This window comes from Paralichthys olivaceus, chromosome 1 (assembly GCF_024713975.1).
Source record: "Paralichthys olivaceus isolate ysfri-2021 chromosome 1, ASM2471397v2, whole genome shotgun sequence".
Classification (NCBI taxonomy): Eukaryota; Metazoa; Chordata; class Actinopteri; order Pleuronectiformes; family Paralichthyidae; genus Paralichthys; species Paralichthys olivaceus.
In genome coordinates, this window is record NC_091093.1 from 2,202,954 (window position 1) to 2,268,441 (window position 65,488).

The 65,488-nt window shown below is 39.8% G+C and overlaps 3 protein-coding genes across 7 annotated transcripts in view; 2 read left to right on the forward strand and 1 right to left on the reverse strand.

The window, feature by feature from the left end:
* The window catches only part of bnc1 (basonuclin zinc finger protein 1), an 18,401-nt gene extending 3,580 nt beyond the window's left edge, over positions 1 to 14,821 (forward strand). For 2 of the 3 annotated variants that reach the window (XM_020080291.2, XM_069525692.1), the window contains exons 2-5: positions 5,195 to 5,297; positions 6,821 to 7,056; positions 9,949 to 12,029; positions 12,504 to 14,821. In XM_020080291.2, coding sequence (XP_019935850.2) covers positions 5,195 to 5,297; positions 6,821 to 7,056; positions 9,949 to 12,029; positions 12,504 to 13,302 — 3,219 coding nt within the window. In that variant the 3' untranslated portion in view covers positions 13,303 to 14,821. Of the gene's footprint in view, positions 1 to 3,530; positions 3,677 to 5,194; positions 5,298 to 6,820; positions 7,057 to 9,948; positions 12,030 to 12,503 lie in introns of all 3 variants that reach the window. The other variant, XM_020080292.2, reaches the window with a different exon arrangement.
* A 7,720-nt stretch (positions 14,822 to 22,541) lies between these two features.
* Positions 22,542 to 57,007, forward strand: sh3gl3a (SH3-domain GRB2-like 3a). 3 transcript variants are annotated; one of them, XM_020079691.2, is made up of 11 exons: positions 22,542 to 22,734; positions 43,398 to 43,466; positions 43,727 to 43,799; positions 43,944 to 44,087; positions 44,547 to 44,680; positions 46,461 to 46,619; positions 47,264 to 47,367; positions 50,619 to 50,743; positions 50,860 to 50,892; positions 51,902 to 51,967; positions 52,487 to 57,007. In XM_020079691.2, the coding sequence occupies exons 1-11, from the start codon at positions 22,687 to 22,689 to the stop codon at positions 52,687 to 52,689; spliced, it is 1,158 nt and encodes a 385-aa protein (XP_019935250.1). In that variant the 5' UTR covers positions 22,542 to 22,686; the 3' UTR covers positions 52,690 to 57,007. The 3 variants fall into 3 exon arrangements, with proteins under 3 accessions (XP_019935250.1, XP_019935252.1, XP_069381863.1); XM_020079693.2 differs by lacking the exon at positions 51,902 to 51,967; XM_069525762.1 differs by lacking the exons at positions 50,860 to 50,892; positions 51,902 to 51,967.
* A 1,299-nt stretch (positions 57,008 to 58,306) lies between these two features.
* gjd6 (gap junction protein delta 6) lies at positions 58,307 to 60,185 on the reverse strand. The gene has a single exon (XM_069530800.1). The coding sequence runs from the start codon at positions 59,879 to 59,881 to the stop codon at positions 58,676 to 58,678; it is 1,206 nt and encodes a 401-aa protein (XP_069386901.1). The 5' UTR covers positions 59,882 to 60,185; the 3' UTR covers positions 58,307 to 58,675.
* Between the last annotated feature and the right edge of the window lie 5,303 nt (positions 60,186 to 65,488).

The window sequence follows — 65,488 nt, forward strand, 5'->3', positions numbered from 1 at the left end:
GAGTGACATTGAATCATAAGCTGAGGCAGGACCACGTTGCCTGCTGAGCAGCTCATGTTTTGTAACCTCACTTTAACTAACACTTGTCATCAATTAACATTTTACTACCTCGCTGTCACATAAACAACTTGGTCCGAGGCGTGATTTATTCATGAGACTGTTCTGTGCTTGTACCATGCACACACAGACACGATGCAGACGCAGCCTGTGGTCGGCGGCGGGGCCAGGTGTAGTTTTGCTGCTGAGGTGCTTTTATTGGTGGAAGTCTTCATTATTAGTAGGATATCTGAGTGGTACCAGGAGAACTGTCCTCCCACTAAATTCCTCAGTGTTTCTGTGTGTTCTGGCTGAGATCAAATATTTATTTCGTCTGTGTGTGTGTGAATGTGTGTCAGAGTGAAAATGTTTCTTGATTGCTGTGCTGCTGTTTTTGTTTTTGTTGAATTCAGCCTTTTAAATTTGTTTCCCTTTAATTTTGAATATGAAGCTGTATTCAACAAACACTAAGGCACTTGTTCAAAACAGCTGTTATATGTAAAAAAAAAAACATTTTCAAGTGAATTGATTGAAAACTGTTGCATTTTATAGAATTATTATCTTCACAGTTATTCTGTTGATTGTTTTACAGTAACAATTCATTATTTGAAGAGAGAAACCATTTGTCAATTACAGGTTCCCACAATCCAAGGTTACTTTAAAAAAATGTTTTTAAAGACGTGAATATCAAAATTATATTGAGCAAAAAAATAAAATAATTTGAATCATTAAAACTTTACACATTTGAGAACCGGGAACCCGTATCTTTTTTAAATTTCATTCATTCATTTATTTTTAATTAACTACTGCAATGATTCACTGTTTCTTTGTGTCTTAAAAATAAAAATAACCAGTTATAAAATGTAACAATTGGCTTTATTCTTGGCTACTAAATAATTTATGAGAAAGATGATAAAGATAGCTTGATCAATCAGTCTGATCAATCAGTCTGGCTGTTAGGAGAATCAACATGAACCAACTTTGAAAATATTTTTTCTCATTAATAGCTCATAACTAATGCACAAAACATTGGCAAATTATTTATTAATCATTAATTAATACATTAGTTGCATCTAATTAACCCCCCATAAAAGGTGCCTTCATAGAAAATGGTATCAACAAAATGTATGAATGTGTAAAAAAAAAGACATTTGGTTATTTACAAATGCTTAGTATTTCCAACTTTGACCAGGGACAATAATGGTTTGACAGAATCTTAAAAATATAAAATAATAATAACCTAGATAAGGTTCGCACCCCTTGGGTGCTTTTAGGAAATTCCGCTGTTTTCAACTAAATATTTTTCAAGTTTTAAATCTTACAAAAATGTAAATGGTAATAATGTGTGTGATGCAGTTCAGTGATCTATATTTCCCTGACAGGAAAACTCTCACTTTATTTCCCCTGTGCCATAATTGTCTTGTTAACTGATTAATGGCTGCTAGTAAAATCTGATCCACCCTCACTTGGCCATTCCTCAGAGCTGCTGATAGCACTGTTGTTACTCACTCTTTGGCACCAACACTGCTTGTTTCCCCATTGAGTGTCAGTTAGTGCCGGGTTGTTGCTAATTGATTAGTTTTCCACTGCATTAGGCCAACAAGTCCCTGTCCGTCCCTGAGCTGTCACTGTCCAAGCAGCTGTTCATTTCTGCTCAGTCTCTGAAGCACTGTGACTCTTCTGGACACATGGCAAAATGTTATTTCAAGAGCCAGAAAATACTTTTTTTCTATTTCTTGTGTGTGTGTGTTTATCTTTGTCTAGAAAGGGAAAAGCTTTTTTTCTGACTTTCTTCCAGATTTTGACTCAACTGTGACTCAACTAAGAGTTTTATAAATCACCACATAAATAAAAACTTTTAAGCTTCAGTTTTTTATGATTCTCTCTAAAATAAACCTGTGGCTGAAGCCAGTTGTTATATTGTTGGTGTTTCACTCCTGTGTATCTTCTTGTGTGGATAGGTGAGCTAATTCATGCACACCAGCAGATTGGGTCGTCATGATATTGGAATGCTGCCTTCAGTTCACCTCACTTCTTTTCCTTGAGCTCACCCCCTCCCTCTAACCTGCCTTCATTCTCCTCCATTCATTCTGCAGAGCGACCTGTGAGTGCACAGTCTCAATAAAGTTGCCTCTAACAGTAACAAATAGACAGACACTGAGGAACTGAGGACTGGTGGCAGAATCAAGGCACATACAAGGAGACTGAATACATGAATTTCACAATAAAGAAAGAAAAAGTTTAAGATATGTCAAAGTAGTGCTGCCAGTGCCATGCAAATTCATACACAAAAAGAAACTATACACATAAATTGATTCAGTGAGAGACAAGGCTGCGTAGGTTCAAAATGTCAGGAGCAGACGCAGTCAGACACAAAATGTGTTTTTTATTCTGTGATATTGATGGACATCTTTTGAGCAGCATTTGATTCCTCTCTTCACTTTTCAACCTCACACATTTCCTTGTGAGTTTGCTTAGTTGTCAAGTTTTTGGTTTAGTTGTCGTCATGTGACATATTCCTACAGTAAGTGGATTAGTGTAAATCAGATTATTATTCTCGAGGTCAAGACTGTAGATGAGGGGATCTGAGTTGATGAAAGTGTTTGACGTGTTCATCTGCATGCCTTTAATTATTATGAAAATATAGTCAGGAAAAAAACTAGCAGCAAAGAGGTGGATTCTGCCCCAAGTGTTCCAATGATTTATTTGTTTGTTGCGCTGATACTGGAGAGGGACATAGTCATAAATTATATATGACTGTTATAATATATATATATATGAATTATATTGTATTAGTAATTGTATTATGTTAAATAATAACAGTTTTTGTTGAACTGTCGTTGCAAAGAAAATCACTTTTTTTTAGCTCAACAACCCTTGACTTTGTTGTCCCCCCAACCACCACCACTGCCACCACATACACCATTTCTCATTTCGTTAACATATACTACCAAAATGCTAATTAGAGGATGTGAAGAGGTCGCGGGGGATGGTGGGGATGACATGTAGCAACTATGTTATACATGAATGAAATAAAAGAAGCCACAGCGTTTTCACTTTTATTTCTACCAGTGTGTTAGTGTTAGCTTTGTCTTGAAAAACATTGACCCAGACGCATCATTTTGTGCAATTAGTCTTCTTGTCATCGATTTCACTGATGCGTGCGAACAGCCGTAGCTTTGTTGTGACAACAGTAAAAAGAGGAATGGTGGAGGGGGGGGGGTCCATTACCACGAGCCAGTGTACTGTTGGTCTGCCCTGTGCTGCTATATCTTGTCTTCCTCTTCTTCTTCTTTTATATCTGTGTGTGTGTGTGTGTGTGTGTGTGTGTGTGAGCGATCTGCCTGAGATGTACATTAAGGGTAGTAGTGTATGTACCCACTTTGGGATGGGATTAGCGTAATTGGGCCATGTTGGTTCTTGGTGCTCTATAATGATGGGATTATGTCGCTGAGAGATGAGCAAAAGTGTTTTTACACTTCACCACTGTCCAGAGCAGGCACAGCTGCCCAGTCAGAGAAAAGACCCAACAGAGAGGGGGCGATAGAGAGAAAAGCGATGCAAACGGATGTCATGGGACTGAAGGCCAGAGCTACTGCACTGTTTCAAGGCCAGGTAGCTGCCACCACCTTCATCTCAGGTCAGTTTATCCATCCTAATGATGAGAGGTTATTGTAAGGTGAAATAATGTGATGCCAGATCTCAAGGACAAGCCCAGCCTCGAGCACAGAACCAAGCGAATGACTAAATGAGGAGGAGGCCCCCTATCCACCCACACACACTCTTTCTCCTTCTCCGCCCGTGGAGAGGGAGTGAGCTCCAGCAAGGAGCTACGCATGCCGCTCATGTATACTAAAACCCCACTGATCATGCATTATAGATGTGGAGGGAGAGAGGTGCCGTAGCGCAGCCACTCCAAGGTTTTCAGCATGTAGCACTAACAACACTGGCTTTGATCATAAATCTGATGATGCTTTTCCCTCGGTTCCTGGTGTGTGAGTGATTTTTTTTTTTTTGTCCATAGGCAGAGAGAGAGGGGAAGTAGGGTCATTTTTAGTGTACTAGTGCACTGGAATCTTCACTGCACAGTCGATGCCAAGTCAGCAGCTACCCAGAAAAGTGACTTCACTGCTGTTTACTAGTCACTCCAAGTCTCCATCTGTCAGTACACACGCTATGCTTCAGTGTGCTTCTCTACATGTTTGTCTGGAAAAGAAAAAGGCCATTAGTCAATAAACAGAGTACTCTGACCTGCGTGTGTGTGCGTGCCTGCGTGCATGCGTGTGTGTGTGTGTGTGTGTGTGTGGCTAAGGCACTGATTGATTGAAATTGTTTTGCTTTTCCAGGTGTGTCTGAGACCTCTCATTCTCGCTATATTGAAACACATACACAATATCACACACACATTTGCACACACACACACACACACACACACACACACACACTCATATGCTTGAGCTACTGTCACAGGGTAAACAGGCCAATAAGTGATACACAGAGGGAAAGCAAAAACACTTCAGGCAATCACACTCTCAGTTCCATGGACAACTAGACTGATTGTCGTACATTTTTCTTATAGCTGTGTTGAATTAGCAGAACTACAACCACGCACTGAGACTGCACAGTCACAGAAGGATAAGACGGCACATTTTATATTATAGGTTCCGTGTATTTTTCCTGACGAATATGAAACATGTGGATTTATTGAAAAGATGAAATGTGGCTAATAATGTCTCTAAAGTCTCAAATGTCAGAAATGTAAAAATTTGCTCTGCCTGAATAAAACGTCAGCCTTTTATTCTTGCCAGCCCCACCAGCAGCTCAGAGTTGACTCAAAAGTTTCTGACAACAACATAGTATTCAGGCAGACACAATGTGAACATAATGATTTGAGACATCTACAATATTCCTATTTTATGAAATGGAGCATCCATACAAATACAGTGTCTTGGTTTTAAATAAATTAGTCAGTATGAGCACCAGTTGGAGCCAAGGGTTAAATCAAGAAAATACTGAATATACACTAGACATACATTTATTTGTTTTCGTCTGATAGTGGGATTTCATTTATTCAAAGAAAAAAATAGGAGGATATTTGCAGCTTTTCCAGTTGCGTGAAAATGGAATGAATTTTCTTCCTCTCTTTATTTTTTAACAGGCTATCTGCTGCACTTTGGTGAACTGTAACTGTGACAGCTTCAAACCCGGGAAGCTGAAAAGAAGGCAGTGTGAAAACTGCAAGCATGGCTGGGTAGCACACGGTGAGAGCTCACAGGAAAATTTCTACTTTCATTACCCAAGTTTTTAAGTGTCTGTTAAATGAACCGAGACTGAAAACCGCGATTCATAAATCTACTATCTCGAATTGTGCTGCAAGAGAATGGAACCACAACATCCCAACCTGCCACGACGGCTGCATGTGCAGCCTGCTGAGCTCTAATTACTACTCAAACAAAACTCATTGTACGTTTCACAATTACACACAAAATTATTATTCTAATTTAAGTTTGGTTAGGATAAATATATTTGTTACACATTTACAGTGCACCTATTTTGTGGTCTTCTGACTTCCTGTCATGTGACTATTTGGTTCCAGTCCTGATATAGTGATCACACCCCACGGTATAAGTAAGACTGGTTTAATTGACTCAAAATGGATAGTAAACCTAAGACTGCAGACTCTTAATAAACATAAGCTCATTGTGAAGTTGCAAAAAGTAATGGCATTTAAAAAACATTTGCATCAATAATAGATCTTTTCCAGATTTTTGGTTTTCAGACAGACATATTATGTTTAAAATCAAAATGTCAGGCTCCATCTTGGTGTGTTACTCTTGTAACACAGAAATGTCTAAATGTTTTGCGTGTTGCTGTTTTTTTGTCAACCACATCTGTTGCCTGCAGCTGGACCACTCTCACAAATGTAGCTGTTTTATCAGTTTGTCCAACACGTTTGGCTGCTGCTGAATTTATTTACAATCAATCCATTGTCAGGAATTGAGATTGGGCTCATCGCAGAATCTTGATAATATTTTTTTTTAATAACTGAACCAAAACTTTGTGTATTTTTGTGTTGCAACAATTAATCTTCAAATCACTTTGTGTCCTAAAGAGAGAGAGAGAGAGAGAGAGGTAGAAAGGAGGGAGACATTTTTTTAACAGTCATTTAATCTTTGAGAGACTAGAAGTAAACTGTTACTAGACTGCAAATGTTATATCTCTTTACAGTAATTTTGCTAATGACGCCAACATTTGTGTAATATTTTTCACCTTAATTTAGTTTCCAAAATGATGTACTTGAAATTATCCACTGATGTAGAATATTCCAAATATTCACATTACTGAGTACTACTGGTTTTATGAATCTATGTGGCTATTTTATGATGGGCAGCAAACATTTTTGAAAGGAATTGCTCATTTATTAGTTAGCAACTAACTCACCAGAATATTTGAGACAGATTCCATTTGGACACAGTCGGCAAATACTTTAATCAAGAGCTAACCTTGTGGCCCTCTCTCTCACTGTACTTTCTCTAATAAGCCAAAATGGATCACTTATGTCCAATAATAACTGAATTAGTGATTTCTCAATGTTTTCCGTTGGGTGATGACTCAGATAACTTGGCTATGCTTACATTTATAAACTGTATTCTTTTTTTGGAACCCCCCCACACACTTTTACACTGTGCTGTTTCTTTTTGCTGTGTACTCTATTTATGTGAGTGCAGAGATAGATATAGTTTCACGTGATCTAATCCAGTCAATTTGAATGTGTGTATTCTAGCCCTAAGCAAGCTTAAGGTCCACCACATGTACCAGAGCAGCCAAGTGGAGATTGTGCACTCCAACGTGGTGTTTGACATCTGCAGCCTGATGCTGTACGGCACCCAAGCCATCCCCATTCGCCTCAAGATCCTCCTGGACCGGCTCTTCTCTGTTCTTAAGCAGGAGGAGGTCATCCAGATCCTCAATGCCCTTGACTGGACACTGCAGGACTACATACGAGGATACGTGCTCCAGGTGAGCAGCACCTCTAAAGATATGTGCTCAAAGTACTTTTTAGGTAAACAACACCTACACAGGCCATTGCGCCTGGACAAAGCCCAACACTAAAAATCAGGCAATATGCACCATGACTAGAGATGCTTTGAAAAAGTGCTACAGTCCACAGACACTTCTGTTCATCGAGGAATATTTTTTAACACATAACAACTCAAAAAATCACAAATATTTGTCTTTGTGCTCTTTCTGTGTATATATGGGTTTCAGATACGTCATGATAAACATGCTTCACAGTTGTTGGTAGGCCCATTTTTTAAATGTTTTGCCCCCATTCTGCCAGGTTAAACGGTATGACTCCAGCTGTGCACTTCACACAAACACATAAGACAATCATATCTTCTGAATCTTGTAAGGATTACAATAATGCTGAAATATTAATTTAAATATTTAAACAATTCAATGTGTTTTACCTTTATTGATTTCATGATGGAAAATCCAACAGTCTAGAGCAGTGGTTCTCAAACTTTTTACATCATGTACCACCTCAGAAAATATTAGGCTCAACATTAAATGACCAACATTAAATTACAGTAGCGTGGGCCTAGCCTGTTCAGCTACAGACAGTTCACTCAAGAGGAAGGTTTATTCCTAGTAAGAAAATGATTTATTGTTGACTGTTGTCAGCCACAGCAATGCTGTACAAAGGTGTAGACCTAGAACTGTCAATCCCCGCTCTGGACTCACTGGCTGGTTCTCCGCAGATTAGCAGTGTGACCGCTACTGGCAGTGGAGCTGCTGATTTATCTCCTGTTTTTTCTTCAATAAAACTCGGATTGTGTACTAAACTAAATGTCAGGACTCAACAGTATGAAGACACGCATCTTCCAGTCTGTTGATAACAATCAAAACAATTCATTTGTTCTAACGGGATGTTAGATTCAGAAAATGAAACGCTTGTGACAGCAGAATAAACAGAGAAAATTATCTTTCAGATAAGTTTTTTTTCTGTTGAAGTTATGTAACAAACATAAATGGTTGCAACTCTTTCTGTATACATTTCAAAATAAAAGCACTCCAGTGTTTATGTTGACAGAATCCATTCTTTTGTTTAAAACGTTTTTTTTTATTATGAAATATTAGCAGGAGCGGAAGATGCACAGCTTCATACTGTATAGTACTGGTATTTATTTGAGTACGCAGGACTACATACACTTGTATACAAGGAAATAATGATATTTATGGCCATATTCAAGGCAAAGCCTGTGTAAAAGCAGTAGCAGCTCCTCTGCACAACACATTATTAAAACTGAAGCTAAATGTTGTGCATTGAACAGATGCTGTAAATATGAATAGATATTAATGTGAATATTGTGCATTGAACAGATAAAGTTGCACAAATAGAGCAAAGCCTGTAAGCTAGTTCAGGCATCCAACTCAAGCTGCGCTGCTCCAATCATGTGACACACATCATGTGACATACCTCATTCTCCACAATCATCTATTAGACACACCCACCTTATTAGGCAGCCTATTTAGGCAGAGAGAAATTTGCCATCAACCCCTTTGCTCGCACTGCTGCTGCAGTATTGCTACCAAGTCAGAGCCTAGACGCCAAACACAAACAATGTTCTACTGCTGCAATAAACAGTTGAACGTGAGTTGTCCGACTGAACTGCCTTCATACTATATATTTATGCTCATACATTCAGCCTTTAACAAAAATTGCAAACAAATTAAAAATACGATCCTCCTAAGTGGGTTTTAGGGAAGAAATCAGGGTGGTAGATCTCAGCTTATGTTTGGAAATAAAAAGTGATCTTGGGCTCATAAAGGTTGGTGACCACTGGTCTAGAGGTATAGGACCTGAAAAACCCATATAAGAGAGTATATCATGGAAGCAACCCAGGGACTTTCTGAGGAAGATGAGGAAGGAACAGAAGAGAGGAGTCATTAAAGCATAACTGAAAACAGGAGAAAGTAGGGATTTGATATAGCAATGTATGCCACAAACTGTATTAGTTTCTTGCTGGTGTGGCCTGTTTGTTTCTGTGGTGCCACCATCTTGAGGAGGTGTTCTGAGTAGATTTGTAAATAACATGTCTTTTGCTTCAGATTTCATCTCAAACCAGAGCCAAGCCAGCTGAGGCCTGGGCTGCAGGCACTATCAAGCTCTCACTTCGATTAGTACATCATCAAGTATTCAAGTTGGACTGCGTTTAATTCATGTTAGCTCAACTAATGGCAAACGTAGAGTCAGAATCCTCGACAGGCGCCCAATGAATGCTCTGTGATGAAATATTAATCACGGTTATGGCACTAAGCCACTCCTCACTTTCAAAGACATCTGAACTCACATGTGATTGCTGCTGGCTTAAGGGGGAGAGGACCCACTTGATCAATGTGAGGTGCCTCATGATCACCCTTCCCTTACTTGTGTGTCTTTATGTTTGTGCACATATTTATTTTTGCATGCCTTTGGGAGTGTGCATATGAGTATACAAGTCTGCTACTATGCGTGTTCTTATTGAGATGTGTGTGTGTGTGTTCTCTATGTGCTTCTGCTGATACAGAGTGGGCAAACACACATGATTTAAATGAAGAGAAATGACCTGCAAGATGAAACACTGAGCGTAATGAGGGTTCTCAGGGTTCTGCTTATATTAGCCCTCCATCTGATTCCTTTATTTAACTGCTCTGCCAGTCTGTCTTATAGTGTGTGTCATCTAACCTACTCTGTGAATATGTATGAGCAACCCAACAGACACTTAAAATAATTATGATGAAATTGCTCTCTCTTCTTTCTTCCTTTTATCACTTTCTTGCTCCTTCTTCTCCTCCTCCTTCATAACCTTGCCCTCTCCCCTTTCCTATACCCTGGTGCTGTCCCCTTTTTTTCTGCCCTGTCTGTAGGATGTCGCAGGGAAGGTACTAGACAGGTGGGCCATCATGACATTCGAGGAGGAAATCGCCACCCTACAGCAATTTCTGCGTTTTGGTGAAACGAAGTCCATAGTAGAGTTGATGGCTTTGCAGGACAAGGAAGGCCAGGCAGTGTTGGTTCCCAGCACCCGCACCAACTCAGATATCCGCACTTTCATTGAGCGCAACACCCCACGCACTGCTGCCAGCCTCTCTACATCCAAAGCCAATAAGTTAAGCAGTAACAGCATGCACCACTTTGAGAACTTTATCAATAGCATGGCCTTCATGCTGCCATTCCAGCTGTTAGGCTCTGTTCCTGCACCATTTCTAGGCTCACCAACAGGGACACTGCAGCAGCAGCAACACCAACAACACCAGCAACCATGCTGTGGGTCCTTGGAGCAGCAGAGCCAAAGACGAGATGATCTAGGGCGGGATGATCTAGGGAAGGACAACCCTCTTTCACGACCTCCAGAAAGCAGTCTGCGATGTTCCAGCTCTCTCTCATTCACAACTGATCTAGAAAGAGGTGGAGACAAAACAATAGACAACCTCTCCACCACCACAAAGATTGAAGCAGAAGACTTCTCCACTAGTGACAACTACTCCGACGGACCCTCCACGCCATGCACACCTTCCATGAGCTCTGATGTAATGCAGATGTCACCTGAGGGGAAACTGCGCTCCTTGGAAAGGAACGGGAGCAGTGGTGTGGGGGTCTCAGGTGGGTGCGTAGGCTCCCTGAAGAAGGGTCGTGTATTTTGTAATGCCTGTGAGAAGACATTTTATGACAAAGGCACACTGAAAATCCATTACAATGCAGTGCACCTAAAGATTAAGCACAAGTGTACAATCGAGGGCTGTAACATGGTGTTCAGCTCGTTGCGCAGTCGCAATCGCCATAGTGCCAACCCAAACCCACGGCTACATATGCCCATGAATCGCAACAACCGTGATAAAGACCTGCGGGGCAGCATATCACCTGATGAAAGCTCTCAAGGAGAAAAGAGGCCTGAATATGGCCCACCCATCCCTGTCTGCTCTGCAGAAAGCCATAAATCTGTGTCCAGCTACATGGTGAGCCACGTGGATGTTGGCTCTAAGCTCCACAGTAGCTCATTCTCCAGCATGGGCCAGAGTGGCATTCTCTTTCCTAATTTGAAAACAGTGCAGCCAGTCCTGCCTTTCTACCGCAGTCTAGTAACTCCAGCAGAGCTTGCCAACACCCCAGGCACATTACCCTCTCTTCCTATGTTGTCCTCCTCTGTACCTGTCAAACCCATCACAGCCCTTGAACCCTGCATGACAGACCCGATACCAAAGAAAAAGTCACGGAAGTCTAGCATGCCAATAAAGATAGAGAAGGAGGCAGTGGAAAGAGATGATCAGATAGATAAGGAGAGCAGCTCTGAGGATGACATTCCCTTACATAGCAGGGAACAGGATGAGTGTGACAGTATCCGAGCTGAAGGGCCTTTGTGTACAAGACCAGGTGGAGAGGAGAAGGAGGTGAATGGGGCTTACACTGGTGAAAAGAAGGAGAGGGACAGCGCCAAAAACCTGTTGGACCAAACCTTAGATAGAGAAATGACAGAGAGGAACAACAAAGATGATAGGCCAAGGCAAGCTGAAACAGAGGTAATCACCCGTTCATCCTCCCCCTTTGGAAACAGACTGATGGAGAACCACTGTGAAAACAATTTACTATGTCAGGAACCCGATGAAGAAAGGATAGACAGGGAACATGCTAACTCACTATATGCACCTGACCAAATTTCAGAGCTCAAGTGGGGCGAGGGTGAGCATAGGGTGAGAAATGGAGGCACTCTCCAGCTCATAGACCAAGTCAGGGAAGAGGCTGATGGCTGTGTCGATGATTATAGTGACTCAGGGTTATCTCACTACGAACCCGATGCTGACCTGCAACACCACTGTGAAATTTGCAGTAAGACCTTTAAGAACCCCTACAGCGTCAAGATGCACTACCAAAATGTCCACCTGAAGGAGATGCATATGTGCACAGTGGATGGCTGCAATGCTGCCTTCCCCTCCCGCAGGAGCCGAGACAGGTGAGAGGCAACCATTTCTTCCACTTGTTCCCGCAAAGATTTTCAGAATTACAGACTGATAGTATTCAAGTCCCATCTCAAATGCAATACTATTTAGTTTAGTCAGTTGGCAAGTTCTGTTTGGTTTCACCGAGAAGACACTGGATATCAGTCATATACCATCAGATCAGTCATAATCTTTGTTTTACTTAAACATGTGAATATGCTGACAGGAAGGAGGAACTGAAATCAATTCATCTAGTGTGGTTCAAATGTATTGACTCTGTGCAGACGTCTGCAGGCAGACAAAAAAATTTATAATAAACTACAAGTACCCAGTGTGTCTTAAAAAATGTATTTTAAGGAGGACAAGGCATGTTGAGTTTTAGCTGAGCATGATTTGAGTTGTATATGTATTTGATTTAAGTCATTCACTGTGTGGTGTGTGATACTATATATTATACATATTCAAAGCAAATATTGTTTCATTTGCAGGCACAGTGCAAATTTGAACCTGCACCACAAGCTACTGACCAAAGAATCCTTCAGCCCAGCCAGCACACTCTACTTGCCCTCATCCCACAGTAGAGACAGAGAGTCTGTTTGCCTGGATTACAGCCAGGACCGGGATAGAGACCAGGCCCATCGAGACCCAACCAGCCACACCTCTGTCATCTTCCGAGGACACAACCGCATGGGTCTGGTCTTCCCCATGAGCAAAATGTGTACTGCGCCAGACAGTGCTGAGGCATTGCCCTTAGGAGAGATGGAGGGGTTAGGAGGAGGAGGGGGCGGAAGTGGGGAGGATGGAGCTGTCCTAGACCTGAGCACCTCTTCTTCTGCCCCACCCCGTGGCAGCAGCAGTGCAAGATCTTCCTGGGACTCTGATGGAGCCGGCAGTGAGGAAAGGGAAGGGGTTGAGGAGAATGAGATTCTCCCCATGGAGGACAGCGATGAAAGCTGCGATGGGATTGGCATGGGAAGGCCTGGGGGCGAAGAGTTGGTATTCGGGGGAGAGAGGACCCTCAGCAGCATTGTGGGAGGACAAGGCGGGCTTCAGGGAGGTGGGGGTGGATCTCCAATAACCTGCCACATCTGCCAAAAGGTCTATAGCAACAAGGGCACATTCAGAGCACATTATAAGACTGTCCATCTACGACTGCTTCACAAGTGTAAAGTCCCTGGCTGTGATACTTCTTTCTCCTCTGTGAGAAGCAGAAACAGGCACAGCCAGAACCCGAACCTACACAGGAACCTCGCTGTCAGTTCAGGTGCCATAATGGACCAGGAGTAGGGTCTTAAGACTGATTTCCTTTGTCCTATTTGTCTCGTTATTGTTGTTGTTGCTGTTGCTGTTGTTGTTTTCTTTTGGGGGCACCTAAAAACGCTAACCAATTAGCACTTTTTAAGTCTGTAATATCCTGATGTCATAATTTGTAAAAACAGAGAGAAAAAAATCAGGATTTCATTTGTTGCAGCAAACACAATCTCCTTTTGGAACAATCAGCTTTGTCTGCAAAACAAATGTTGATAAAGCATTACATACATCTGTATACATATCAACATGCTATTTTAAGAACAACTGAAAGTTACAGTAAATTAATTTTCACTCTCAATATTTCATTGAAATGCAGTACTGATTTATCCCTGTTGTTTTTCCTTATAGCTCAGTTTATACATTAAAAACAAAAAATGTCTGTGTTGTCCAAATAAGAGTTAAATCATGACACTGTACAATGAGACTGTTTTTCTTCCAGTTTTTTTGTTGTCAGATGTCCACATTGTCACTGTGAAGCTGTTCATTATGCATTGATCAAACGCAGTAGTGAGGTAACGTCTCCATCTGATGTTTCATTCATGTGGACAATGGTCTTCAAAAAGAGTCTTTGTTAAAAAGCTATCATGTTGTGAACTTGACCAATAAGTTATTGTATGGTGTTGACCTAATCTGTCTTTACTGTTTTAGTTGTTCCACACTGCTAATGTTTACCAAAGATTTTTTCTCATATTGTGTGAGGTGTGTTCAGTATTAAAAGGAGCCCAGCCAGTCTTCTCTCTTCTACTTTGTGATTATCAGCAGTATTTAGACTTTGGCTATATTGTAACATACAATGAAATTCACAAAATAAACCAACAAATTAACAAAAAACCTTTGACTGATCAGGGTGAAAGAAATCTCGATTTTGCTGGTATTTCATATGAAACCTGCCCATGGGACTAGACTTGATTAAGGCCGTGCTCTTGTATTGTCTTTCTTGCAGTATCTTGACTGACTGGACAAACAGCAGGAAATTATGCTGTATTTGGAGACAACAGAAGCATATACTATGAATGAGTCAGACACTGAGAAATAACAATGGAAAAAAATAATAATAATGGCCTCACATGTGATCACACCGTAAAAGGAACTGGTGAACAAAATGTTTATTAAACTGTATATTCTGTGAATAGAGTAATTTGTTATTTGAAAGAAACCAAAAAAATATACTGTATAAAATAGGTAAAGTTTACCATTAATATTATACGTTTTGCCTTTTTTCTCTCTCAAATGAATGAACAAGAAATTGTGTTGTATATGTATGATTATTTCACCATGGTTTACCGTTCTGGTTTTGCTCTATATTCTGCAGAAAAAATGTCATTCTGTATTTAAATGCAGTGGACTCGATTTAAGATCCTGTTTGTTTGTTGTTTGGATTAGTTTAAAAAAGGAGCAAAAACCCACCCATGCTGATAGGTGTTCATGTTTCTTTTGATTTAATGTTACAATATTCATTCCAATTAAATAAAAAGCCATATGTTTGCAAGTCTCATTCCTTTCAATCTTCTATATGTTTATAATTATGAATAAAATGTAGCACACACACATACACACACACACACACACACAGTTACACATATATACATTACTATGTGTGTCCTTAATTTAAGGTGGATTATTCATGTTGTCTTGGTCATAATGGCAGCAGGACCATGTGATCCGGGGACAGGACAGCTACGCCTGCATTAACAGGATTCTCTGCAAAAGATATTCTTCTTAACAAGTTGATTACAATAGAGCTGAAGTTCTTTTTCACTAAAAATGACTTGCCACTTGCATCTAGCCATCACATTCACGTTTTAATTTTATTTATGTTATGAACAGAAGTTAATTTATGTTTCTTGTGGCATTGATAGATAACATTTAAAACAATATCTCTCCATATAGAACATCTCTGGAAAACCCAAAATACCAATGGATGAAATACTCTTTTGACAATTCAATTCAATTCAATTTTATTTGTATAGCGCCAAATAATAATATACATTATCTCAATCCACATTAATAATCATCTACTTTAGAGAGAGGCGAGAGAGACCGGGAACACTTGTGCACCATCAGGTATCAGCTCAGACAATAAGAGTGTAAAGATGTTGATTATTAATGATAGCAGCAACAATTCATATGATAATGGATTACTAATAAGTATTGTTGTTAATAATAATAATAATAGTTGTTGTCCTGCAGTTCTGGAGTCAAAGATACCTGCAATGAGAGAGAGAAATAGAGAGAGACTGTGGGAGGGAAAAGACACATAGTTAGTGACAAGTGCTGACAGGGTTAAGAGTGAATGTTGATTCTGGTGTAAATTAGCTTTTTGAAGTGAACAATCATTTTGTCATTATCTCTGTATTACGGGAGCAATCTACCTTATTTTGTCTAATTTTAAGGTAGGCCTACCGATATTTCATATATATTAATATTTCATCATATTCCACTAAAAACACAAGTTTCCAACAAGTTTTGAAAGATATTTAACCTGTTCTAACAAATGAAGAGACTAAATGAGAGACAACAAATTTCAGAGGTTATCTTGCCGTAAGTGCATTGGTGACAGGCTGAGGAGGGGAGTCGTCGACAGAATGACTGGGTCCTGGTCAACCGCAGCTTGACCCCTTTACTGATATATAGGCCCGAGTAAGCAAGCAACCAAATCAAACAGAAAGGCAGCTCAGGCAATGAAACAAATTGTGGACACACAGGTACCGTAACAGCAATGACTAAATGCACACAGAACACAGAGGAAGGTTTTGATACAGGTGAAAAACATCCACCACACAACATGTATTTTTTGCAGCTCAATGAACAGTCTTTTTAATAGTTGTTTTGATTTTATTATAATTTCGTGATTTTATTTTTATTTTAGTATGATAAAACGAAAGACACCGAGATGGTAGTCACATTCAGCAGTTATTCAAATTTGCATTGCTTCAAAATGGCATACACTACATGACCTGAAAAAAGCTCTCACGGTTACTGAAGAGGTGAATTAATCGCTGTAATGCTGCTATGCAAAGTTAAAGGGCATGGATGGAAATGGACCAGGGACAGTGGAAGTATTGCTGGGCCTACATTGAAAAAGCGAGGAGGACAAATCTGTTACGCAACATGCCAAAGTATTGCACTATTACAGAGGGCTGAAAGCCTTGCATAACTCAACAATTCAACCCACCCATCACATTTACTGTACATTAGCAAGCTTGCAGAGCTGTTCCTCATCACTTAGGAGCTGAAAAACACGGTTCTGACAAGTGGCCCCCATCCTTTCTCTGGTACGTTGCAGAAATCTAGTACCACTCACAGAGGGCACAATGGATTTTTTGAGTCCCGCCTGTGTGTTGTATGTAGGCGACAATATTCAGCAGAAAACCCGGTTGATCTGTAGAGGTGGTGCACTTGCTCAACTTCCTCCACAGTGCTGTATCTGTATCTGGAGCGATTTGAATCTTTAGGGCTATTTTTAAGGAGCATGGATCCTTCCCTGCATTACTTTGGTGAAATAAACTTGCAGTGTTCAGGACAGATTTATTTTGACCACTGACGAACAGAAATAGTGCTAAACCTCCCTTTTAAGATGATAGAATAGGAACAGTGAAGCCTGAATCTATTTATCACCAGGAACTGTCTCGTCTTTTTTGACTCTTCTTCTGCCCTTAAAGTGTATTCAGACTGGAAGCAATAAGTGATACAAAATTAGAGTCTAAATATCTAACGCTCCAATTCATGACAAAAAAACTTTTTTGAGATGATATTATTTGATCAAACAGTCAAACATGTCTATAAGAGAAAACAAAAGGGAACTATTAAATGATTACCTGATTGTTGGATGTAAATGTCCATCCTGTTTACAGACCAACTTATTACTTCAACTGCTGTACCTATAGAGCTTCTGCACACAGATCTGTTTCTTTGGTGCTAAGTTGTGTTGTAAGGAATAAATTCCATTTATTCAAAAGATTTTTATTGGGCCTGAAAAAACTTTTTTTTCTTCAAATGACCGAATATATTTGTTACTGTGATTTTTTTAACCTGTTATTAATGCAGATCCACTTGTTTCAGGTACATGTTACATTTGACATGGTAATTCTGTTGAAATTAAAATTTGTATATTAAAGAAAGAACACGTAGAACAGTGAACAAAATTACATGTTTACCTCACTGCTGATCAGAGCAGGAGCCGAAATACCTCTAACAGTTGCACACAAAAGACTAAAGCCAGATGTTAGTGGGTGTTAGTGGGGTTTTTGGTGCAGTGTGAAAGGGTTATAGTCAATTGTTTGGTGCTGGCCAGGTAGTATCCACTAAAAAAAGCTGCTATAGCTGTTATCTGTGAAACCAAAATAATTAAATGAAGGGGGCTCAAAATCGAGAGCTGTGAGCATTTAATGTCTGTCTATACTATGGCTTTGTCTTGCAGTTGTTGGTGTACATTGTTATCATAACTGACAATGTCAAAACTACAAAAAAATTCAAATAGTATGTAAAGCGTGAGCAGAAGAAAATAAAAGTGAAACAAATATCCTCGTACTTTTTGTGAGAATACGTGAGCTGATTGCTATCCTAAAAGTTAGATTTGCTCTGAGCCAGCACCTGGGAGTCAGCAGCACATTACTGTGAAAATCCCAAACAGTGAAACTGAGCCCCCTGAACAACACTGTCGCTGATCCTGCCACATGTTCCAGAGAGAGGGGTCTTTCTGGGGCACTGACACCGGATCCCACTTCGAGGTCCTGGGATGGGGATCAGGGCTAGCCAAGGGGGGCTAGCTGGGTTAAGGCAGAGGGGGGTGGTGGGGGGACAGAATAGATTGTCCACGGGTGCTTGGGAAGCTGAAGAATTTAAGGGGGTATTACCATCCAGCACAGCAGCCAGATGGACAGCAGATGACTTTTGTTCATCCAAAGGAAGAGGAGGTGGAGGTAGAGAGAAGTAAAAGCAGAGGGAAAAAGAAAGAGAGGGTCAAATACAAGTTTTCAACTTTACCAGGCAGTTTTCTCCATGACATGTTCATCAAAATCATGTGTGAAATCCCTATATACATTACAGTTATTACATCCATTGTTACTCCATCTATGAAGTTTTATATAATCAAGAACGAAAGAAAGAAACAGAAATAATATTCAAGCAAGAAATATTCAATAGGATTGTAGCATAGAATAATGTCCTCCAGCTTTAATTTATCTGTGCACACAAATTAAAATCTTATAATGCACTAAAGTCACCACAGTGGGTCCACCAGCGCAGGAATGGGAACTGCCCCCTGCCGCCGGAAGTATCTTCTCCTCTGCAGGCCTGTACTGCCATCTGATGGTGTACAAAACCATTCACAATCCTCTGACGTTTTTAACTCAACACTACACCTCAATGAATGTTCATTAGATGAAATGTTGATTCTGTTCATCAGAATTTTCCTTATGAATATGTACATTTAACAATATGTAAGAAGTATTAGTATTGCAAAAAATCATTAATAAACAAAGTAACTCAGTAATCTTTTATATGGCTTCTTGTTTGGAGGCAAAAGCAGAAATAATTACAGCATGCTGTACTGTACTGAAATACCAAAGTGTACAAGTGGTAAAGAACTTTTCTGTCATAAGATCAAGAAAGACTGATGAAAATACTCAGGATTTAGCCCTAGTGTCTCATAACCTTTAAAGATGTGGGGGAGGTTAACATCTGGCAATGCTGCCCATCCTTTTCTTTGACCCGTGCTACTGAAAGGTTGATTTGTGGATCAGGCAGGGGGCCTTCAAACACAAACTTTACAAATAATGTAAAGTCTGGTCTTTTTCTGTTGTCTTCAACAAGGCCCAGCAGTTTCTCGTTTTGCTTTGAGTGTTCATGACCTTAAAAAGTTTAGACATTTCAACAGCTTTTACCTTACTCTCACAATGACATGCTGGTGTAATATTTTCACTATTGAAGGTATGTGGTGGTAGCAGCTGTAGTTGATGATTGCTTGCTAATATCTTCAGCCATTGTTGTATTGTCAACATAAGAGATACGCCAGTAGTCCATGGTAGCCACTGTGAGCCAAAGTTGTAGCTACCAGCAATGGCATGAACAGCCGCATGTCATCCTTTCACCGCTGGCTGTAGAGGTGGTGTCCACAAAACAACATGGGCTTCGTAGACAACTGGCAAAGTTTTGGGGGGAAACCTGGTCTGATTAGGAGAGACTGCAATCATCCCACATTGGATGGAGGGGCTCTCATATCTAGAAACATCACAAAGTTGATTGGACAGTCCAGACTTTAGACCAGGAGGAGTTGCAGTCTTGCACGCTTCTCTATGCTTCTATCAGAGCAGTCAACCTTAATATCAAATAGAAACTGTGTGTTTGCCCCCCCCCCCCCCCAACCACCTTAATTCATTCAATCAAAAGTAAACAGGAGAGTAACACATTCAAACCTCACAAAATGAATACAGCTACTATATGAGAACCAGAAAATTGAATGATAAAATGTAATCTATCAAACGTTAGGTCACATCTAAATTTCTACTTGTTATACTGATAACATAACATCAATTCAATTTATTCTGTCTAACCGAAACCTCGCTGCAACAAGACAAATATGTAGGTTTAAATGAAGCGACGCCCCCCCACCCATTTTAATTCTATATATTATTCCTCGAAGCAGAGGCTGAGGTGGAGGGGTCGCAGCAATCTCTAAATCTGACTTATCAACCTTCGACCTAAAGGTGACCTCATCCTCAGCGTTGTTCATCCAGCTGGAAATCACAAGCACCAGTTAATCTAGTTGTCATATAATGTCCACCTGCCCCTTACTCGGATTATCATTATTAATATTATTAACACATCTGTAAATATGACTCATATTATTTTCTTTATAAAAAAAACAGTCTGACAGAGCTTAAATATGATGGTTACCCAACAGTTCCTGGTCTCTGCCTTCTCTCTCTCGTCCTCTCTCTGTTCTCTCTTCCACATTTCTTACCTTAGCGGTCCTCCTTTAGGGACTTTCCACCTGAAGCCCATGCAGTTAGGGCAGGATCTAAAGATTACTATTCAAAGCAACTTAGTGCCACAGAAAGAGCTACAATCTCCTGCTGCAGCATTTTTTTCAACTGCAAACATTGAAGTGACACATCCCTCAGGAGGGCCATTTCTGTGTGCACTTGCGAATCATGTCCCATGTAACACTAAAAAAGTGCAGTGTTTTGCTTCCCTCCATTTTCCTCCCTACAGAAAAGGACAGAGAGCCCGATTTCTGAACTCAAGTGGTAGAAATGGCCTCAAAACCATGAATATGAATACACTATCAGTGTGATGCACAACACTGGGTATCTATATGTTTGGGAGATTGCAGAAAAACAATAGCTCCTCATATGCAGACTCTTACAATCGCAGTATTTCACTGAGTCAGTGAAAATTCGTAAGTTCAGGTTGTTTAGTGGGTGTGTATAACTGAGAGAAATTCTGCAGATTACTTTCATTAGCCATAGAATAAGGATAGCGTTAGTTAACTTACTTTTTGTTTGATAAGAATCCTTCAGTATTCAGAAGTACTGGGATGTTACCATTATGTATCTGAATGGACACCTTACTATTGTACTTTTCACGTCTTATTGCACACAAACACATATTTACAGCACTACTCTCATATTATATCACACATATACACTATTTCCACAATTTAGGGTTCACTGTCTTGCCCACTTCAACATGTAGACTTGTGGAGCTGGGGATCAAACCACCAGCCTTGTGTTTGTGGACAACCCACTGTAACTCCTGAATCACATCCACCATGTACATCCATGTCAAATCCATCTGAAAAGTGATACCAAATCCCTGGTGCATGCCCCACCATGAGGGCAGCACCACTTCAAGGAGATAAAAAAAAAAGGTCTGGATAGGATGAGTATGTACTGCAACGGATATACATATTCAAAATGATTGCTGTGGCCTCTATACCTAGCAGCCCAGTCAGCCCATTCACGATTAATTTGGATATTACTGAACATTTATTTTCCTAGAAAGCATGACAGAGCGAGAGAGGGAGAGAGAGAGAGAGAGGGAGAGAGAGGGAGCTAATGTTAGCCATCGAGATAGGGGAGGGTAGATTGCCTCATATTTTGAGTTTTTGTACCTATTGGCAGTAATGGCGGGATTATGTGTGCAAACATGAACTTGTAGGTGTCCGAGCCCTATGAGGTATATTTAATAGTGTATTCAATAAAACTTTAGACGTTTGTTAAATACCAAGTTCAGAGGGAAGTGGAGAAGTGCTCAGTGGATGATGGGAGTTCCCCCAGCAGTCTAGACCAATAGCAGCATAACTAAGTGATGGTTCAGGACTCACCTGATCCAGAACTAACTATAGGCTTTATCAGAAAGGAACGTTTTAAGTTAAACTTTAAATGCAGAGATGGTGTCTGCCTCCTGAACCCAGAGTGGGAGCTGGTTCCTGAGGAGAGGAGCCTGGTAGCTGAATGCTCTACCTCCTGTTCTCTTACAGATTCTTGGAACCACAAAATACATCCATAATCAGTAAATCTGTAAATCTTGTTAATTTGTTTGGTCAAAGGCTGTCTCCTGTTTCACTGACGAACAGACTGCAGACATCAGACTGATATATCAGCCACAGAGGTCCGCTGATCCTGTTTTTGTCATTTGTTGTTTGTCAAGATATCTCCGACGCTCGTGAAGTCATCCTTTCTCTCCACAGCCGTTTCCTCCGCACGAGCAAATGTGAGCCAATGGGCTGTGAGAAGTGGCGACATCTCTGCGATTCAGGAAACCCTCTCCGCTCGAAAAGGTCAGCGAGCCTACGTAAACCACGTTTCCGGTCTTTTCTTTCAGAATAAAACAGAGACGGCACAGTAGTACACAATAATTCAACACTTTCAAAGCTCCAGTGAACATTACAAAGATACATATGAAATTAGTTCGCCACTTACACAGTGGAGTACAGGATACATTGTATAGACTTAGGTTTATACCAATAGTGACGGGGAATGTGTATTGAGTAGATATTGGTGAGACCGTGTTAAGGTGAACTATGATGGGAAAATTATACCCATATATGGAGAACTGTGACACAAAATTAAAACCAGTTCCAAAGTCATACGGTAAAACCATACTAATACCATAAAAGAAAAAAAACAATCAGCGCTGGACTTGGCACTTTTATTTTAATAACAGCGAAGCCTTTTCCGGGGTGGTCGTCCTTGTGGGGGTGAACTTGACTCCCAGGTCTGGCTATGGTGTGGCTGCAGTGTTGACGGATGAGTGCGGAGCTGTGGAGCCGCCTCGCTCTGTAACGTACATTTCCTCTGTCTGGTGTTCGCTGGTTTGGGAACAGTTCCTCCGGAGGAGAACGGTACGCGGTCCATGATGTCTGTGGCCGGGCTGAAGAAGCAGTTCCACAAAGCCAGCCAGGTAACGAGACGCGTCTCACCGCTCACTCACGAGTGATCGGATGTTAACGGTGTAATCAGAACCAGTCTTCGTAGTAATAATAATAGTTATAGTAATAATATACACCTGTCAACTGTAAATGATGACATCTTATCGCTGTGGACTGTGACACCGGGCTCAGGTGAGGTTTTGGTGAATTCTACGTATCCTGTGTAACGCTCCGTTTCATCGTAAGTTCGTGTTAAACCGAGAGATATCGTCACACCAAAGTCTTGTGTGACGATATGTGCTGTTGCATATGTGCGAGCACACATTCGCGGTTCAACACGATTCGAGATTGTTTGCGACACAATCGAGTCCAGTGGATCGTTCGGCTCTGCCATTGATTTATCATGCCTCCATCTCGCAGCACACCACTGTAATAATGTGGGAAATGTTCGACCTGGTTCGACCAGTGACAGGAACAGGGTCAGGTGTGTATTATGTGTAATGTATTACAGCAGCTCGCTCTGTTCTGTCCAGATGTCACATCATCCATGTGTCTAATTTGCTGCTACAATAATTTTAAGTTGTACAGGTGTCATCTGTCAAACTTGACTCTTTGACTTTATTTGTAAGGACACCTCGTATTATTATTATTATTATTATTATTATTCTCAAAGTACTGTGTGGTGGGTGGATGTGATTAACTGTGAACCACTTGTAACATTCAGTATGTGTTTTTGGAAAATAAAAGCTGGATCATCTGCTGGTCTAAATGAGCAGTGGCTCTTAGTGATTCATCCATCACTCAAGCTTTGTTTAAATATTTAATGATTTGTCAAAGACTGACAGGAAAACAACGTTAGTTTTTCTGATTAATTATATACCAATTATAGGTAGATCTCCATAGTTTCATAATGATTTGTAGAATTTTCACACTTGCAGAAATCTAATCTGTAACATAGTGTTTGGTGTAGGGCTGACCCCCTAAAGTCAAATCATCAGTCGGAGATCTCACAGTTGGCTGAGATTCTTCAGGTCCAGCAATTAGTTTTTTCTGTTTTAGCCGTATCTCTGTTCAGAATTAGTGCATTTACAGAACACAACTACTTGATTTGACATAGTCTCTGGCTTTTTTATTTAAATGTATTTTTTGGGCAGGACAGAGAGCAAGCTGTGAAGGAGGGCAGAGAGAGAGTCGGGGAAGACATGCAGCATGACCCTGAACACCTCACCTGAACCCTGTTCCAAACTCTGGCAGTATGATATAGTTTTGTTTCATTGTCAGTATGGAAAAAGGAACAAACGGTCAAATACTCATGTTGCACTGCCATTTTAATTCTGTGGGAAACAAAAGTTTCCACAAAGCTAATGCATGGTTTTAAATCAAGCTCTTAAAAGATTCTTTAATTGCTCATTTGCCAACCTTCACGACCTTAGATCAGGTCACACATTAGAGATTTACTGTCTTCTCCCTTCACAGCAGAGAGAAAATCTGATTACTTCTGAAATGATTCCCGTGTGCATGAGACAAATGTCAACCTGCCACTTCCCGTTTGCGTGTGTCTGCTCCGCACTGTTGTTGTAGTGTCATTCCCACCATGCTTCGATCAGTGAAACTGACATTGAACTAGATGTGCAGGTTCTCTTCTACTATGATAATAGAAATTATCATTTTAATGAATAAAATAATTGGAGATGTTGAACATATATGGACACATTTATGTACAGGGGAGACAGGCTGTGGCTTAGGGGGAGAGCGGTTGTCCTCCAACCAGAAGGTTGGCAGTTTGATCCCATCTGAATGCCGAAGTGTCCTTGGGCAAGTTGCTGAACCCCAACTGCCCCATAGAACTAAAAAAAAAGAATGCTGCTAATAGGTGCACGGTACGAATGTGTGTGTGAGTGGGTGAATTGCAAACTATAGTGTAAAGAGTGGTCATCAAGATGAGAAAAGCTCTGTATAAATACAAACCATTTACAGGCCTTTAGTTGGAAATGCTTTCTAAATACTCTCATGACACTGTTTTCTACCTGTTTGATGTCACTGTCCTCTGAGTCATGCAGTGGAGCAGTCAAAGCCAATTCTGTGAAACAATACAGAGCATTCAGTCATTCGCATCACCAGCAGTGGTATGACAACCTGTGACTGTATAAATCAGACCTGCAAAAAAACAAATAGGGCTCCATTTTTAGAACGCTGTATGCCATGTACTGTATGTGAAAATATTGTTTAGTGTTTCACCTGCTTCCTGAAGAGGAAGTCCCCCATGGACTCAGACCAGATAAATAAATGTCCCCAACCAGCAGACAATAAGTGGGAAGGGAAACATTGTCAGTTCTTGTTTATTTCAACCATATCTGAATCTTTTTCCACTGTTAGTGGAGAGGGAGCTAGAGGTATGTAGTGGAACATCATGTCTGGCCAGGTTAGATACATTTGTGTGTGTATGTGTACACACAGTGTCAATATGAGTTCATGCTTTAACTCAAGCATGAAGCAAGCAAAAAACTACTGCTGGGTTGGAACTTTTAGTTGGGCTTCAGTTGTGATTATTTGAATGAATTATTGATGAGATGATCATTCTTCAGGTTCTGGTCAGATGTCTGGTTATGTCAAACCAACAGTTCAAAACGTGAAGATCTTCAGTTTTCAACAATAGAAAAGAGAGAAAACAGTCCTCTCCTTCCTCTATCTGTGACTTGATAACAGCACTGTTGTCCTTGTATCCACTGCTCAGTGTAATGTACAAAGTTCACAGTCATTTGTACAGGTGGAACCCACTGTCTGTGGAATTTTGTGACTAATATCTGAAGTAGTGGTAGTAATAAAAGCCTGCGATTACCCAATGTTTGCTATCCACTGTTTCCTCTGGCAGGAGGAGCTGTTAGAGAAAAATAGCAGCAGACAGCTGTCTACAGCTTCTGATAAATCTTTGAACTGCTTGACTTTACTCTGAAACCCAAAGCTCTGAAAGTTTAAATGTAGTTAGTTATTGTTAGTTTAGATTTAGAGTTGGTCGGTCTTGTGATACGGTGGAAGCCGGATATACCGAAAAGAGATTTAGTGATCAATCATTTATATGGACAAAAAAGCCTGGAACAGAATTGTTTCTATATAAATGCTGTTTAAATAATCCTGTTAAAGAGATCAAGAAGTCAGCTTCTACAGTACAGTATTCATTTTAGGTCTTTTCATTCATGTTCGGACCTTAAAAGAGATATTTTTTACAGTTTTACGGGCTCTGTCAGTTATTTACTGCTCCTCTCTGTGTCTCTATCATTCACCCTGTGCCTTGCCAACGGAAGCAAGCCAAATCCAGCGTGGCCTGCCACCTCCTCCGGCTCTCCATACATTGTCAAAGTTTACAAATTCTGTTGTTTTTACCCAGTGTGAGCTTACACGTTTCCGATGACTGTTTTGAAATGTAGTTTCAGATCTTGATAATTGCTATCTAAGTTGATGAACTCTATAGATAATGGACAGATGGATAATTCTGTGATGGTGCTGCCAGCAAGCACTCTTACAGTATATTCATTGTATATATGTAGAACAGACATGTTAAGATGATAGTATCTTATTTTGTATAGATGAGGTGGAGAAGTGAAAATCAAAATGTCACGGTTGACTGTTGGTCCAAACTCAAGTGGCCCGTGGTACAATTATATCCGACCCACGATAAAATATCATATGTCTTTCTTAACTGGCCCGCTGGTGCGCAAAGCCTGGCTAGACACACATGGAGCGAGCGAGCCCTCCTCACCACTCGTCGAGTGGGTGCCAGGCGGTGTCCACAGGCTCCATAGGCCGAGCCACAGTGTGCAATGCCCGGCTAGACGCACATGTGGAGAGCGCTCCTCTCCACTCACTCACCCAGTTTTTGATTATATGAAATGATTTTTCCAGCGTGCCTGCCCCGTCAAGTTCACCTTGTCTCTCGGGCTTATCTCTCTCCCTTTTCCTTCTGTCTTTCTCTCTCCATCTTTCTCTGGCCAAAGAGCGGTGTGCAATGCCCGGCTAGACACACACGGAACGAGCGCCCCCCCTCACCTGCCGAGTATTTGGTGTTAGTAAATTATTTTTCCAGTGTTCCAGAGATGCCTGTGTGCTGCTGTCTGTCAAGTTCCCCCACACGCTTTTCTCTGTGATGAAAATGAACAAAAACCCACACAGGAGTCGTCTCACTGATGCACACCTTCACTCCATCTTGAGGGTTTCCACAGCACAGAACCTAACCCCAAACTTTAATGAACTGGCAGCCAAGAAAGGATGCCAAACATCTGGCTCTGGCACATGTACATAAAAGAAGAATGTAGCCGACCTAAATATGTTTAACTTTTGCACTTTATCCAACATCCTGTCTATCCTGTTTAATAAATGTTGACTATGTTTGGCCCTTGATGTAGTCCCAGTTTTTAATTTCGGCCCTCTCTGTGATCGAGTTTGACTCCACTGGTCTAAGGGTTCAAGGTATTGATGTGAATCTGGCTAGGGACCTTTGTTTCATGTACTGCCCCATGCATGTGCAGCTAGTGGCAGACATTTATTGTGAAGCTGGGAGTTTGGACAGTAGAGTTTAGGGTTAGATAATGGTACCAAAGATTATCTTCACATTCATGCATTTTTCTAAAACAAGATACACCTTGCACTTGGGTTTGTTTTGAAACTATGGGGTCAGTCCCAATATTCACAAATGCACACAGAAGGATTCACAGATACATTCCAATGCACACACAAATAGTTATCAATTTATATAAATGTAAAAAAAAACAATTCACAAATACAAAAAAGTTTCACAAATATATTTCTGCATTTGTGTGTGGATTTTTCTATTTGGGTGTGGATTCGTATGTATTTGTGTGTGGGTTGCTCTACATCTGCATTATTTTGGACGCAGACCTATCTGTAGCCAATTAGATGTCGCCCTCATTTTCAACCAAACACATGAGCGCAGCACCACGAGGGTACGATCCCACCAGCGTTACTATGGAAAGTCAACCTGGACAAAATTCGTCACTCACGTCACGCAGAAAAAAAACACCGTAAAAAGCAGCGTCCGAGCAGAGTAAAAGCCACTTTTTACGCCGCTGTGTGCTCATTGAATGATGCTTTTTATGCTGTCCAGTGTGACACTGGACACAAATAGAGTATACAGAAATAGAAAGATCCACACACAAATGCATATTTGTGTTGTTTTTTTTTACATTCATATACGTTGATAACTATTTGTGTGTGCATTGGAATGTATTTGAATCCTCCTGTGCGCATTTGTGAATATTGAGACTGATCTGACCCCATATGAAACAGAAACTAGATCTTATCCCAAGGTTGATGAAGGACAATGGGTGGGAAAACAATGTTGTCATGTTCCATTTAGTGGGTTGATTTTATTCAGTGAGAAAATAATAACATACGGTTTATGAGGCCACACAAAGGAGCAGCTCTGTGCTGTTTATAAGGTACATGCACAGAGACTTAGGTAGCTGTGCGAAGACTATTCCCACACCTAACCAGTCATTGCATAGTGTATGTGATTTGTGCATCTTCTGTTTCAGAATGTTACAAAAGGTTTCTAGTCTGACTGGTGTTAGATATCATGACTTTGAAATATGGCTTGTCAGAATTAAATTGTAGATATCTGAAACTGAAATCAAAGATAGTGTTAATTAACTGATTTCTCTCTCTCTGTCTGTCTCTCTTTCTCCCTGTTGAGCCAGGGAAGCAATGATTGTTAAAAGTGTTTGAACATTTAAACCTTTCAAGACAATGTGTGCAAAGCTGACCTCACATAATTCAACATTACTGTGGTATAAACCTTGAAGTTGTTTAGGATCTGCCAGTAAACCGAGAGAAGGAAAACTGCTCCAACATGTTTTCTCTTCAGGTTTGTACCACAGTGATGTTGTGACACTGTCATTTTAAATCAGCTTTGTACATTTTTGGAGCTAACAATCTTCTTGAAATGTTTTGATGCCCAAACTCATTCCCACACTTTTGACGACTTGTCTCATCTATATTGTTAGTAGTGTTTGTCTCCACCATTTTTCAAATGTACCAGAGATGTGACACCATTGTCATGTGATCTACACAAGGCACAGGATTGGCTGGATTACTGCCCCCACCTACGGAGACGTTTTCACAATGTGTCTTTTATATGATGAACGTGTGGGCAGCCACCGATGCATTAAAATGATCCAAATAGGTTTTTATGTAAAAAACAGATAGTGGGGCCAGTCGGAAAGGTTTGTAATCGGTATTACTCTGGTATTAATAGTATTTCTTTAAAGCATACTGGAGGCTTAAGTTTGGCAGCGTATTAAAAAAATCCAAACTCTCTGTGAGACAGTGTAATCTAAGGTCAAACCTGCCTCATGTCATCACCATCTTATCTATGTTCTGCTGTATCAACATGTAGTCACTGGAACCTCCACCCTGTAACATAAACATGATGTCAATATAGCCCTCGCCTCAGTGAAAAGAATCCATCCATCTTTAATGGCAGCGTGATGGAGAGACTGAGCCACAGTCGCCTGGTGGTCTGCCAGGCAGCTCTTCAGCTCATTAACATTTGAGCAGCTCGTCATCATCGTGTGTGTCTTCATGGTGATGTGGATCACCTTATGTTTGTGGTGCAAAATGAGAGCCTGATACATGCTACACAGACACAGGGTGTCAAGGATTTCCCCAAGTGAAATACGATACCAGAAGCTTCACTATAGTTTTTGGAGTTAAGTTTTCTAGGAGTTTCACCATTTTTTAAGCAAAAAAATAAATTTAATTTATACATATTGACTTAACTACTTTTTACACTTGTATTCTGCAACACATATCATTATCATTTCATGTAAATTATTCTGTAGTCTGATGACTGTACACCACACTTAATTGTTCATCATCAACTCTTGTTTTCCATTCAACAGGAGGAAGTTCATATTTTAAGTGAAACAATCTTCTATTGGTGTCACTTTAATTGTCAGAATTTTTCAGTAAAGTGTTCTTAATTACTTGGGCAGATCAACTTCAATGGATTGTGAGTATCAGTTAGTCTTAATGAACTCTTAACCTGTCACAAATGATTTTGGAAGACTTTTCATTGATAACATATCAGCGTGAAAGATGAATGTGATACTATCACATCTATTGGACTCACAATTGCAATTTAATTTTTACATATACATATTAATATGTGTCTCCAGTTTCTACACCAAGATCAACTGCATTTTGACTTGTAATCTGTGTCACAATGAGTACCTGACCACCTCCTGAGGTGTTGTGGCTCATCAGATCACAATTTGTCCCCCAATGGTTGTCAGGTGCTTATATATACTTTACTTTAGTCAAACTTTATATGAGCAATCTGATCCTACTAAATAAATGAGGTATTTTTCACATTTACATAATTAGTTAATCTGTAAAATGTACAGTTCACTATATATCTTGGTCACAATATTGTCAAAAACAATGTAAGGAATATGGCAAACATGTTTTGTTATTTGCCATATAAAAGATGAACAATATCTGCTAATTTGTGGTCCATTATTGGATATAGATCGTATTGGAAATACATCTGTGGCGTTAGAAGGCTTCCATGCTGCTTTTGCAGTTTAACTCTCTGATTTAACAACAGAGAAACTGGACATATAAATGGTATTGTGCTTGCTAGTTTACCAGCTGTCATTCAGATTTCGTGTTCAGCTCCCACCATGCAGCCTGACTGAAGAAACTATTATTACATTGGTTCTGGCCAGGACCCTGCAACTAACGACACTATGGTAATAGACAGGTGTGTCTCCGCTCAGGACAGGCCTCTAATGAGGCAATTACCTGGAATGACACGTTTAACCCAGGCATGATGAAGAACAGGATTAATCCAATACTCTGGTGCCAATCGGTCTGATGGGCTGTTTTTCTTTTTTTCTTATTCATTTCCTTGCAAATCTTTTTTTTTTTATTAAGCCCTTTTCAGTTTCTGCAACAACAACAGCTTCAGTTCCCTGAAACAGAGCAGTGGTTTCCAGTACATGTACTTGATTGGGACAGAGAAACATGAACAATACCATGTCTTCTAGACTGCCTCTTCCTTCCTGCACACAATGAAACCTGAACATGTGAAAGAGACTGAAGTTCCAACCACAGCTCAAGAACCTTCCTCTACACATACACACAGACTGGGGTTGTGTAGAGTCCCCAATGTACAGGTCTGTGCATTCCTCACTACATTCAACTGCATATCCTACTTTGCTCTGCTTATGTATGGGTGTTTTGTATTTCGGGTGGACCAGTTTCTCATCAGTGTGTTGGTTGAGATGTGGTGTTTGTTGAAAATCCTCCTGAGTTTTTCAGATACTATGGATCATTGATTCTCCCTTTTACAGTGTAATGCACCTAAGATAAATGTCGAGCTTTTCAATTTGCGTTGCTCTGAGACAAACACAAGACAGTACAGGTTTTCTTCCAGTGACACATTTAGGGAAAAGATTTGTGTTTGTTTTTTGTCTGCATACTGTAAATGCAAAAAATAATAATCTTTAGAATATTCAACTTTTTCTACCTGTTAAGTTCTTATTAATCACCTACACCAGGGGTCACTAATAGTTGGCACGGTGCAAACTAAAGGGAACATTTTATTTTAATATAATTCATTTTTAAAAAGCTTTTGTTTTTTTTCATACTTCTTCCTACTTTTTCAATAATACTAATATAAATAAAAAAATAATTGAAATTGAAATAAATAATTAAAATAAGATAATAATTTTCAATTGGAAAACCAATATTGATGCTTCTATATTGCCCTGCATCAGACATTATGATGTTCCAGACAATACACCAGGCATAACTGACCCACGGTCAAAGCATTGGGTCAAAGGGAAAAACTCCTTCACTGTAGAGTACAGAGTAGAGGGGAAATACATGTTAACACTCTTTACCCTGTTTTTTTTTCTTGTCTCTCTTCAACAAACACCCTGACAACAGCCCAATGTCTCAAAGTGTCATAACTTTGGACTCTTACGTAATGAGTTTTTGGGTTTTGTTGGACACTATTCATTGTGGACATTTTGCGTACGTTTGGTTTATTCACTATTGACTATTACCTTTGTTCAGTAGTTTTTTCCCCTGACTTCTGTGTTTCCTGTTTTATTTTGAAATTTTGCTCCTTGAGTGTCTGTAGATTTATTTCCTGCCTTTGTTTCAATCAATCAAATTGTATTTGCATAGCCCATATTCACAAATCACAATTTGTGTCAAAGGGCTTCCCACCCTTGTGATCGTCTGCACCCGCTCCTAATGTGTTTCACCTATGTTCGATCAACCCTGCCTCCCCTGTGCATAGAAGTCTCTGTTTCCCTTTCCCTTTGTCAGTTTGTAGTCGTCATTCTCCTTTCTCACATCTTTCACTTATGAGTTTTTTCGTCATTCTTCGCGTTCCTGTAGCTCTTGTTACCTTGTTCCCTTTTTGCAATCTTTTCTGGTTCCAGTGTTTTTATATTTGCCTTTTTGTAACGGGTAGGGTTTGGACCCAAATGCAGCACACAAGCGTTGGACAGTTGGTACCAGTCTTTATTGTAGCGTAGCTCACAGCACATCTGGCAGGCATCAAGGCATAGAACAATCTGGCACTGACTGAGAGTGGAGCTGGTGAATATATACTGGGCTGATTGCAGGCTATGAGGAGCACCTGTATTGGCTTGATGAGAGGGTGTGGCCCGGCCGGCAGATGAAGCAGAGGCGGAGACCATGGAAAAGCACAGAGAAGTGGCAGGATGGGAGACTGACTGTGACAGAACCCCCCCATCAAGGGACGGCTCCTGATGTCCCAAAAAGCCGGCATGCAGGGTGGGGGGGAAGAGAGACTGACCGTGACACTTTTATTAATGTTGTGATTATGTACTTCCCTTCACGCGGGGCACCATTAAATGGTGTGCTTTTGGGCATTCAATAAATGTGGCTATCAGAGAAATATTAAATATTAATATTAAATATATGAATATTAAATAATAAATAAACTGATAAAAGATAAATTGGGGCACCACCCTTCAAAGGAAGGGAAAAGATAGCCAATTTATTGAATAAGTCTCATGAAATTACTGACTACAAATTTGGCACTCTGATTAATAATTAAATAAATAACTATGACCAAAATTACCACATCAATGGTGCCCCGTGTGAGGGAAAGTACGTAATCACAACATTAATTAAGACGTGTTTTGAAGAAAAACATTTGTTATGAGAATAATAAAAGTATAAACACGCTAACTCACAAAAGCTGTACTTACTATATACAGATGTGTATGCGAGTATGCGTGTGCCTGTGTGTGTGAGTGTGCGAGTCAAAAGGCCCCCTGGAGTGGTGAGACCATGTGGCTGAGATCACATGCAGGTGTTAAGTTTGTGGAGATGAGTGTGTGAGGTGTTGGTGCCAGGTTAAAGAAAGTAGTTAGATGCATGCAAAGAAAGTGATCAGCATAACAGAAGTAACATTAATTTTCAAATAACATATTACCAAATATCACAGCAACACAAGTCAAACTTATAAACATCACATGAAATAGAAATAGGATTAAACAGTCCTTTGCTTAGCCTAGCGTAACAATAAAGCCCAGTTGTGCTACCCGTCCATGAAAAAGAGGGAAAGGTCCTTTTTGGATGTGCTGTTTGAAGTCCAGTGAAGTGGTCTTGTTGGTTTGTGGCTCCTGTTGTGCATCTGCTGGTGAGACCTTGTGTCGTGGCCAGTTGTGCTTAAGTTCTTTGGCAGGCTCTTGCGTCGCTGCCTTTGGAAGGTTTTAGCAGTCTGCTCCAGGCAGGCCTGCTGGAAGTTGAGGAGCTTGGATATGGAGGAAGTCTACCTGGCTGGGAGAGCAGGGCCAGACCCTACTCCTCCAGGAGCAGTCAGCAGGGAAGAGGCAGAAGAGAGAAGAGAGCTAGGAGAGGGGAAACTAAGCTTATATTGGCCTTATGACATCATGGGTCATGGGGCACACAGTGACCAATAGTGGTTGAGAGTTGTCTCCAGGAGCAGTTTTACCACCTATGTGTGAAGATGAAGCACCCTGGGAGACCGAGTTCTGGAAGCTAAGCAAAGAAGACATGCGGTCGGGCTTTTGACTACACATGTAGGCCCAACTATCACAGATACCATAGACATAGAATATTCACCTTAACATTTGGTGAAATAGTGTGTTATGATATGTGCCTAATGATGGCCAAAACATGATTCCTCAGAAACCTAGGTTGAAACATAAATCTATAGAGTTGCAACATCCTCCTGGATAGCCCTACACTGTTTAGATAACTTTAAAGAATTGGAAAAACAACCTGGAACTTTCTGCCCTCCCAATTGACAATTATAATTTGTGCTAATTCTAGCAAGCTAGGCTCAGTAGCTCCCACATTCTCAGTATATTAAAACAATATTTTGATATCCTGTTGGTACTGTAGGCTAATATAGGAATTGCTAGCCTGTCTCCTTGCAACACCAGCCCTCAGTTGTCACTCAGCTGCTGCTATGGGAAATAAACCAATCAGAAGCTTAAGGTTGAAATGCTGTGTTACTATTTTATCTTCTCATCGTTAGAAAAATAAATGCACATTTGGTGATGTATCATTTTTAAAAGGTGAGGAACTTTACCAAAACATATCTGTGCTGGAATACCAAAATACTGTTTAACTTATTAGCTTCTGTGATCTCAGCTGGAATTGACTGGGTGACTGTAGTTTCTCATCCCACTCACCACTGATCAGACTCAATATCAACACAGATGGAAGGTCATAGCTTAGTCCAATATGGATTTTTATGAATGTATTTCAGTAATTTTGGGCTTTGATGAACTCACTTCTAAATGTCTGAATTATCTGTCTCGTAAAAAAAAATACTAACAAAATTCTAAGTGGTTTGTATTGAATACCTCTCTTTAATTGTTATAGAATCAATGATAATCCGTCCCCTCCTGTTTTCCTACTCAGTACACCACCTTTGGGATACACAATAGGCTTCTGCTAACACACAGACACCCACAACTACAGAATTCCTGTATACATATGTAGGCCGGTGATTCACACCCTCTAGAGATTCCACATTGTTTTGAGGGGAAACAGCTGTTTACTTATGTGATTGAATTGAGTGTCACTTTTCCTCCTATCTTTGACACACAAAAGCTTCACACTTTCCACTATCTTGCTGTCAGCAAATATTAAAAATTTGATTACTTAATGAAATTGTATTTATATCTCTTCCATGAGGTTAAGAGTATATCACTTTTTTCCAGTTTGCTAAAAGTTTTAACCATATGGTGAAGAATTTCTTAATATGAAGAAAACATTTGTCATGACTAGATAACTGAATTTCCATGCTCCAACTTGAAATGGAATAGTTTGCATTGTATGTATGAATGCATGTTACTGAGTCATCAGTGCACCATGACATGGATTGTGCAATACTGTGATAAATAAACAAGTAAAATATAATCTCTATATCAGAGGGCCTCTGCTACAAAACTATTTCCACTGCTGCTTCAAGATCAGGGCAGATTAATACTTGGCCCAGTCGCCTTTTACCGTGCTGGAAGAGTGTCCTCTCTCCCCACTGGCATGTGATCACATTGCACTTTAACAATAAACACCAACACTTATCAAAAGTTATAAGGATCTGTCAAGTAACCCGTTTTATGTTCACCGCGGTTTGATAACGTCACGATTTCATAACCGTAAGAACTATAAAAACTAGTATATCTAACTATGGTGTCCTGCCTCTCGCGTGTTTTGTGTGCACGAGCCACTGAAACGTTAGTTGAGAAGATGGAACTGACTTAAAGACTTTATTTCCACCAACACTGGACAAGGAACTCCATCGGAGGAGTTCAGTAAGAGGAGAAATCATGGTTTACTTTCGGTTTCTGACCAGCGGTGTGTGTGATAGTGTCAGCAGCGGATGACACCGCCCCCTCTTCCTATTAACCATTATAAATGTAGCCAGGAGTTTATTTCACCCGTACTGAAAGGTAATAGTATAATAAGGACAAGAAGAATGAGGCTTGAACCAGGACATGTTTAGTTTTTCAAAGTTAGTTAATTTTTCGCTCGAATCACAGAACTTCCGTTGCTGACCCTTCAAAATAAAACTCCCACACAGATACACAGCTTATGACAGGAAACACAAATTTAGTGACCAACCTTCCACAATAAGGCAACTAAATAAAATATCTTATATAAATTACATTTAAATAGATAATTGTTAAACTTTAAAAACTACCTGGATAAAGACATAATACATATTTTAGTTCATAAGCTATATTATTTGCTATCTATTAGCTGTATATTGCTGATTGTGACTCTTTCTTCGTCTATAGTATCGATAATCATGAAAACCATGATATTTCCTACACCAAAATTTCATATCGTGACATCCCTAGTTGTGTCTTTTTCCTTCTATATTATCAATAATATATCATGGAATATAGTGAAACTGTGACATTTCCTCTAAGACATCAATTCCTCAGTTTTAACCCAGGTAATGTAAACACACTGCTACTGTAGAAATACAATGCTACATTAGGCCTATTAAAATAAAGTACTGAGTAATTGGCCTCTGGGAAAAAATTACTGATACTGGGTTTGGAATATATGTAACTTGTGAAAAAATTTGATTTGATTAATTTACAGGGTGTATGTCATTATGGAATAAGTACAAATCATTATGTAGTATTACATATCGATTATATGTATTATTCAGATTATGTTGTCAATGACTTATCCCATTCGGTCTTTGCTGCATTCCACCTGAACAGATTATAATAATATTATCGTTAAGCTCCAAGCCCACAATGACTTACTCATTGAACAGCAATGTCTCCAATGCGCAACATGAAATGCCATGAACTGTATTGATACTTAAATTGCTAGACAAAAAAATTATAATTTTAATTTGCTAAGAGCATTTCTGATGTTTTCACCACTCAAATAGACACATAAATAAAACTTTAGTTACAAACATATGCAAACTTCTTTGTGATCACCATAATAACTTTTTAATTTAATTTTAATTTAATTTAATTTAAATTATTGTTCCAGTCGCAGTTTCTCTGGTTATTTTTAAGTGTTCCAGTGAGGCTCATTGACTGTTGGTTATTTTTTCTCGTCAACTTCCCATTTCCCTTTGAACTGAGCCACATTGCTTCCTATGGTTTGAAATCTCACTTGCAGTGCACTACTAGGCGATGGGAACGCACACATAGACTCTTCTTGTGAACATAGTTAACATATCCAACATCGCTCATAGCAACATAGCTAATGCCATTGCCATTTAGTAGTAGACAGAATAATTATTAGTTATAAACTTAATGGTCTTTCCCCTTTTGCCCCTAAAACTATTAAATTTGTTAGAAGCTTAAGTTCATTACTTTTCTCGTTGATGCCTTACTTACAAGATGAAGGTGAAAGGGATCTATTGGCAGAAATTTCATGTAGAATAATCCTCATGATTTTTTCACGTGTTCATTTCATCTAAATTGTATGAATTGTAGTTTTCTTTACCCCAGAAAAGGTCCTTTATATTCAAATACTTTATATTTACATGGAGGGGACCCTCTCTACAGAGGCCGCCATGTTTTTACGTTATACCAGACTGGACAAACTAAACACCTTTTGAGTTTTTATGAAAACTGAAGCTACCACAGGTTCTTTTTCATGATTGGAAGAGGAGGGTGAGGTGAGGGGTGTTCAGCTGCAATTTCAACACTGGATATCACAAAATTGTACACACTGTACATTTAAACTGTTTTCAGACATAGACTAAATGCTGCAGAACCTCTGGATTTATTCCGGAGGGTCAGTATGTGTGAATGCAAATGTCCAAGTGAGACTTTCTGCAGAGATTATCTGTCCAGCCCCTTGTATATCTGCAGAATGTCCAGAGGTGCCAATATTAGAACCCAACAGGAGATCCTCCGCGGATTCACTGCGAGCGAGTAGGCATGCTCAGGTTCTAACATTAACCTGTTTTTGTGAAGATGATGTGATTGCCTCGTAACAGTTTTTTTCTTTGGTCATTGGGACAAAAAGGAAACTGGGATGAAGCAAATTTCTGTAGTCCTAGTAAATATACCATCCCTACAGCACACTGTAGAAAATCTGACTTTTAAAACAAAAACAATGGCTAGATTCTGGTGGTTTTTTTTCTTAATCAAAATGTTTAACATTACAAGAGAAAATGCTTTAAGGGTAAGGACTAACTCATCCAGATGTAAATCAAAATCAATCAAATGAAATATACTTCATTGTCCTCAAGGGAAAATATATCTTGGGCCAAAGTGCTACAGCAGCTTCAGAACAATGCATTGTACAACCAACAAAAAACAACACAAGGTCATATCGTGTAAGACCCAGAATAATAATGCAGAAAGTGTGTTGAATATTGCATCTGCCCTAAAAACACTTAAAATTATAAAACACTAAAGGATATAACTAATAAAAGATGAAAAAACTAAAACTGGCATTAAAACCCCAAACCACAGTGCGGGGCAGGCATCCCTGTGCAGCAGACTTAAAATCACTGTATCATCAGGAAATTTGAGGATGTATTAATTGTATTATTATATGTCCTGCTAACCCTGCATTCAGGATTCAGTGTACAGTGTGTAGAGAAATGGAGAACTCATGCAGCCTTGTGGTTCACCTGTGCTACAGTATTTGACCCTGGAAAGTGAGCTATTTACCTTCACCTGCTGGGACCTGTTGGTTAACAAAGAATAAAACTATATTTATGATAAAATGATTTACATGCATGTCATTCAACATCTGGACCAGCAGTTAAGGTTGGATAGTGGTAAAAGCTGAAGTGACTACAAATAAGACCCGAGCGTAAGCCTTGGGGTTCTCTAGATGCTTACTGATTAGATGTGTCACACTTGCAACAGCATTCTCTGTACTCTGCCACTGTCTGTACGGGGTCCAAACGTAAAAACCACATCCACCTTAAGCATATTCACAATGATGTTTTCAAAACATTTCACCACAGATGTAAGAGCTACTGGTCTAAAATCATGATAAGCAGCTGGACATGAAGTTTTTTTCCTCCAGATAGCAGGGACAGTGTGACTGTCTAGGGACTGTTGAAAAATAAGACACCTGCTAGTGTGATGAGAATCTTGGGTTATTGCATTAAAGAATAATTTGAATGTTGATGTTGTTATGTCATATGCCATGAGTCTACATTTTGTGTGGCTGGGAAGCATAGTTTAGATTAGGACATACAGTACTAAAGTCTGACCTTGCGAGCTTTGGCCTCAGCAAATCTTGCCATCACTGATTCCATATACAGTGATTTCCTGACTTAGTGCTCGATGGAGAGAACAGCAAGTGCAGACAGCCTGTCCTCTGACATAGTTGATCCGATTTTAATTAGTTTCAGTGATGAGAAACTTCTCTCACCTGAAGCAACTGTCGCAGGGAGTGTGAGTAGAAGTCTAAGAGCTAAACTCAAATTTGGATACATGTGAAGGATATTCTCCTTATATATATGTACAGTATAATCAAGCATCTCAGATGGTGATGAGATATGTGTGGGGAGGATTTAACTGCACACTCAGAAAAGGTTTGTCACCTTTGGCAGTGTTGCCAAGAACTGTTTACCACCCTCCTGCTTCTTCCGTTTTTCACAACTACTTGGGTAGCTTCGCTTCATCTTACAGCCATTTCACACCACCTCTCTTATTCATCAGTCTCTGTTTACACCCCGAATCACTTTTGTAGATGCGCTCATGGAATAGTCCATTGTAATGGGGACTAAGGGTAGAGAGGGGTGCTGAGACACTAGCTACTCATGAATTATAGGCATTCTGATGACTTTTTAGCATATGGATATTTAGAACGACGTGATTAATTAATGAAGAACATTTGAACATTGAACATTTTTTTATTTATGTTTTATGGGGCCCCTGGTAGTTTGGGGCCCAAGGCAATTGCCAACCTTTGCCTAATGGTTAAGTCCGCCTCTGGATAGGCTACTATTGTAGTTGCAAACATCTTCAATTATTTTAGCGGATAAACAAAACATTTCCTTAAAGTTTTTATAATTTGGAAAGGCTGAAAGAGAGACCATCATCAATACTCTGAAAACAGAGTAGTAAAATACCGTTCCTAACACAAGATTGAGAAATCTGATGGTTGACAGACCTGCAATTCCAAGATATGGCTATCAACCTATGGCAGTTGCTGTTCAGCAAGGGGTGCAGAAAATAAGTCATTTAACTTAATTTGAAATTATGGCCAAACCTTTGAGAATGAGAACTGAGTTTAATAATTGGGAATTAGCCTTTGAAGTACAAAGCAACAGCAGCCTTGGTCTGGCTGCTTGGTAATTCTTTTGTTTGTTTATACAAAGCAATGTTAGCTAAAACACAAAGATATTGTTCTACTGTGTGTGTGTGTGTGTGTGTGTGTGTGTGTGTGTGTGTGTGTGTGTGTGTTCTCCGCAAAGGAAGGAGCAAGTATCCCTTCCACTCCCCAAGACCCTGGGTTCGGGTTGTGTTCAGAGTGCAGGAAGGCGAAACATAGATCTATCAGCACAGTCACACAAACAATGAATGAATGCACCATGCATGTGGCGTCTTTAAATTGTGACTTGAAAAGCCAACATCCAGACAGCAGTGGGGCTTCATACCACAGACCCTGTTGATCAGAACTGTTTTACTTACAATGATAGTTTATTGAGCCCTGTATCCACTCTCAATTCGCTGCTCAGGATAATTGCAGCTCTAATGTGTAAGATTTTGATTAAAAGCGGGGCCAGCAGCACCCATTTACTTGCCCCATCTGTCACCTGCTGCTGCAGCCTGTACCAATGCACCCTAGAACATGTCATTGTCACAGTGAGCACTGCTGCTTCCCCCTTTCTCCCTCAATCCAACATCATGCAACTCTTCTTACTCCACAGTACAATTTAAGAAAAATCTACACAGCGGCAAAACAATTCACTTTACAAAAACTTAAAAAAAAACTTTTTAAATTTAATTTTTGCAAAGCATTTGGATGTTGAGATGATTCCAGTTTGGTATTCTACAGTCATTATAAAGTACACTGTTCTTTTAAATCCTCCCGTCTTCTTTCATCTCAGGACATGGTGATGAATGGAAGGAAAGGAAAACATAAGGCTCTATTTGAACAATCTAACATGGTTCAAAAGTGTTGTACGTAGTCTCATAAATAGTCATGGTTGTGTTTTGGATGTGACATACCTTTTTTAATCTGGCAGTGGATTTGCCAGATCGTAAAAGAGAACTCTTTCAAAACAACATTGGGCAACAAATAGCATTTCTGTGCTCTGTTTCTGACTAAAGGTCTGTACTTACAAAGAGATCAATCCCCTTATCTTACTCAGTCAAATGAGAGGTTTTTCAGCATACTTGTAAAGGTGTATAGTGGTACCTTCCAGTTCATTCCACTCAGCACACTCCCCCCCCCACTGTCCTAGAAAGGCTCTGGCAGCCAGGTTGGGCTGGCTGATTTCTATACCCTTAGTTTCCTAATTTTATCCAGGCTCTGACCCACTTGGTCCCTACAACTCCCCTCACATTACTACTATGCACTGTACACTTCATACTGTATGCATGTCACTCGTACTGGAATGGGGGCAGTAGGGTTCTCTGTTTGGATTGTCCAGGGTAGCTGAACTGAGCCTCAGCCACCCCTTATAATTGCAGCTAAGATTTTATCTCATGATTAGGCCTTTCTGGATAATTGCTATTTCAACTTACCATATATAAACATTTAGTCAATCATTTGGCTGACCTCGATAAATGGACCATTGTATTTATATGCTTGTTTGTTTATATAAGAATGTCACCATCACCAACAGAGAGTTGTGAGTTGTGCTGTTTCTCTCCTCTCTTCTGTATCTGGAAGCGAGGCAGAGTTTACAATTGCCTCGGGCTGTCCCCGCCCACACTGACACACACAAGGAGAAATAGGAAGGAAAGCACAGATGAGATGAATTGAAAACATTTTGGGTTTAAGCTGGATGAGAATGGAGAGCTCATTAATGTCAACAAGGCAGTATGTTGAATTTGGAAATACAGGGTTTGCACCACGTTCATTATCACTCCCGATGCTTCAATATTATAGCTGTCAGGCTGTCAGAAGTTATTGGACCCTTACAATATTTGGAGGGATTAGTTTCTGTTTGTTTTATTTGTTCAAGAGGTTTGTGCGTGTAAAAATGTGTGCAAACGTGACGTGCTAATTGTCACAGCTTTACGCACAGATGGCTGTAGTTATTGTGGTGAGGAGGAGACGGCGTGGAAGAAGACGGAGAGAACGGGTTCTTTCTGCTCATGTTAACAGGTTTGGATTGACAGAAGCAAAAAGAATCCCTCTCTTGTCAGGGCACTCATGGCCATCGTCACACCTATTTTTTCTTTTGTTCTTCTTCTTATGTCACGCCATCTTCTCTTAATTTCATCGGTTGTTCTTTTTGATTTACCCACAGCATTTACCTTCTCCCATATCACATTTCTTTGAGTCATGTATATTCATATTTCTTTGCTGTTGCTCAACAACATGTGTGTTTGCCTCTTACACTAACACGTAATTCCATGGCATTACACTTTGCTTTGCGTTTGCAGTCACTCTTCTCTCCATAATGCTCCATGGCGGAAACCAGTAACGCAAAACACTCATTTCAATACTACTGCCTCTACCATGTTTTCTGTTATCAGTTGTGCAATTATTTTTAGTAAATCACCCACAAAACGCCCACCAACCAAACAGGCAATCTGTTATAATGCACATGCAATTTAGCACTCTTTATTTGGGATCTTAGTAGATCAGGCCCTTAGTCGGACTGAGTCTGTGGTGAAGCCCACATCCTCACGTCATCACAATCTGATAATTTACTAAACTGCTTCTTAAAGAATAGCCTTTATTCTGCAGGGCTGAGTCACATAACTGCCTTTTGGTTCTATTAGTTTTTCTTTGCATCCATAATAGTAACATGGTCAATTTCATGAATTGTTAATCAAACCTTTTCAGTGTAATACAATATTTTCAACAATGCATTGCAGTGAGCTGAGGATGTTGATCTTGGCACAGCACTTAGCCAGTGCCCAGTACACAGTCACCAGCAAAAATACATCAAAATATTCTCTGTGCTACGTTTACAGGGCAAGGAAAAAATGAAGACAAAGTCAGTGACTGACCTGCAAATCAGTTTTCTTTCTAACTGGCCAACTGCCCCAAATCTCCAAGTATTAGTCCACTATTTGTGCACACAGAATTTAAATTCTTGTTAAATCTGCCAGGGAATGGTCTCTCCCAGTGGTCTCATTTCTCTATGCGACAAACATAGGGAGGCGGGATGCATATAGTGGTTAGTCCGTCCATCCAAACATGGATCAGAGAAGGATTATTTTTAGTTTGTTTTTTTATATTCAAAAGTTTCAGAAAGTTATTTTACTGTAATGTTTACTGCATTTAAAAGTAGTTTTATGCAGTAGTAGTATTCAGCCTTTTTGTTGTTGAAAAGTTAGGAAAATGAGTGACATTGCATCAGAATCTAGATGCTTACACTAGGACTTTTATCATTATATCGGTTATACGTCATGGTCCAAATAGGACAGCGTCAAGACATTTAAACATCTCACGAGTCTCGGGTTAATTTTGATTATTAATAATTGGTAAATTTAACAATCTCCTCTTTGCTCCCTCTTTGCAGCTACTCAGTGAGAAGATCAGTGGGGCAGAGGGGACTAAACTGGATGATGACTTCATGGAGATGGAAAGGGTGAGTTTGCTGTGACAGATGTGTAATTTTACACTTGGTAGATACTTGGTATCCTGTGTTGAAAACATGTAACTGCAGAACTAACTGATGGAAGTAGACTGGAGTGATGGAAATGGAGTTTTGCAATGTTTGCTGCCTTGTTGCTCTACACATATATGACACACACAAACACACACACACTCTCTCTAAATATCTTTCAGAATGACAAAATATCTGCAATATTAATATATTATACACTTTTATCGTCTTCATCTCTATAGAAAATTGAGGTGACCAACAAGTCAGTGTTTGACCTCTTGTCCAAAACAACAGAGTATCTCCAGCCTAACCCAGGTAAAACAAAAGAAAAAACAATGATGAACCATTTGTATTATTTTGTTGAAAAAATAAATCATTTTCAGGTTTTTTTAACAACTTTACTTTATTTTGCAAAAGAAACCCAATAATCGGATGTGGAATATTGTTTTTTCTCTTTAGCCTCTCGAGCCAAACTAAACATGCTGACAACAGTGTCTAAGATCCGCGGGCAGGTGAAGACCACCGGCTACCCTCAGATTGAAGGTCTGCTGGGAGACTGCATGCTACGCTATGGTCATGAACTGGGAGAGGACTCTGTTTTTGGTACGAATTCTTATGTTTCAGAATTTCTTAAGCACAACAGCGTCATACATAAATCATCTTCATTCAACTTAGTTTTACTCCATATTTTCCCTTGGCCACCACCCCCAATGTAGTGACTCTATGCTATCATCAGAGAGGAAAACCATCAACAACTGTGCAGTATATCCTGTTATGTTCAGCTGTGGTTTATAAATAATCTTAATTTTTTTATCGTGGATGTTTTGGTTGTAGAAGTGAGATCATGGAAATCACCTTATGACATAAAGGCAACTTGGAATTTAAAGCCTAAGTGATTAAAGAGGCAATTGAGATATTTCTATCGTGTAAACTGTTAACCTAATATTTCCTTTTTGTAGGATAAACAGCCTGTTGTGCGTGTCTTCAGATAATTTGTGTGTCACATTTCCCTGCTACAAATACTAAAGGCTAACAGAAACATTGTGTCTTTCTGTCCTGTAGGTTGTGCTCTGGTGGACATGGGTGAGGCCATGAGACAGATGGCAGATGTGAAGGACTCCCTGGACATAAACGTCAAACAAAACTTTATTGACCCCTTGCAGAATCTACAGGACAAGGACCTCAAAGAGATCACGGTACACTTTCATATACAGTAAATGAAATGTGTACCGTAATGCTGACAGTGTTTGCAACACAGGGGAAGTTTGACCACATTTCAGGTTTTGCAGACACTTCTGCAGCACATTTGCAATGCTGTTTGAAATCTGCCATTGAAACGGTGTCAACATTCATCTCCTTTATGCCACTTTTATTTCATGTCGAGTGGTTTTAGGGTGTTGCAGAATCTGTGTTTTATTATTCACTTAATCCAAATATTAACACCATACCATAAACTGCATTCTAAACCTCACTTAGGTAAAAGTACAGAAAAATCAACCAACTGCACTTAGATTTATTTTAAAGGTACAGTGTGTAGAATTGTGTGATATCTAGTGTGGACGTTGCATGTTGCAACTGAACACCCCTCACCTCACCCTCCTCTTCCGAACATGAAAAAGAACCTGTGGTAGACTTTAATTGTCATAAAACTCAAAAGGTGTTTAGTTTGTAAAAAACATGGCAGCCTCCGTAGAGAGGACCCCCTTTATGTAAATATAAAGTATTTAAATATAAAGGACCTTTTCTGGGGTAAAGAAACTACAATTCATACAATTTAGATGAAATGAACTAGTGAAAACATCATGAGGATTATTCTACATTAAATATCTGCCAATAGATCCTTTTAACCTAAATCTTACACACTGGACCTTTAAGTCACTTCATAAACAGCTGGATAGTTTGGTCTATAAGGACCTTGCTTTAACTACTTTTCTATTTACGAACGCATCAGGTAAAGTTATACTTCTTACCTGCATCGCTACGGATCATCCACCTTTCCAACTTTTTCTCCCTGGTATCTGATACCTCTCAATCTGTCAAACTGTGTTGAACTCACTGTAGGACATTTAATGGAGTCTAGCTGTTGTTTTTTTGCATTAAAATCTTGGTTAACTGCTCACTTGGACTGCATTAATAATAATGTATTGCCAATGACAATATCAAACAAACTGGCCCATATCCAATCTGCTGCAGTTGAATTATCAGTGCCATCAATTCAATTCAGTTTTATTTGTACAGCGCCAAATCATATGTTTTAGTGTGTATGTCTTAAAGCACTACATAGTAAAGTTGAGACCTTACAATATTGATTCAGCATACCAGACCTTACTAGTTACCAAATAATGTTGCATTACTACATACATATACAGTCTTATGATAATCCTTTTCCAGCACTTCAAAACCAATCAATGATAATAGCAGTAGTTGTTTAACAATAGTAGTTAATATACATGGTTATCATAGTTCTAATAGTTAACAGATAATAGTAGTTGCTGCTAAAATTTGCTGTCCTAAAATGCTTCTGCTTTCACACTAAACTAAGGGAAACCGCTGCGCAGTCCATGTAGAAATGTCTGGATCAAGAGTCTGTGTGTGATTGTTTGAACTGCAGAACTGTTTGGTCTATAACTTTCACAGCACAATTTGTCTGAACTGAGCCAAAGAAGTCAGGTGTTCATACTGTGCTTGAGTTCATCAGTCATAGCCTTGAAATAACATTCCTTTGGTGCAGTTTGGACACAATTCATAGGAAACTGCATGTTGTGTGATGAAATGCATACAATGTTTTACACAATATCACATTGAGGCAAAAAAGAAGGAGTAAGAGTACATGTTTCAGAAAGTATACACTTCAAAACAAATGAGATGCTACAACACACCCTGCTTGTGCAGGATGTGGGGGTTGATGTCAGTCTGTAGATACATGCCAGTTAGGATGTAGAGATCATAATTTATTGTTGTTGTTTGTGTCCACAGCACCACCTGAAGAAGCTGGAGGGCCGCCGGTTAGACTTTGACTATAAGAAGAAGCGTCGGGGGAAAATCCCGGATGAGGAGATCCGACAGGCTGTGGAGAAGTTTGATGAGAGCAAAGAGCTGGCTGAGAGGAGCATGTTCAACTTCCTGGAGAATGATGTAAGAGGACCACTACATGAAGAATGGACCAACAGGTTTAAGTAAAGGACAAGTGTTGAATGTCAACCTCATACAAATGATGTGACATGATTGAGAGGATTTCAACATCCGGCACAGCAGCAGGCAGAATCAAATAAAACTCTTTAACGTGAAGATTTCATATATTAATACATTGATTGTTTAAGCCATGCTGTTTATTAGATATGATATCATATTTTTTTTATAAAAAATACAAAAATACAAATTTGATACATGTTGTTTTCCTTTCTTTTTTTGTTTAATATTTTAAACTACGAGGAGAGCCCTGCTGTGAAGCTTCCAACACAGCAGTGTAAGAACAGCGGGGAGTGGTTTCTCATGCTCAACTTGATTCTGAAATGCTTGATAAATATGGGTCCGAATTATCTGACATTATTCCCAGTTACAAAGGTTGACGGATTTCCTAATTGGGTTGGTTTCCGCTGCAGCCAAACTTTCTCATCGGATTTGTCCACTTTACAACTATGGTGTATATTGTCAGAAGTAGATATGTAGAAAATGTGAAGTTTGATTCATGCTTAGTGAACAGACAGTCACAGATGTGTTTTTAATGGATGTTAATGTGTGTTTTGGTTGTGCTCATGCATTGCGGCCATGGCCAATAGGTGGAGCAGGTGAGCCAGCTGTCAGCACTGTTCGAGGCGGCCTTAGAGTACCACCGGCAGTCATGTGAAATCCTGGAGGAGCTGAGTGGAAAGCTGCAGAAGCGGTAAGTAGGTAATGTGTTGTGTTGAAGGACACACTTAACTGTGCTGCCACTAATGACTCTGTGACGGAACTGCCATCAAACTCTGCGGCTGCAAAAAGTTTATTTCACTCAGCGTTGTTGTGACATGAATGCCAATGGTGACAGCAGGTGTATGAGCAGAACTACTACAAACCAATATGCTTAAATGAATGTGTTACAAGGTGTGACGGAGCAGCTCCATCACTGACCGACAGCGGACCACACACACACACGTACACGCCGACAATCATTCTCACGCTTCCTGTTTCAGTGCCTAGGTTATTGCTATTTACCCATCATTTACTCTGTTTAGCCGACTCAGGGTGCGCACTCATCAGCTCTGTATTTGGTTACACACACACATATGCAGACACACATATACTGACTTACCAGCTTTCTAGGGATGCTGCTCGTTTGTCTAACTGTCGGTGCAGGAAGTTCGAGGGATTAAACAGGGGCATAACGTTCCTGTCCGTTTAAATTGATACCGGTTGTCCTTTTTTATTAGTTAGAGTTGTACTATTTATAGTACATTCTTTTTTGCTAAAGTCATTTGATATGTTTAAAGGGGATATTTTGTGACATATAAAGAAGTCATTGTAACCTCTTATTTTTGTTTCCATGCACTGGTTTTGGCCCATAATAGTGTTTAAATTGGCAATCCAGCCCAGTAGGAGGGGCTGAATGTATTGAAGTGCAGCTTCAAGCCCTTGCTCTCTGAGCCTGGTTAAAGAGGAGGTAGCTCATGTGGGAGTTAGGGAGGCAGCTTTCCTGTGTTTTTTAATTTCAGATTATTTGTTTTTATATTCTTGTAAATGTGTCCATGTGCACCTTGGGAGGGAGTTTTTAAGAGAGCCCCTCCTCACAAGGTTTATGGCACCATCTCTCAAGCTGCCACTCACACATTATAAAAATATAAAGGACCCACACTGACTCTGCTGTGGTTTCTTTGTATCAATGTGTGGGACTGACCTGTGAGCAGCTATGACCAGTGCCTGGTATTGCTGCCAACCCAAATGATACTCAACTCCTTATTTTATTTTTTTTAACAAAAACCTTTTTGTTTATTCTATTTATTTTAACATATAGTTACACACATTTCTTAACACACTGTTTACTTAAATTCTCTTTAATATTCTATGAATACTTCTGTCATTTAAACTCAATCATTACCAAGCATAACACACTTTGCTAGACTCTGCTTCATGTACACCTACAAATTTTACAAAAAGAATCCACATTTAGATCCATTTTCATATAGTTCATTCTCTAGTAACTCAAGAATGTGTTCATGATGATGAGGCAGAATATTTAAAAAGCATCATGACAGTATATTGAAAGAAATTCCCTTCAGCAGGACAACATGCTGTTATCAGCCATAATTTTAATGCCATTTTAATGCTGTGAAAATAGCGATTGAAGATTAAGAATGTGAAGATGTTTGTCTTAATTGTTAGTGCTTAGTAACCAGTTTGGCTGCCGCTGAAGTGAAGAGACTCCACACACAGCTCAAGATTTTCCCATTCCGATCAGCTTCATTCAGAAGCACTGCTCTCTTTGCAATGGCACATTTATGTTTATTGAAACAGATGACAAGAATCATAATGTACTAAATTAAGTCATTTCAACTTGATGTATGAATTCAAAGTACGCTTGTTTCCTGTCACTTTGTTAAGTGTGGTTCAGATGTAGAGCTTCAACATTTACTTTTAATGCGTCTTTTCATTGGAAAATGTATCTACTGCCCTGAAAGAGCATACAATCAAATATATGTTGTATGTTGCAAATAAACCTTTCACTTCATCTTTTGTTTTAGGAAACCCATATTGACATACGGTACTTAGATGTCAGTAACCCGGCAGTAGTTTATAACAAAGTCTGATTAGGTTCACAAGTACTGAAACTGTGCTTCAGGACAGAGAATCAGTCTGAGTGTTACTCATTCAGTTCAGGCCTGGCTGTCATGTCCCAGTCTCTCAGGAAAGCACTTTGGCAGAATTCCGTATGGGAGAGAGTAAAAAGTCTGATGACAGTCGTCAACGTGACTGATCGTGATGAATAATAAAAGTATGGGCGGACTGCTCTGTTATGGAGAGACAGTCATCAGTCTGTGTTTCATGAGCAAGCTGCCAAGTCATTTCTTGGACCAAAATTATTTTCAATGTTAAATGCTGACACTTACATGTTGCATTGATTTCATCCATTGATTCATTGACACTTGAACATGTTAGTTAGTGCTTTTAATATGTTATGTTTAATGGTGAGAACCTAGAGTTGGTTTCAATAAATAATTAAATCAAATTGTATTTGTATAGCCCATATTAACACATCACAATTTGTCTTATAGGGCTTAAGGAAAAAGTAACAGAAAAACCCTATCCTAACAGGGGAAAATGTAGAAACCTCAGAGAGAGCCACATGTGCGGGATCCTTCTCCCAGGATGGACAGAAGTGATGCCGAAGTGTAACTGAGAATATCAGCAAATTAACAGTATTTACAACATTGATTGGAAGAAACTGTTTTTATCATAATTAATTAAATTATAATTAGGTAAGAAAATGTCTGATAGAGATGAAGGGAGCAGCAATGAAAAATGAATTGAGGAGTTATTGTGAGAGTATGTGAGAAGGCGCATTGTGTGCCAAGCAGTCTTGTTGTAATCATAGTCCACGATCAGCTGCCACCACCATCACAATCAACAATCCGCCATCATGATCTATGGTCCATGATCACATTCCACGATCTACAGTACATCATGATCCACAATGTGGCTGCAGGTGCGGTCCTGAAACTGCAACCGATTGGCCGTTGAAACAGACTGAACAAACATACAATATAATATTACCTCTTGCAACACATTTTAAACATAATTGTATTATTTTAGCTTTCATGATTATTTCCCTACATCACTGTTATGGTTGTTCAATATGCTGCTCGCTTACGCTGAATTGTTTTTCTTATACAATGCTTTGGGCTATAAAAAATAATGATCTTACAATGGGCTTATAAAGTAGAAAAAGATCCATCATAAGGTAAACACATCAGATCTCACACCCGGACATTAGTTAGGTCCAGATGATCTTTCCGTCCTTCTGAGCGCATTCATGAACCTCTGGAAATTCTGGAGCCTCTTAAAAGAAAAACACAAGGCTGTGAAACAGTGAAGCATCACTTCATAGTCTTTGTTTTGCCCAAAGCTTATTTCTTTCACTCTGCTATCATGTCCCCATAGGATATCAACAGCCAGCTGCCGCCCCAAGAGAGAGTTCAAGCCAAAGTCGATAAGGAGCAACACCGACACTCTGGACAACAGTCAGCACAACGGCCTGTCCTACAGCTCCTCACTTAAATCCAGCGGTACAGCTGCCACATATCTCTCTCTGTTTTATTTTCTTTCTGTAATTCTGTCAGCACCATCCCCATTGTTTACTTTGTGTTCCACTGTGGACTTTTTTTTCTGTTGTCCCTTTCAGATATCCAGATCAACCACACAGTTAATGGGAAAAGTAGGTATTTTGTTATACAGTGTCAAGGTGTGATCCATCTCTTTCCTTTTCAGGGCTTTAACCTCTGGGCTCTTATGTTTCACCATTTGCTTCCTTTCAACTAGCATTGATAAATAATGGCTGGATCATATATCAACTCAACAACATATGCATTAATTGTGTTCTTCTTCACTCACCAAATGTAGATGAAAACATACACTCAACAATATTTTCACCGTTGCAAACTGACAAATAACATCTCATTTGCTCCAATTTATAAAGCACCTTTCAAAACAGCAGTTACAAAGTGCTTCACATAGAGGACAAGTAAAAACGAGAATACAAAACATGTCATCAAAGACGGCAATTAATATATTACAATTTCTAAATCAAAGACGGTATTATACATCATTTTAAAGTAATGGCAAATGAAAGGGGTGAAAGAAACATAAGTAAAAACAACAGTTATGAGATTAAGTGATATGGTAAAAGTACATTTTGATGGACATTTAAAAAACAGACGGTCAATGGATTTGGGCCCTTACAGCAAAATCCCTGTCAACTTTGGTCAGGATTTTTTTTCTTGGCCATAGAAAAACATGAATGGGCCCATTTGCTCCTATGAGGTCCTGGTTGTGTAATGCTTTCTGTGACACTTCTTATTATGAGCAGAAACCTTGAACAAGAAGCCTATTTAACAAACCAAGGGTCTGTAGTTTTACCCTTAAAGCTCTGATGTCAGATGTATCTCTGAAAATTCCTTGGCTTACAGATTGTAAATTTGTCTTTGGTTTGTTGTTGACTTTCATGTACCTGCTTCTTCTGTACACGTAATCTGGTGAAAAATGAATTTACATCCACTGAGAGTCCATGGCAGCATTTGTAAAATGTTGTTGCCCTCCGTTGGTAATAGTCAGATGGAACCCCTGCACTGTAGTTTATAAGGAATGATTTCTTCATCCTACTCTGAGTTTGTTTTGTGTTGTCACATGCTCAACACCATCTCCATTTGTCTTTACATCTCGCCCAGTTGATCATATATCCACTGTACCACTGTCATGGCCTGAGAGCCCCACTACCAATGGCAATCTGCACCGTGAGTAGTACACACTGCCTCAGCACTGACACGTGTGTATCAGTCAGCAACATGAGTCAGCAGAAAGTTACCCAGCAGCACTTCTAATAATCGATTAGTCTCAGCTGGTTCAAAGGTTTGTGAGTTTTCGGCTGTCAATCTGATCAAACAAGCAATGTTGAAACTCCACTTTGACTTTTCCAACCACATGTCAAGGCTGTCATCAGTGGATTCATTTGCATAGTTGTCATGGTGATGACTTATTAATTCTGTCCATCATTACACAGAGTTTGCTCTTTTTTTGTCTAAGCAATTAAAAGACATCTTATCAGACACATTTATTGAGACTAGTCATTAGATTATATATTAGATTATATTAGATTATATATATATAATATCAATAGATATATCAATAGTGAAAGACATCATTATTTGCTGCCTGTTAAACACTTACATTCTAAGAAAGACGTTTTTATTATCGTTACGCACGAGTGAAATAGTTGTTGAATAATATTATCTTCTTCCTTTGTTTGGGTGCAGAGTCGGAGGTGCTTGACCAGCCGTGTTGTCGCTCCCTCTATGACTTTGAGCCAGAGAATGAGGGCGAGCTTGGCTTCAAAGAGGGTGACATCATCATCCTCACCAACCAGATAGACGAGAACTGGTATGAGGGCATGATCAATGGAGAATCTGGCTTCTTTCCCATCAACTACGTAGAGGTCATCGTCTCCCTCCCTCAGTGAAGCCCCCAAGTCCTTTAAAGACACCGTCTTGCCTCATCACGTTCGGTCTCGGTTCTCAGCTCGACTCTGACCTGAAAATGGACAGAGCAGGATCAAACTGAATATTTTGTCTTCTGATTTTCATTCTGAGCTGGAGAGCTAGTAGGTCTGTCCCACGCCAACATAAGATCAGATGGCGTTAATTATTTTTTAATGTTAATATTCATGAAACTGAAACCAAGTGAAATCCAAGCCATTAAGTGCGACACTCTGCCTGGTGAGATCTGTTGTGTCCTTCAGGTCTGACTAAGGTCAAGATGTCAAGCTGTCTTCAGACCCTGCCGTCCATCCCATAAGTCCCTCAGGTGAGAGAAGTTTATCTCACTGGGCTGTCTGCCTGCCTCTGCCGCCTTCACTTTACCTTTGCTTAAGTTGCACCAGTGGACAACATGACTTTATCATTTCACCACTACATCAAAGGCTTTTATTTGTGTGATATTATATTCCCATTAGGAACATCATATACATTCCAGGATTTGAATCCCATTTAATCTATCCAATTTTAGAGGGTTGTGTTTGCATGACAAATCCACTCATAGTGACAGTTTGAAGTGTCATGGACACACACAGCTATCATCCTCTAAGTCCAGTTTTAGACCAATGATTGGAAGGACTGATAGATCACATCTGTTTGATCATCACAAATACCCAATTCATTCAGACACGCAGATTGTTTTATCTGTCTACATCTTGATATAGTTTTGTTTCTGATGTATGCCTTCTGCCACATACAATAGAGGACAATGAATATCACAATTAAAAGAAATTAAGAAGATATGATTTGAGTTAAAGTGGGTGAACAAGGCCCGTTAAACAGAGTATGCAAGTTGAATGCTGCCCTGTATGTAAAATACAAATAAATATATTATATATATATATATATATATATATATACACACACACACATTGCTGCCCAATGGCTGCCAGAGTCCCACATTTCACTGATCTTGTTTTGTATTTTGAGAAGCATCTTATGTCCTGTGTTATTGTCCACACACAAGCCTCCTTAACTGTTCATGATGCCTTGTGAGCACTTGGCAGACACAGGGCTGAGTTACCTGTTCTCATGAAGCTAGTTAGTGAGATCTGGAATGCGTTAACACTGCTTTAAATCAGTCCGATGATCAAATAGGTTTTAAATCTCCAATCAATATTTTTATATCAACAATTGGTCAAATGACTACTCATGACCCCACAAAGAGTTATCACTATCACTTGCAGTTCCCTTCAGCTCTATGACATTTTAAAGCATCGTCTAATTCCTTAATAACATAACGTGTCTGATCTGTGTGACGTTCAGAAAGATTTGGAGTTCTCTTCCCAAGTAGCCAAACATTTTAAGAAGAGAAAATGAAGGATCAGGTCAAATAATGACCCATACTGTCAGTTGTAACTATATATTACACTATGAACAAACCTCTTGTTTAAGTTTGACTTGCTTTATTTGACTAAGCCGTGCACAGAGCCCCTGTGCAGTTTTGGGAGTGTGAACTTTTAATTTTACCTCCAAATAATCTGTATCGTGTTTACGGCCCGCCACTAAGTGGCAGCGATGTGTCCATGCTCCCAGATGTGAGTAGCTACAAAGTTGTCAGTTTAACAGAGAGAAAAGACCAAAAATCATGAATATAACACCCACATAGTTCTGAACCCACATTATCCTGTAAATTGTGGATTTAAAACTGCATTTGATATGTGCTGTCTTTAGTTGGCTCTTTCTTTACACTCTAACACTCCATTGCTATTTATTTGAGAATGTATTTTATTGTTCTGTGAACATTTTTCACTAATCACCTCACACTCCAGCAGAATGATGGATGTATCTTAGTTCTCTGTGCTCAGGTCGGCTTATCATGTGTTGTAACTCTGTACATCTCTGTCTTCTCTCCTCATCTGACTGTCTGTTCGCCATCTGTGCTCTTATTTTTACAACTGAGAGGAACTCTCTCTCTCTCTCTCTCTCTCTCTGTCTCTCTCTCTCTCTCTCTCGCCTTCTTACTCCGAAATCATAAGAAAGTGCTTTTTTAAATCTTGTCTGTATTGCACTGAAGCTTTAGAATTTATACCTACCACATATGTTTATGTACATTGATGTTGTTCATTTTTTGTTTTTTACATGTATTCAGCATTGCACTTTGTGTTGATCTCAATGGGGTTAGAATCACTATCAGATATATAAGTGAAGTCCAAATGGTAGATAATTTATATAATAACAAATGTTTTTTTGTATTCTATAATGAATCTACTATCTCAATTATTGTAATGTCATGTAGAAAAACTCTTAAATCTGACATATACAAATTGTGGAAGTAGATGAGCCAGTTAGCTTGTGAGACTCAGTTCAGCTCTTATTAGCTAGTGATTACAGTAACTGCGTGGCCATGCTGATAAAGCTGCTAATTAAAGAAGTCCCATCGTGACATACATCCGTAAAACACCTGACAACCAGCAATCTCTCCTTTAATAGATGTAGAGTGGTGAGATAAATGCCACCAGACATGAGGGTGCAAGAGCTTAATTACTGTCAATTCTCAAAGGAGGGGAAGAAGCTTTTATTTACCTTTGCTGCAAAAAATGCCAGATCTTTATCTAATGTCTCCTTTTTCATATATATATATATATATATTTTTTTTTTTTTTTCTTTTTTTTAAATCATATTTTAGAAGGAAAACTTCCTGTTTTTTATATGTTCCTGTTTTCAATGTTTATTTTATGTTTATCTGTAGGATAATCCATAGCAATAACTCCTTTAGTGAAATAACAAAGTGAAGTCATAGTTATTACCCTGCTGCTAGTTTCTCTCAGAAGGTTTAGATAGAAATTGTTTATTTTCTTCTTTGCTAAGTTTAACAACTGCCATTAGAAAGGTACCATACCCATGTTTTTTTGCAAAAACTGCAATCCAATCACAGTTCTAAAAGATGACTCTGCTCAGAATTCTATAATTTAGAGCTTATATCAGTTTATGTTTTGATTTTGGGTCATTTATCGCTCAATGAATCATTTTGACTCTGATCAACAATCAACAGCAGCCAGGGCCCATGGGTGTTGTAGTATTTGGAGCCATCCAGCACATATTATAGAACAACATTATTATTATAGAGTCTTGGTTCAGTTATAAGCATTGTATTGTCTCAGAGAGTCGTGTGTGGAGAGCACTGTAGACTCCCTGCTTTGAAACATTTGATGTGCTGAGCAGCAAAGACAGTAATTTAACCATTCTCAAAACTAGCAAAGCAGAGGTGAATGACATTAATTAGTCATTGAAAAGTATTTCTCTTAAAAAAACAACATGTCAGCAGCATGGTGGGTGTGACATTATTCTGTTGTGTTACTGGTAGCTTTATTGCTTCATCTCAGTACACTTCAACCTTTAGCTTCTTTTACTAGTGAGAAGTCTTTATTTATTCAGCTCTTATTTGGATACCAGCCTCGATTTGAGAATGTGTGGTACTCAGAAATATTATTATGGCTGAACCTTTCTTCTCCCTCCAGAACTGTGTGTATTTCCTTAGGTTTGATTTACTTATAATGTAAAAAGACACAACTTCAGACCTAAACTCAGGTTCGGGTGTTTGTCCCAGTATGTACGATCGATGGACTACATTCTAATTCTATGTGTTTATTTCATCTTCAATTGCAAATGGACAAATTCTACTTTATATTCAATAGAAAGAAAATAAATAAGACGTACTGAATATTTACTGTAGGCTTGCAATTGCTAAGACATGTTGCATGATAATTACTTCTTTACTTTCTAAAGATTGTTATCATATATTGTGGATACTGGGGAGCTCTAAGCACAAGGTGCTCTCTGCAACACAGTCACAGTATATCACAGAAAAGAAAGGTCATCAGATTATTTAATCCTTCATTGAGTCTCTAGAATATAACTGGAAAATCTGTTTTCAGAGATTGTTCTATAAATGTGGCTATTATAAAACAACTTGAAGCATCCATAGGAGCTCCATTCGATTTAGGTTTTTGACTTTTTCTAGATTTCAGACTGGATGCAAAAATACCCTGTTTTAAAGTATTGTTTGTTTTACAATTGTTTAAATCCTAAAACAAGAACACTGTACCTTTGATTGCCTTTCTACAAATGTGTCTCCTAAGTATTCATTTTACAAACAACTTGTAGGTGAAGGAAAATGGCTGCGCAGTTCTGTGTTATATTTTTTTTCAGTAGCATAATTTATGCAAAAAGTGTTTTATAGATGTTGTAAATTAATATATGAATAAATATATTGAGTAAATAAATGACAAGCAATTACTCGGACCATGTGCTCTTTGTTTACATGCATCTTAATCCATAAATTGCCCTATATGGCCAAAATTGTGTGGACATGCCTATAATTTTATGAATGTGTCTGAATGAGAGTTCCACACAGCCACATCCCAATATCAGGTGGATTCTGAAACCAGAAGCATTTAGCCTGATATAGAATCAGATTAAGGTCCAGGGTTCATGTATGTGGTTTTCACATATTTGCGGCCATAAAATGTACCTTAAATCAAACTTACAAGTGGATGTATAGACTATGGCTGGTGTACAAAAAGTAAAAGCAAAATACTCCTAGACAGAACTATATTCAGTTATTGGACAATTCTCAGATGTGTGTGCTTTCCTTTTGGTGTGATTCAAAACTGAATTTCATATCTTGATGCCTCTGAAACTGCTTTAAATTAAACAATCTGAATAAGATTGTTTAAAAAAAGTATGCAACCTGTGATGAGGGTATTGTATTCACTGTATTAGGAGCTTGCAAAAAGAAAGACATTTGGGGAACACCGCCTTAAAAGGTCCAGTGTGTAAGATTTAGGTGAAAGGCAACTATCGGCAGAAATTTAATGTAGAATAATCCTCATGATGTTTTCACTAGTGAATGAATTGTAGTTCTTTACCCCAGAAAAGGCCCTTTATATTTAAATACTTTATATTTACATGGAGGGGACCCTCTCTACGGAGGCCGCCATGTTTTTTTACATTAGTCCAGACTGGACAAACTAAACACCTTTTGAGTTTTTATGACAATTAAAGGCTACCACAGGTTCTTTTTCATGTTTGGAAGGAGAGGGTGAGGTGAGGGGTGTTCAGCTGCAACATGCAATTTCAACACTAGATATCACTAAATTCTACACACTGTACCTTTAAATGATAAACCTTCTCATCAGTGATCATCCTCTATAGTGTACACACCATATGATAACACAAGCAGTCACACATTTTGATATGATGAGGGTTTAAGACTCACCCAGCATCAGCAGCAGCACTTTTTCACAATTTCCCTTTTGAAATGAATTAAATATCTGTTTACAGGATGGTGTCCAGTGCAGGTTGTCTCTCAAAACTTGTTAATGGACAGCCACTATTGACTTTTTTGTGGTTGATATAGTAAGTTGTTTAAATGGGTCAGTTTTTAGTCTGCCAGTTTATAGTGAAGTACATGGTTAGTTCACACAAACTATCAATAAATGCTCAGTTGTCATTTATTTCCCACCAATACATTGGAGGTGGATGGAACTTACTGTGATGCACACATTTTTGTTTAAATTCTGCAGAATACTCATTCTTCTGTGAACAGTTTTATTAGAACTTTGTGTGGAAGAAAAAGTCCTCTATAAAACAGTTGAAAGCAGTCCCTGGATTGTCCTTGTTAACAGAGCTTATTTTTCAAAAGACATGTTACTTTCGAACAGTTATTTCATTGTTGTGAAAACCAAAAAAATCCAATTTAATTTATCTCCACATTATTTTTTTTATCAAAGTAGTCTATCTCAGACTACTTTGATAGTTTTGACAGTTTCATTTAAATATATGGGTACGTAAGAAATTTGGGTGACCCATTTCGATAAACTCTTAATTTTGCTGACACCTTGAATTCTACGGTAAGATCATTGATTCTAGACAAATGACGGCAGCAACAGTCTTTCACTCAGTCTTAGACTATATCCAGACCTGAGCACTCCTTTGCTTGGACCCCCTGCTCTCCCTTATACTCTTCAGAGGCTGACTCTCTCCTTTATGGGAGTCTTGTCTCTTTGGCTGCTCCAATTTTGTCTCTCTGACCCCTTCAGGCTCCCCCATACTGCTACAGTTCACAGCACAAGTCCAGTCCGGCTGGTGTCCCACCACCAGGTCTAAAGTGGGGAGAGAGGTGGTGCTGGTCACATCTCTGAAGCCTAAAGAGGATGTGAGAGAGGGACTGTCAGGGGGAAAGGTTTCATATCCCCCCTTCATACCTGAGCAACCTCCCCATGATGTCCTCTCCCTCATTCTTACCACCTGTCGAATCTTCTTCCAGCCCAGGTGGTTGAGCTCCAGCAGGTTAAGAAGGATACAGAAAACTCCCACACAAAACATGAAGCACAAGAAGATGGTCTTCTCTGTGGGTCTAGAGACGTAGCAGTCCACCGGCTGGCTGCAGGGGGCTGAGGTGCAGAGGAAATGGACAGGTACCTGGAAGCCAAACAGCTTCCACTGGGCAAGGACAAAGCCCACCTCCAGAATAGCACGTGAAAACACATGGAATATATAACATTTGGAGAGAACCCCTCCAGGGACCACATGACCCTCTGCACTCCCTTCTCTGAAAGAGCAGACACGAGCCTGGCTTAAGGACATTATGTTCTTGTGGTCTCCCCTCTGGAGGTTCTGGGTGGGTATTCCCTCCAGCACATCTGCCAGGCTGTGTCCTAAATGCTTATGGGAGCGAACAGAGCAGCTATCTGAGTCGCAGCTTCGATCATATGCCTCCCGTCCGCTGTCACGCCATACATCTGAACGTCCCTGCCCTGGGATATTCCCTGTCCCCTGCCCCAACCTTTGGATGGTGTTGTGGGGCCGCTTGGACAGGTTGTGCCATGTGTAGATGATGAAGCAGAGGGATGGCGTAGAGACGCTGATAATGTGAAACACCCAGAAACGAGGTTGCGAGATGGGTGCAAATGCATCATAGCAGACAGTGGAGCATCCTGGCTGAATTGTGTTGCACACAAACATCTCCTGCTCGTCTGTGTACACGTCCTCAGTTGCCACAGCCACAATGAGCAGCCTGAAGATGACCATAACGGTGAGCCACAAACGACCAATCATGGTGGAGTGCTGGTGGACAGCATCCAGGAGACGTTTGAGCAGGGTCCACTCCGTCATGCTGGCCTGCGGCTGATGGCTGCCTCGAGGAGGGACAAGCTGCCTGGAGTAGAGCAGTCTGCTCTGTACTAATCCACCTCTCCTTCTCCTGAAGCCCTATCCTGGTCCTGCTGACTTTAACTATACTACAAAAGACCCTGAAAACTGTCCAATTTAATCTACATTACTTTTTTTTTTTTTTTTCCCTCAATTCTAGCTGACTTCTCATTTCTTGATCAGAAGGATCTTCTAAAATCAAAGCACCTTCCCTCCTCAGCTGAAACCTGCAGTCCTCTCTGACTGAGTGTTTGCCAGCCCTGCCTAGCTGCTTTGAGAGCAGTGGAGTCATTGCAAAGGACAGCCATCCCATCTTTTACAGATAAGGATGTCCACTTGACATGAGTCACTTGGCGCTTACAAGTCTCCCTTGTGTTTAGGATCCATTTTAAAACTGAGACATCAGCCATCCTGTACCAGAGGACCTGCTGATAGTGTTGACTGATAGAGCATTCTTCACTGATTAGTCAGCTGAAAGCAAATGGGCTCTTCCATTAATGGAGAGGCATATTTTAGATGATGAGCAGTAAGGAGCACATACGTACTATAGGGTTTATGACAACAGACATTATTATACCCAAAAAGGCACCAACTCTGGATACACAACTGAAGTTTAGACAACTAAAAATGAGGCAGTCTGGTCAGTCTTGTGTCTCATGAGGTTTTCTGTTCCAGGCCCTTGTTTTGACTGCTCCTCTCCAGCCACTTGCCACTCCTCTTATCTTTGTTTTAAAAAAAGACCCTTGAAAGTTCTACTAGCATCAAATCATCCTGTCCCTAAGATAAATCACTGTGTCCCCTTTCCTTACATCAAACAGTCCTGGCAAGCTCCGTCAGAGTCTCTCTCTTGCAGAGCTCTGCTCACATTCTATTTATAACATGAACAAAAATGTTTGGTGCAGCATGAAATATAAATGATTGACAATCATTTGTTTTAAAACTGTCTCTCAAGACTTAAAATACAGGACGGTGGCTCAGATTTATTATGGTAGGGACATTCTTGCTACAAGTATTATAATTGCATGTACGCACTATATTAACTGTTCAGGACAGGTAATAAAAGATAAAAAATAAGCAGGAGATAATGTGCTATTGTTTCAACCATGTATTTGGAATACCTTGCATTAGGTAGTGTAGCTGATAGTTGAAGTACTAACCTTTCCACAAACCATCCACAGAAACTTTCACTAATATTTAAGCTTTCAGCTCATGAACTCACAACAGTAATATCATTATGGTATTAGAACTTCTTGAGTGAGTGCAGCTTCACCTGTATGTGTATTATACCATGATATTCCTGATGAGATGATACATGACATTCATAGATGCAAAGTAGATGCTAGATGATGTGACACATTGTTCAGGCTCTGTACCTGAACCTCCATGAATGGAAACACAAATGGTACTACAGGGTAACTTCAGGATTACTTCAGGGTTTTCATTCCTAAGAAGCTTGTTCACTTTATACCTGGATAAATCACCATGCTTAATTATGCTGAATGACTAACCTGCTCAAGAACAGGTTTAGTTTGACATAAGAGATCAAAGCACTAACCACTAACCAGTAAATTCTTTGAAACATGACATTCTTTAAGGATTTTGTGGAGCTTGGGGCCTTGAGGAGGACAAAGGTCTTAAGAGATAGACAAAATAATTGTACCTACTCCGATGAGTATCTTAATGAAAGATAGAGCTCTTCTTCAGAGGGAATGAAAAACCTATGTAGCTGGTGGAGCCGAACCAACCTGACACGGAGCAATGTGCTCACAGTACCTCAGACTCGCTCTATGTTTCTTTGCTTGTGGGAGTTACCACCAAGATTTCACAACATACAACAACGATAAACCCTGGTTCACTGCAAAACTCGGGCAGCTTCGTCAGCCCAAGGAGGACGCCTACAAAAGGGTTAGGGTCAGCCAGCGGTTGCAGGCCTGGTTGGACAGGATCCTGTTAAACCAGGCCAGAAACACACTGACAAAGGAGATCAGAGTAGCAAAGAGGAGCTACACTAAAACTTTGTCAGCCAGCGACCTGGCATTACATTTTACATTTTATTTAGCTGATGCTTTTATCCAAAGTGACTTACAATAAGTGCATCATACATGAGGGGAAAAACCCAGAACAACAAGAATCAAGTAAATTTTGCTTCAAAAAGCCAAACTACAAATGCTACAATATAAGTGCCATATAAGTTTATATATATATATATATATCTCCTTTTTTTTAATTTAGACCTCATCTTCACCGAGGTGTAATTGGAAAGAGATGTGTCTTTAGTCTATGGCGGAAGATATGAAGACTTTCTGCTGTCCTGGTGTCAATGGGGAGCTTGTTCCACCATTTAGGAGCTAGGACAGAAAACAATCGTGATTTTGTTTGGTGGTTTACTCGCAGTGAGGAAGCAGCAAGCCGATTGACAGATGCAGAGTGGAGTGGACGGGCTGGGGTGTAAGGTTTGACCATTTCCTGGATGTAGACTGGACCTGATCCATTCACAGCACGGTATGGATCTGTGAAGAGCATATGAGTCTGGTCTTTCAGAACCAGACGTTGTGTCACCCTCCTGCCTGAAAGTCTGTGTTGACCAGCTGGCCCCCGTCTTCACGCAGATCTTAAACCAATCACTGGAGCTGTGTGAAGTCCCCTCCTGCTTCAAACACTCCACCATCATCCCAGTCCCCAAGAAATCCTCCATCACATGATTAAATGACTACAGGCCTGTCACCCTGACATCTGTGGTCATGAAATCGCTTGAGAGAGTGGTGTTGACCCACCTGAAGGACATTACAGGCCCCCTGCTGGACCCCTGCAGTTTGCCTACCGGGCAAACAGATCGGAGGATGATGCAGTCAACATGGGACTGCACTACATGCTGCAACACCTCGACTCCCTAGGGACATACGCAAGGGTTGTGTTTGTGGACTTCAGCTTGGTGTTCAACACCATCATCCCGGAATTATTTCAACCCAAACTCTCCCAGCTCTCTGTGCCAGGGTCCACCTGTCAGTGGATCACTAACTTCCTGACAAATAGGAGGCAGCAGGTAAGGCTGGGAATCACATACATACAGATGCATGGCTGAACAGCTGGCCCTCTTCTAAACAAGCTCAAAACTTTGGAGATGAAAGTGGACTTCAGGGGGAGCCCCCCAACGCTGCCCCCCCTCACCATACTCAACAGCACTGCATCTGCTGTAGAGACCTTCAGATATCTGGGATCCACAATCTCCCAGGACCAAAAGTGGGCCTATAACATCGACACCATCACCAAAAAGGCCCAGCTGAGGATATACTTCCTGCACCAGCTCAGGAAGTTCAACTTGCCTCAGCAGCTGCTGATCCAGTTCTATGCTGCTATCATCCAGTCTGTTCTCTGCACATCCATCACTGTCTCGTTTGGATCAGCCACCAAACAGGACAGGCGCAGACAGTCAGGTCCGCAGAAAAATCTTTGGTGCCAGCCTGCCCTCCATCCAGCACCCGTCAAACCCTGAACACAATCAGTTCCAACTCCTCCCCTCTAGTAGGCACTACAGAGCACTGAAGGCCAAACCTACCAGACATCAGAACAGCTTCTTTCCTCTGGCCGTCATTCTGATGAACACATAATCAGTCATACAGTGTCAGGAACAATCTGTGTGCAATGATCTGGTACCTATATATTCTATATTCTGTTTATATATATATATATATATATATATATATATTCCAGCTACCTCATGTATATAAAGTATCCTGTGACAATCTTTCCATATTTATTCAAGCATTTTTGCACTCTGCATCTGCACTATTTCTCCATTTCATTGTCATTGTTTTTTATGTTCATATATATATATATTTATGTACTTTGTATATGTATTAATATTCATACTTGTATATAGTCATTAAATGTTTATGCTTAAGCTTACTGTGCTTTGTTGTCCTTGTTTTTTTGTCTATTTGTTTATATCTGTATGTTGAGAGCAATGGAAAAACCAGAGTCAAATTCTTTGTATGTGTACACATACATGGGCAAGCTGATTGTGATTCTCCTAATAAACCAGTTGAGTTCAGGAGTATCATACACTGGTGGGTTTCTGTGCTTAGAATTTATATGAAATCTCTGCCTCTGAGTTCCTGGAAAGAGATCATGGAGGCAGTTGGATGCAGCCAGGGTATATGGTAGAAGGCTTTTCACCTCAGTAAAGTAATTAACGCTGATGACACTGACGCAATAGCACGACATATAAACTGCTTTCTTTGAAGCAGCTGTACATCTTGCTTTTATTCCTAGAAATAATGTCACAGGATCCCAGGATCAGGTGTTGCAGGATCATGATGATGAGGTTGTACAGGTAAAGCATTAAGCTGAGTCCAGACAGCCTCCTACGGTGCTTTTGTCTGCTATCGATGCAGACTGAGGCACACGCTAGATTACCGTCTTTTAAAGGCTGTTATGGGACCTGATGAAGCGAGGGAACGATAGACTGGAGAGTGGCCCCTCGCTCCTGCCCTGAGCAGGATTAGCGAGGGCCCCTGTCCCATCTAACAAAGCAAAACAGAGGAGGGGGGGCAAAGGTTCCGCTGATTGCAAACAGACCTTGACTAAAACCCAGACACAAAATCAATCAACCCAGACCTGCAACTGATGGCTGCAAAGAATAGGCCCGCACCCAGCACCAGTGACAGAGAGGACAGGAATTGGCTTTTCTCCTGCACTGGCGTTACGTCGCCTAGTGTATTTATTTTTCTATCCAGCATGTCTAAGGCTCCGTGCACTGCTGCCCTGCTGCTGTTAAAGGAATTATCCACCCTCTCAGTCTGTTCAAGAAGGAATTCCTGATGATGTGGAATCCCCCTTAGCTTTGTTAGAAGCAGCCTGGGAATGGATCACAGACGGGATTAAAAGAAAAAGAGAGAGAGAAAAGGGAACGAAAAGTGTTTCTCTTTCTCCCTCGAGTTATTTTTCAGCAGGACTTTTATCTGAGCTCATGTGAAGAGAGAACAGTTCATAAATATGAATGAAGAGCTTCTTTTAAAAGAGGCTGGGCTCCTCATCTGCTTCACATACTCACAGACAATGTACCTAATCCCAAAGCAGATGATTTCCTTAAATAATCTTAAAATATTGTTGCAGTACAGGGTGTAGATGCTGTGGATGATTATTCTAATAAACAAAATGTTACTTTTATGATACATTTCTTAATTGCACTGTGTTGGAAGCATCAAAGGTTGTTCACCTTTTCAAGATACTGTAGGTGATACAATAAGTAGCCATTGTGTGTCCAACCTGATCACACAAGAAACAAGTGACAGTAAAATTACAAAGACAGACGAAGACAGTGTTTTGTGTTTTCTGTAACACTCAATGCACCCAAACTTGCTTTTACAATTAGGTAAGAAAAAAAGTGTGTTGTAAACAACCATACTCAGGAGTACTAATAGTAATCATAAAAAATATGGCAAGCTATCCAAGAATGTAACACAAAGTGTGTAATAAGGGGAACAAAGACGAACAAGTATTCATTCAGTAAAAATAAAAAGGCTGACATGTTCTACTACTTCCTAATAATTCTTATGTATATTAGAAATT

What these genes read in the sequence shown, in the direction of transcription:
- sh3gl3a (XM_020079691.2), top strand. Translation starts at nt 22,687, where the DNA reads ATGATGTCTGTGGCCGGGCTGAAGAAGCAGTTCCACAAAGCCAGCCAG. An exon ending in GGGAGAGGACTCTGTTTTTG is followed by an intron (nt 44,088 to 44,546) that starts GTACGAATTCTT and finishes TCTGTCCTGTAG; the next exon opens with GTTGTGCTCTGGTGGACATG. An exon ending in AGTGGAAAGCTGCAGAAGCG is followed by an intron (nt 47,368 to 50,618) that starts GTAAGTAGGTAA and finishes ATGTCCCCATAG; the next exon opens with GATATCAACAGCCAGCTGCC.
- gjd6 (XM_069530800.1), bottom strand. Translation starts at nt 59,881, where the DNA reads ATGACGGAGTGGACCCTGCTCAAACGTCTCCTGGATGCTGTCCACCAG.